The sequence below is a fragment of the Helianthus annuus genome, chromosome 8, assembly GCF_002127325.2.
Source record: "Helianthus annuus cultivar XRQ/B chromosome 8, HanXRQr2.0-SUNRISE, whole genome shotgun sequence".
Taxonomy (NCBI): Eukaryota; Viridiplantae; Streptophyta; class Magnoliopsida; order Asterales; family Asteraceae; genus Helianthus; species Helianthus annuus.
The window spans coordinates 97793864-97865952 of NC_035440.2; the positions used below are offsets into that span (position 1 = coordinate 97793864).

The 72089-nt window shown below is 37.6% G+C and overlaps 2 protein-coding genes and 2 pseudogenes across 2 annotated transcripts; 1 reads left to right on the forward strand and 3 right to left on the reverse strand.

Moving 5' to 3' along the window:
* The first annotated feature begins 15570 nt into the window (after positions 1-15570).
* Positions 15571-16422, forward strand: LOC110871383 (annotated as a pseudogene).
* A 6748-nt stretch (positions 16423-23170) lies between these two features.
* LOC118481016 lies at positions 23171-24159 on the reverse strand (annotated as a pseudogene).
* A 9359-nt stretch (positions 24160-33518) lies between these two features.
* Positions 33519-35514, reverse strand: LOC110870412 (extensin-like). The gene is made up of 2 exons (XM_022119595.1): positions 35497-35514; positions 33519-33962 (listed from the first exon to the last, which is right to left on the reverse strand). The coding sequence occupies exons 1-2, from the start codon at positions 35512-35514 to the stop codon at positions 33519-33521; spliced, it is 462 nt and encodes a 153-aa protein (XP_021975287.1).
* Positions 35515-55100: 19586 nt separating this feature from the next.
* LOC110870411 lies at positions 55101-56162 on the reverse strand. Its single transcript, XM_022119594.1, has 2 exons — positions 56012-56162; positions 55101-55894 (listed from the first exon to the last, which is right to left on the reverse strand). Exons 1-2 carry the CDS (start codon positions 56160-56162, stop codon positions 55101-55103), a joined length of 945 nt encoding a protein of 314 aa, XP_021975286.1.
* Between the last annotated feature and the right edge of the window lie 15927 nt (positions 56163-72089).

The window sequence follows — 72089 nt, forward strand, 5'->3', positions numbered from 1 at the left end:
CGCGAGAGTTGGGTCACGAGAGTAGGATCTAACATCCTAGAATAGGTCTGGAATAGCAGGTTATACCTCCTGCTTGTGCGGCTGCAAGTGCCGCAGCAACTTGTTCATTAATGAGAGCCGTCAACTGGGCTTGAGTCATGTCAACACGTCCAGACATGATCGAACAGTAAAGGTAGCATAAGTAAGAATGGTTCACGAATAGTGCGATGACAGAAGAGTGTAAGCACGTATGTGTTCTCAAGCATTAACAAGTTGTGAGCAAAGTAATGTAAGCATACTACGAGCAAAGTTCTATGCAAATTCTAGCATGTAGGCAATAAACATAAACCTTATTACCTAGGAAGTTGAGTCTTGCACGTGGAGCGAAGCGTCGTTGTGGATCGTTGAGAGCACTGTTTTGGTTATAGTCTGGTTTTAATAAAAACGTTTTTCCATATTAAAACCAAGTTCTCTATAACCAATGGCTCTGATACCAATCTGTCACACCCCCAAAATCCACCTGCGGAGTATCACCGCTTGGGAGCGTGACTGACCTGGATCAAGCCACCAATCATATTGAACATGCATTTAATATTAAGTAAAATAAATGAAAACCATCCATTCAATACAAAAGGTGATCAAACAAATCATCGTTTCAAAATGTAGCGGAAGCATAGTAAATAAACCAGTAGTAGTTAACTGTTTTAAGTGTCATAATAGTTTAACAGAAAAGCCCCGATCCTTGTCCACAACGACCCGCTTCTCCAGTGCAAGCTCCAAGTACCTAACGATCTGCAAGGCATGTAACAGAATGATCAACAAACTAGTTGAGCGAGTTCACAGAAAGTAAATGCGTAATAGTAAGTTCGTTTGTAACAGGTGGCTCTACTGGGCCGATTGTATGTTCTATTGGTGGTGGTGTTCCACGTTACTGGTGGTGGTGTTCCACGTTACTGGTGGTGGTGTTCCACGTTACTGGTGGTGGTGTTCCACGTTACTGGTGGTGGTGTTCCACGTTACTGGTGGTGGTGTTCCACGTTACTGGTGGTGGTGTTCCACGTTACTGGTGGTGGTGTTCCACGTTACTGGTGGTGGTGTTCCACGTTGTATAACCACTAGACTACTCGTAACTATAGGTATCCTTCACAACCGAGGATAGTAAAGTGGTAGTCTAGTCATAGTGTCAATAGAGTATCTAATCAACCTTTCAATCCCATTCCCAACACCCCGGGAATCCCATGCCTTGGTAAGAGTGTGAACTCACCTTGGTTTGCTCGGTATGCTAGATTATGCACTCACAAGTAATTAATCACGTCCTATTGTATGCACGTATAACAAATCAGTTCATGTTCGCAATGATACGCATGCAATTTAATGTTCACATAACAGTCAGTTTGCATAATGGCACAACACGTAGTATTTCACATTAAATCATCAGCTAGTATGCACGAATGCAATTATTAACGCTCATCACCAAGCATGGCATGTCAAATAATCAAGCATACATTCCATCTTTCAAAGTACATTCATAACCATGCATCTTTCGATCCACCCTTATCTTTCGGTCTATGATTAACACAATTATCTTTCGGACCAAAAACTATGTTTCGAACTATATGTCATCTTTCGACCATAGCTATCCTTCGGTCCCAACAACTATCTTTCGAGTAGCAAGTAACAACAACATCACAATATCCTAGATGCCTTAGTGGCCGACACCTATCCCCACCGCCAACTCTCATTGGACCGCAAAAGAATATTAGCCGGTGATGGAATCTCGTGCAAGATAGCCGCCACTCAATATGGGCCGAAACCCACAGCCAAGGGCTTTCGGTTGACCGGCCAACCCCACCAATCGGAGGTTGATACTTCCTTTGACAAACTGACTCTTGAACGCCACTTTTTCCTAGGATTGAAGTTACTGAATTGATTATTTATTTTGTAGTTTACCTAGCCGCCATTTGAGGATTTATGACACCCACCATCATTTTATAACAATTGAATAAATCATGGCCGACACTATCCTTTGCATCAATGAATTATTGGACCAAACTAGCATAAATAAAGCATTTCATTGGACCCCTATAATTCAGTGGTGGCTTACTACTTTATCACAAAACACCGATCACCCCACATGCACAAATTATTGGTGAAATAATGCTACTACCGATTTGATTGGACCCCCCCCCTTTTTTCCCTTTTTCAATTTGTATGAGTTTTGGTGTAAATCAATAAGTGATGCGATTTATTTTTGTTTGCTTGAACCGACATTCATCAGCCAACAAATCAACCAATGGCCACTCAGCATATACCCAATACTTAAATAACAAACACATGCTTTGAAATCACACGCAAGTATACAAATAGCAGTCGTCACCTATGTGGGATCCTTATCCGATTGTTACATTTTCAAGGCATCACACATGCAAATCTAAAAATATTCAATCATAATAATAGTAATGATTTCGTTTACTGACCGAGATGTATGACAACTTGAACAAAGGATCCGAATGATCCACCGATGATGTTGATGCCGTCGGTTGTAGGGATGGAGAGATCTAGGGTTTTTCTTATTTGCCAAAAAAAATGTGAAACATGAGTCGGTTCACAATAATATATTCAAGTTACCAATTTGGGCCCGTAGTGGGCTTTGGCGAGACTGGGCTCGGCGTAACACAAGTGTTTCGTCGAGTGCACGCGAATCACAACTCTGTCTCGTCGAGTTGTTTAATGGTGAATCAGTCTATGTGTTATGTAATAATCCATGTTCTATTTTCAACATCAATAAGTCACATACATGCACTCTCGCAACACGTTTCATTAACACATCACCTGTACAGTTACAAGTCAACCAGTCAAAGTAAATGATCAAGGTCAACGTGCATTTGAAGTCGAAAGGTCGAGTTGTCACATTGTGAATGTTTCAGAAGTTAGACTGTTTATTTGAATAGGATTTCCTTGGATAAGCACATGTGCATTATCCTTTGAAATTTTTTTTGAAGATAAAAACTTAAAAACCTTGGAAACAATAAAAATGATTTTTTATTAACATTCTTAACCATATGATCGAAAATTTCCAGAGAGTAGTTAAAATTTTCTTCAGCCATGATAGCATAGCCCAGGAATTGGATTTTCAATGGTATTTCATTAAAAGCTGTTGTTTTATTTGACACACGCATGAGGAGGGTATGGAATAAAAACCTCACAGCAGGTGGAAAACTGCCCTTTTGTAAAGTATCATTTTTCATTTCTTCTTCCTACCCTCTCTCAATAAAATTAGTTTGGTACTCTATTTTTGGGAAAGAGCTTTTACCTGTAAGATCATTGATTTCAAAAACCTCTGAAATGGTTTGAGGTGTGATGACCACTGGAATTCCCTTTATTGATGAAGTAATAGCTAAGGTCTTTTTATCCTTAGTTTCAAGCTTTGCATTTTTCCAGAACTCTCGTTGGGTATCCAGGTAGATGGTTTCATTGCAGGTCAACAAAGTTTTGTAATTTGAAGATGAAAGTGCATCAATCACCGAATGAAAACCTGTGTTTTGACTTGTTTTTGCAAGTGTACACACGTAGTTATGACGGGTTTTGAATGGAAGATCCATGATAAATCAAAGGTAGTTAAGAACGAAGGAAGAAGATGAGTGATTTGAGAGACTTTGGTGAAAACTGCTTTTGAAAGGAATTTTGAATTCGACTCGACAGTTAAAACCCTGTTTGGGGTTTTGATCAGGGTTTTATAGGTGGAAAAAGTGAATGCTGACGTGGCAGCGGTTACAAAAGATCTGACGGCTAAGTACTGTCCACGTGACAACCTCTGATGAATAATGGATGACAGTTGTTAGGAAACCACTGATGAATCAATATCAGTAGTTTACAGTGCTGAAAATGAAAACAGTAGCTGACTATAACTATCAGTGGATAGCCTATCAGTGGATTAAAACACTGAGCTTTAACAACAGTCATTATATAAACAGTGGTTCAAGCATGTTCCTTCTCAAAAAAAAAAAAAACAATATTTTAACCCAACAGTCGTTTTAATCCCCTTCAACCTCCACAAAACACTATTTTAACCCAACAACGATTTTAACCACAGTTTTTTTAACAGTAGTTCCAAACATCTGTTTTCATCCATCTGTTGACCAAAGTCAACAGATGTATCAACCACTTTTTTATTTTCAAACATTTGTTCCCAATAACAGAGCTTTGATCATTTAAACATACCTTTGCCAATATTACAAACTTTTACACTCTCAAACCTAAATATTTATTTACTTAATTTAAATAACAAACATGGTTAACAATTTTAACACAACTAATTTATATAAAAACTACAAGTGTCAAACAGAGGTAACCATATAATAAATAAAGTTCAAAACAACTAACAGCAATCAATAGAATACAGCATACTAATTCCAAATCAATGGGCGAAATAGCATACAAAGTTCATCCATCTGTTGACTTGGGTCAACAGATGTATCAACCGCTGTTTTATTTTCAAACATCTGTTCCCAATAATAGAGCTTTGATCATTTAAACAGACCTTTGCCAATATTACAAACTTTTACACTCTCAAACATAAATATTCATTTACTTAATTTAAATAACAAACATGGTTAATAATTTTAACACAACTAATTATATAAAAACCACAATTGTCAAAACAGCAAACAACATTCAATAAAATACAACATACTAATTCCTAATCAATTGGTGAAACAATAGTCTCGGCAAGTAAAGCTCCTTTCGGACCATTGTAGTTGTCAACATGTTGGAGGTATTTCAGAAGTTTGTTCCTCAGATCAACTTCAATCATATCCCCCCAGATGCTTGTTATCAGCCACTTGTTGCCTTCAATTATATTAGTCCTTCGGCGCCTATCTACATAATCAACTACACGAGGATTATTTAAAACAAACACCTTCATCCAGCCTTCTTCTTCATATCTGAGCAAATCAGCAGTTAGCTCAGCAGACTTTCCAATAACAATCAAATGCAACCTCTTTGCGATGGTCAAAAAATGCCCTTGGTAAGGATTGACTACAATACTCTCTGGAAAACGAAGCATTCTGAAAGTCTCACTCTGAACATCAAAAGCAACGATGTTCCTCTCACCTAGTGGATACCAATAATTTAAAACCATAAAATATATGGTTTTATCAACATAAACTCCTGTAGACCATGAATAACCACCTGAACCATAATTGTTTACGCTACCGAAATTTATTGTTCTCCATGACTCACGACGTCGTGAGTAAACACGAGCAGCAGCTACATTACGGTAACATCTGATGTTCAGCATTTTCAGATCATTGAGCTGATCAAAATAAATTCCACCAGTATCAGAGTTTCGATCATGATTGTAATTGAAGTAGTCATCAGACAAAACCTTATAGCGCCTGGTAGTTAGATTCCAAAGAATCAGCTCACAGCAAATCCCTTCATTACAAACTAACAACAAACCATTAAATGACGATAGAATACGTAAGAAGCTAGGGTGGACATTGTTAGGAAAACATAAGGTTTTGCTTCTAACAACATCCAAATTACCAGCAACTACGTCGTCAACGACAATTGACGTGTCTTTAAAGGAGAATAGTTTCTTTTGTACTGAATCTCTACTTTGGAGAAAATGCATCATCTGAAATCCATCACTTGACAATTCCCTATTAAAATTCTTGGAAAGACATTTGAAATGGCCAATATCTTCTGAGCCTTGTGAAAATCTCGTCAACAATCACTTGAAACCCAAATTTTTCCATTTTGCAGTGAACCAATGTGTCTTTGAAAGTAAAAGACATTGTAATGATATTGATAAACAAAAAACTTTTGAAGATGATTAAGTAGATGGATGAAAACAGTAATGATCAAAACCTCTACCCAATGTATTTTATATACCCAATGAAGGCGGTTATGACTAAATACCTCGTCAGACGAAAGAATATGATGCGACACTCGTTAGGCTTTTAATACATTTCCATGGGAAAAATATAAAATTAAACACGTTATTATAATTACAATTAACATCTTTATTTACCTATAAGACGCCTTTACCATAAGATGGAACTGATTGAGTGACGTGCATTAATTGCAAAGTACATATCCCCAGGCATTTTGAATTTGAAATTACCGGCAATTTCAAAACCACTGATATTGTATATGTTTGCCAAAGGAAACATCTGCTAAGTTATACATTCTTGGCTATGGGCAGTAGTTTACACTCTTGAATGTGGGCCAGACCTTTGACATTTAAATATAGAGTAGTAGTTTGAAATTAAATGTATTTTAACTCAGATAAAAAATCTCAGATAAAAAATTGACACATCAGCAATCATCATTTAGTCATAACTCAGATAAAAAATCTATTCATTTGGTATACAAAGATATTGCGAACATCTGTTAAAGCCTCTCCTGTTCGCAACACTAGCAAGTCAAACAGATGTTGGCAACAACAGATTTTGGCAATTGAGAGGAGGAAATTCTTCTAAAAGCTCTATTAGGCAACAACAGATGTTGGCAACAGTAGCAAGTCAAACAGCAGTTAGATCAGCAGATGATGATTTAGAGCAGATGTTCTCTTCTGGCAAACTTTAACTTTGACAGATCTATACACTAACAGAAATTGATACAACATCAACATAATCTAATTAAACTCAGAGACAATTTCACTTCTACATCAAAAGTACCGATCTGCAATAATCAGATGATATTAAAAATTACATAATAATACTTATTCAGCTTAAAATTACTACGAAACTTTAAAATCTAACAACACCAAGAAATTTACGAACCTAACAGCAAAAATTTAGTGCTTTTAGCTTAAAATTTAGTGCTTATAGCTTTAAAATCCATCAATGTATATCTTCGACAATCGCCATGAACTCCACGGAAGTACTCAATGCATCAACATCAGGTTTCTAGAAACCTGATCTCTCATGAACAGACCAAGATGCAGTACATGAAAACACTTCTTCAGCTGTTGAAGAGTAGCCTTGTCCTCATATACTTAATCCTTAACTTTGTTCATAAAGAGCTGCTTTAAACCAAACTTTATGCTTCTTTTAATACAAAAAAGGCAGGAAAGACCATTACTCTAGTAAGATAAAATCTTATCTTACAGCAGTAGCAGATCCTTTCTTGCATTTAGTAGGAACTACTACAGGTTCTACATCATCATCATTTGCCCATAGTCATATATAATCACCATTTAGTCATAAGCAAAAATTATTTTAAATGTACATTTAATAATCTTTCTTTGTGTTTAATTTAACTTTATGCTTCTTTTAATACAAACCTATAATAACCCGCAACAGATTGTATGAATTTTAAACAACTGTGATTAGACTGAAATATAAAGCGAGAATTAGAGTATATCACTTCAAAATTTCAAATTTGGAGTAACAAAAAACACATACTTTAAACAATGTTGGAACAATGATACTGGAGACAACCGTAGAACAATCATCATCATCATCATCATCTGTAGCAGATCATTCACCATCATCATTTAGTCATAACTCAGATAACAAAACTTTAGTAAAAATCAAAAACAAAAACAAACATAATCATATATATCACATTACCATGATCAAGGCAAACCACATATCCCCAAATTTTTTTCTGAAAGTGGGTCAGAGAAAGCTTCAGTTTTCTCTTATCCTTTATGAACAAATGTCGAGTATTGAGAAGAAGGGATTTGAGGGAGAGATACATTAGAAATGTGGTTTGAAAATACAAAAGAAGAGAACACGTTTATATAAGAAGATGATTGACAGAAGTGAGTGAGTGACATGCATTAATTGAAAATCACATATCCCTATGCATTTTGAATTTCAAATTACCCGCAATTTCAAAACATCTACTGCTAGGTATACGTTTGCCAAAGGAACCATCTACTACTTTCTTGTAGATGGGCAGTGGTTTGCCCTTTGGAGTGTGGGCCAGACCTTTAACATTTGAATACACAAGGCAGTGGTTTGAAATTAAATTAAATCTATTTTAAAGTGACTTATATATTAGACTTTATGATGTAATTACTACAAGAAAATACACCTATCTTGACACGCAAACCATGACACACGCTCATTTCATGACATTCAGAAGCGTGTGTCAAGAAAAAAATGCCATGCTTTACAAAATTCAATAAATTTATGACACACTTTTTTGTGTGTCATCTTTTAGTGTCATTAATAAAAAACAAGACTATTTTATGCCATTCCAAAGCATGTGTCAAGAAAATAATGTCATGGTTTACAAAATTCAATAAACTTATGACACTTTTTTTGTGTTATCGTTTTAACGTCATAAAAAAGAAACAAGACCATTTTATGACATTTCAAAGCGTGTGTCAAGAAAAAATGACATGGTTCACAAAATTCAACAAATTACAACAACACTTTTTTATGTGTCATCTTTTTAGCGTCATAAAAGACATTATATTTTCTAAACTAAAAGTACTTGTGAAATCCCTCGTGCGTTGCGCCGAACATTCGATCCGTATTGATTCAGTTCGTTACAATACTCGTGTGATACTGACATTCGGTATAGCGACCACAAAATATATGACCAAAACGATATCGAAGCATATTTTACATCGAGCAAAAACCATATCGATAATACAAAAACCGAAATTGATGTTGAAATCGATTCGTCAATCACAAACGTATAACTATTAAAATAATAGGTAACTTGAATAATGTGTCAATAAATGGAGTAAAAGATTACTTTTAATAAAAAAATATCTTATTTACATATATTCTTTAAAAAACTTTAGAATAAATAAGTTTAACAGACACGTCATCAATTCCGATTTCATATCGTGTTTACTATCTTGTCCATTCCATTCAAATATTAAATAGTGTTTGATTTTTTATTAGACAAAGTGTTATGGAATGGTGCTAATTCCACATCATCGTTGCCACCTCACCGTTTTCATTCTTATTCCACAACACCTTATTAATGGGATGTCATTCATCCTTTATCCATTGCCATCGCCATTTCATTAACGGGTGAAGGGGGTGTTGCATGTGGGCGAAGTGTTCTCCAACCAATCACATGGTTTCTTTAATTTTTTTTAGTTATTTCATTGTATCTAGTTATTAAATGTTTAGTTATTATTCAAATTCTTATGTGATAGTGATCTAGCAGTGATGTGACAATAATTTAGTTAATGGAGGTTGATGATTTTGAGAATCAAAATTACATCAAAGAGAATTTATTAATTAGTCTTCTTATTGGAAAAGGCATTTAGTTACCATAACTATAATAATATATTAAAAGATAATATGACTTTAGTTACCATAAGAACATCCACAATAAGGGAATATGTTGGTGTTTTTAGGGAAAGAGAAAGTAATGTGGAGGAGAGAGGGTGTGAGGTGGAGGAGAGAGGGTGTGAAGATGTTGGTGAGGAAGAATGAGAAAAAATGGATGGGTGTGAGTTATGTGATTGTAGAGAGGAGAGAGAAGAAATGTGTTTGTGAGAGGGGCAAGTGAGAGAAAGAAGATGATTGGTTGGACATGTGCCAACTAGACACCCTAAAAAATGAGAAAAAAATACCCCTTATTGGGGATGCTCTAACTATAATATATTAAAAAATATTATGACTTGACACGTCATTAAAGTAACTCGGCACGTAAATTGGTAAATGATAAATATGGTTCTTTAAAACATGTATGATCTATTTAGCATATTATAATCTAGTATGATTCATCACATACAATTAAGACCCAACATGACTGTTAAGACCCACTATAACATAGAGAAGTTTCATTTGAGAAGAAAAATTAATTGAGAAGAAAAAGAACAAAGGGTAATTTTGTAAAACATTAAATAGTTTTTTTTCACTTATCTCATTTATTATCATTTTTGACTAATTAATTAGTCATAAAGACTAGTCTCCTCCACACTAATTTTTTTTACCTACACACATCAAAAGTTATCTTACATATTTCGAAATTCATCCTACACGTTGAAATTTATCCTACACAACTCGTAATTTATACTACACAACTCATAATTTATCCTACACTTTAAATTATTTTATTTTATTTTGTTGAAAAAATATATCTTTTGAAAATAAGTTACAAAAAATTTAATGTAGTTAGCTATTAAAGAGAAAGACTACAAATTAATGATCTATGTAGATTTACCAATGTACCCTTATAGTAACACTAAATGCTTATATTAAATGAAGTAAAATAAAGCATTCTTATTGGTTGAAATTTCTTCTTTTTTATTCTTACAAAAAAAATTCTTCTCATTTGAACTCTTCACCTAAAACATATATGATCTATTAATTGCACATTATGATCTACTATGACTTACTACATCCTGTTATAACCCTTTAGATCCAATATGAAGTCAAACATGGTGCATTAGGAGGTGTTATCGTACGATTCACTAGGTTGTATGCAAGAACTAGGGTTTGTGGGGGAACCCTGTGTCGCCCATGTGTTTAGTTTGACCAGACACACACATAAGTGTGTGTTTGGGTTTTTGATTTTTGTTTTATAAAAACCAAGTTTCCAACTTAACACCTTTAGCCCTCCTATTATTGTCAAATTACATTTTCAATGTTTTAACCAAGTTTCCTTGTTACTACTTGCCTTATGACTAACTAGGTTATTTATTCCTAGTTGGTTTACCTTTGTTTATTTTAAATCTTTAAAATTTATTATAAAGTTTTATATTTTCGGGGTGTTACAGTATGACACCATTTTCACAATAAAGTATAGGGAGAGAAAATAAATAATAATGTTTTCAATAATTATAAATAATATTACTTTAGATAATTCTTATAATTTTATATATTTATTTATGACTGAACTATCTTTTTTAAAAACATATAATATATTTATTTAGAGTAAATTGCTAAAATCGTCCATGAGGTTTGGGTATGTTTGTCATTTTCATCAAAAACAACCTTATTGTATCATACAGTCCTTCATTTTTTTTGGATTTTTTTATCATTTTCATCCGACGTCTTACTCCTTTGTCAAAATCATCCTTGAGAAAAATAGGGATAAACAAATGATACCGAACAACATTTATCCCAACTTGTGATTAAAAAAATAATTAATGTTGAGAAAAATAATAAAGAAAATAATAATTATTATAATATTAAAATAATAAAAGTGCTAAAAAACTATATATTATTATAATAATAAAAGTAATATTTATTAGGTTGGTTTTTTAAATATAAACAATAAACAATATACAATGGTAAAATTATTAGAAATTTTGATTTCCATATCAAAAGTTTTCTAATTTCTCTCTATGCTCACCAATTAATTCAAAATTTTTATAGTTCCCTCCTATACGCACAAATTAATTCAAGTTTCTTCAAGAATCAAGACTTCACACCCGCTATTTCAATCTAAACTCATACCCATCTACTGGTTCATCCACTATTTCATCAAATTTTCTATTCGTTTTCTAAATTTTGGTGTTTATTAGTGTTTTAATTGCAGGAAGATATAAACTTGCTGAAGAAAGATGCTCGAAATACTTCGTTGGAATTAATCCCCACGGTTGTCTCATGAACGGAGACCTCCGACGTCTCTTGCTACTTTCAGTTTCAACCAGACGGCCATCCTTTTGACAGTGTTCTTTCCGTCTGTTAGTTCGACGAAATGCCGATTAGAAACTTTTTAAAAAATTAGGGTTTTTTTTTTAATTTTTTCAGTTTCGAAATACTCCGAGTTCATAAATTAAATGACAAAATTGTTTATATGATAAGAAATCACATACAGTTTTAATGGCTGTTCTTGATTTGCTATAACTGAATTAGTTGGGTGTTTTTTATTGTTTATTTTATTTTTTTTAAGGTGAAGGTGCTAAATGATTCAAGTCCTATTATCGGACCATAATATTTCTGAATCTTTTGTCAATACTTTGTCCTTTCTGCTTTTCCATACGGGGGAGTTCATAAAACATTGCTTTTCTATACAGGTGAGTTCATAAAACATAATTATATATGGTTTTCAACCACATTAATCTTTCATTTTTTGTGTCAGATTTTATATAACTAAATCTAGTGCAGTGTTAATGAAGGATATCTAAGACACACAATTTCGAGCGTTGCAACACCAATACTGTTCTTGTGCAGCATTAGAGAATTTCTATGTTTGGGATCTTGGTTTACTTCAATGCCCGTTAGTCTTGAAATTAAATATCCAAACAAATTCTTAAATTTATAGATTCCATTTGTGTTGTGATTTTCGTTTCTAGCTAATGATTCCATTTCATGTCAGTAATTGTTTGATACTGGACAAAATATGAGAAGGAGATCCTTAGCGGGTCAAGTAAACTTCTAACTGAAGATCTTTTTTTTTGAAGAAAGAACAAACAATTCTTATGTATTGAGGTATGTGTTTCTATTTTCTAATTTTGCTAACTCTTGTTATACGTCAAGTTTTGGGACCCAAGGGACATGGTATACTTATTGAGTTCTAAATAGTTTTAGTCACAAAACTTGATATATGGACTTATGTGACATGATATGCTTATTGAGTATGAAATAGTTTAAGGACATGAAATTATGCATGTTGTTATATATCCAAACAAATGTTTAAATTCATATATTAGGATTAAATTATGATTTTTACGATTTATTTTATTTAATTGTTGTCTCAGGTCGGGAAAGAAGTAGAAGAATACTCGGCTGCGGATATGGATGACATTCGCGAAGATTGGTCGACTTATGCAGTTACCTCTATTTTTAAGTGACAAATCGTATTTTAGGTGTTGACGATGTATTGACAAACAATTCTTTTTTTTTGTTAACGTTGAAATATTTGTAGTATACTTGACAAATGATTATGTAATGGATTGTTTTTGTTTATATATATATATATATATATATATATATATATATATATATATATATATATATATCTATACTATATTAATAAGCATATAGGAAGGATAGAAATGGTCATTTGTCATTTACAAGCCTTTAAAGCATATTGTACAACCAACTAAAGCACAAATGTTGAATCTGATAAAGCAACAAAATTTTGGGCGGCCAATTCAATTTTTGAATTCCCTTTGCTCCATGACACCAAAAGCTTCCAAAAACCTATCCCTGAATATTCCTTTTTCTCTGCAATTTCAAATTTTGAATTCAGGAATCAAATATGGCCACCCATTTTCTCTTAAGAAACCATTTATACTTCTCAGAGACAAAATCCAGATCCATCTAGAGTAATCCACACACTTCCACCCATATCTGTTGACCTGCTTGAAATTTCCGCCGCTGATACTCCGGCGACCGGTGCTGTTGCTCGCTTCGCCGTTAGGTCTCACCAGGTATGCACAAATTAGGGCAAATTTGTTTTGGTTTCATGATTTATAGGTTTTAACTTGTATTTTGTAGTTGTTAAACGTTTGTTTTGGAAATTTTGTAAAAATTTTTGGATTGGAAGAACATAGTTTTCAGATGAGAACGAGTTTTTTCATGTGTTATTTGAGTCAATATCGTTTTGTATCTGCTATAGTTTGATGATTTCTGTGATTCTTTTTGCCCAGACAAGTTATATTGAACCGATTTGGAGTTGGGTTTCGGTAAGAAAAGGTGATTTTCTTATGTGGCTTTGTTAAATTAAAGTTGTGTGATGCCTTAACACGAATTTTGTATTGACTATGTTACTAACTTCATGTTTAATTGGTTCTTTCAGGATTAAACAATTTTAACGAGTCAGGACAACCTTCTTCTTCAAACAAGTGTCTTTAGTGTTTGTTGATCAAGCAATGTAGATTAACCATTTGGTTTTTGACATTTTTTAGGGTTTTTGTAACGGGTCGCAGGAGGATCATATTGAGCAACCTGAACGCGGCTTGAAGGTAGTGGTTTATTCGACCTTTTGTTTTACCGTTTGATTTTTGACGTTTTTAAGGTTTTTGTTACCGTGGTACTTTATATGTTGCTTTAATTGCTACAGATTGCTGAGAATAATTTTTTTTTCCATTGGATAAGCCAGTGATTCAAAGGCCATTGCTAGATCAATGTACACGCTTCTCTTGCTTTCATCATGGGTGGAGAAAACGCTTTCCTATATGCAAATCTACCCCAAGTGCGTTCTCTGACAAATCCGTGTTGCAAGTCGGGACAGATGAAACGAAGCCAGACCTTAAAAGACAGAAATCTGAAGATGCATCATTTGATCCGATGCATATACCGGTCTCCACCTCCACCAGCACGGATGCCAACCCTGTTAGGAATAAATTGTTTGTTGATACCCATAGCAATCTGTCTGCTGGACAGGCAAATGGTGAAGTAGTTGTAAATTCTGTTAAAGTTGAGTCACAATCATGTATGGACATTGTATCCTATCCACCTACTGGAGCTACTGCTGACGTGGCACAAACAACAGATAATTGTGATAATAAAAATTTGGTGGAGAAGGTGGATGTACTCGACGGTCCTCCACAAAATAGTGTGCTAAGAAATTTGATTAAGAGGGCTAGAAGCTCTTCGGTGAAAAACATAGAACTTCTTTAGGATTGTGGAATTCGATTCTTGTATGTGCTCTCACTAGATCGGTAGATATATTACTTCTCAACTTTTGTTAGTTATTCTCGACTTTGAATAACGTTTTTTTAAAAATTGAAGATTTTAAATTGCTATTTTTTTGCAGTTTTGGGGACTATGTGTCTGATCAAGTTGTTGCTCCCGTGAGTGAAACTTGTGCACAGGCATTAGGAGCAGCGCTCAAGTACATGTCACCTTTGTTAGTTCGTGAGACACTAAATGTCTTGCTGAAAATGCAGGTAAATATCATGTTTGTGACTTATGTTAATCTTAATGGTCCATATTTGAAGCGCACATGGAGATCCATGCGGGGTCGATTGACGAGGACGACGATGAGCAAGGCATTGCACATATGATTGAGCATGTTGCATTTCTTGGAAGTAAGAAGCGTGAAAAGCTTTTAAGAACCAGTGCATGTTCGAATGCTTATACGGAATTTCATCATACGGTTTTTCATATCCATTCACCAACTTCCATGCAGGTTTGTAACTGCAGATTTCATTTATTCTCTCTAATTATTGGTGATCATTCTAAATTGTTCTTAGGCTATCCGTAGTCATAAAGCCCCTTGTGGGGCGTTATGCGACACGTGTCGTGTCGTGCCACGTCACACAGGGGCTTTATGGGGCATTATATCACTAGAGCCCGTAGTCATAAAGCCCCTACCCATCAATACCTAATTATTAATTTTTGTTTTTATTAATTAATTATAAAAACACTAACTAATTTTTTATTGGTCCAAAATTTGAAACCTCCCCCATACCGCCGTTATAGAGGTCGCGCCCCCTCTTTTTCTCATCCATACCGCCCCTTGTGGCGCTACGTATGATCTTAATTTTGTAGGATCATTACCTCTACCATGGTCAATCAGAATGAAATTCGCACTCGGGGCTGCAAAAGGACTGGCTTTTCTACATGAAGACGCAAAAAGATCCATGATTTATGGTGATTTCAAAACAACATTTTGTAAGACGCTGTATGCAACACTAACTCATCAAGCATTTGACTTTTCATGAATTTGCTTTCAGGTTCATCTTTTTAACGATTCTTTTCCAGGAATATAACGCAAAGCTTTCTGATTTTGGTCTTGCTAAAGACGCCCCCGAGGGTGATAAAACGCATGTTTCTACTAGAATCATGGGAACATACGGTTACGCAGCTCCGGAATATGTAATGACAGGTTTGACTTTTTTACTTTTTATTCTTGACTTTTTGTGTTTCTTGTTTCTTTAACGTTTGAATCACTTATGTTATTTGTTTTCTCATGTAGGACATCTTACTGCAAAGAGTGGCGTATATAGTTTCAGAGTCGTTTTACTTGAAATGTTGACTGGTAGAAGGTCAATGGACAAAAACCGTCCAAACGGTGAGCACAATCTCGTAGAATGGGCTCGACCACATTTAGGAGAGAGGAGGCGGTTTTATAAGCTAATAGACCCACGTCTCGAGGGTCATTTCTCTATAAAGGGAGCCCAGAAAGCGGCCTAGCTAGCAGCCCGTTGCCTGAGCCGAGACTCAAAGGTCAGATCACTCATGAGTGAAGTTGTTGAGTCATTAAAGCCATTGCCGGCCCTAAAGGACATGGCTAGCTCATCTATTTACTTCCAGACGGTCCAATCTGAACAGGTCGGGTCGAGCCCAAATGGCCGACACAGGGCCCGGTTTCAAACGGGTCGCTTTCAAGAAACGGGTCACAGCATCCTAGAAGCCTATCGATATCAAGTAGCACACGTGCGTCGCCGTTTCATCAGCAGTTGGTTCAAAACTCACCAAAGACGAATGAGAAGCGTTAAGAATGGTTTTTTTTGGTATATGAGATTTAATTTCTTAGTATTGTTATTAATATTTTTTTTCTTTTTAAAAAATAGTTCTAATTGTCTAAAGCCGTATAAGAGCAACAAAAAGAGATGTGCAATTTATGTTGTGATGAATTTAGAGTGATCATGGCAGTGTAATTTATGAGGAGCTATGAAGTTGATTTAAAAAGAATTTTTATGCTACAAAAATGATATCCCCTATAAACCTTTGTATTACATATACAGATTAAATGGTTACTAATGAAAGTTTATGAATTATAAAAGGATATTTGGAGTTAAGATACATTTACAAAATAAGAGATATAATACGAAGGGGAAGCGGGGAAGAAAATCTTGGTTCACAGATATTTGAAACGTGACGTAATAAGTTATCTATTAGGTATAGATCAGAAGACATTAATCTTAAGGTGTCGTTAAAGCTACCTCATTTACTTCATTTATTACTTTACCCCCTTGACTCATGTTTACTTACCTTACACTCGTGTTATCTTTTGGGTATTGGTATATGAATGCTATTCGAGAAAAATACAGGCCAATGTAAGAGACAGAAATATAACGTAAAAAAGAGTGCAAACATAGATTTTGGGTTACAGGTATGATGGACAAGTTACTTGGTGCTAACTATATCATACCCATAATGATCCTGTGTTTAAAGTAACATTTCATATGTGTTTTTCTTAGTTATTGTTGTTGGTGTACTTACCATAATGATCATGTTTAAGATTACTAAACGGGGTAACTAAATTTTAATACATTGTTTGTTTAGTTCACCATTATTTATATGAGATCACCATTATTTATATGAGATGTTTGTCTTTTCCTTGATATTAAAATTGATTTTATGATGGTTGTTATTGTACTTGTCTCTTTTCAAGTCAGAAATAGAAATGAAGTTCAACAATTGAAATTGGGATGCATTGTTATATTCAACTAGGGTGGAGCCCCCGCCGCGATGCGGCGGGAACGGGAGGTTAAATGACGAAGCATAGTAATTAAACGATACACGCACATTGCAACGAAAAAAAACACTTACATAGGATGTTTAGGCTACCGAAGCCTATTTAACTTCGAAATTTTCACAAGCCTTCACATTAATAAAACACTCACAACATCTTACGAATTTTGTAAAGTAATAATTCCATACCATAAACACAATATATTTTAACTTTACATTTAATTTCTATTTTTAATAAGCCATGACCGGTCAACTTATTATAGTAATTTATTTTAATTTTTATATGATATGAAAATAGCAACCCATACATAATCAATGACCATAAACACAATATCTTTATCGAAAATTTAGATTTTAGTTATGACCCAACTGAACTAAACCTTCTCATGCACACCCTTAGAATTACTAACAAGTGTTGTGTTTTCCATTGCATCACGAATTTGGTTTTGGTTATGGCTCAAAACTGAATCTCCCCGTACATAGCCCTAAACTCACCAACCTAAATGATATGTTTCCCGCCGCATCGCGCGGGTAAACGTCTAGTATATATATATATATATGTGTGTGTGTGTATGTGTATTTGTTTTATAAAAAAGATCTATTGTTTTTGTTATTATATATGTATCCAGGGCAAATTAGTAATTCTATAAAAACAAATTTGAACAAATAAAAAGCATGATACGCGTAAATGAATGTCATACATATGTGTCATAAATGCTTGTCATGAACGTGTGTCATTAAAAAGTGTCATAAAATGAGTGTCATGAATGTCTGTCATTAAAAGGAGTCATAAAATGAGTGTCATGAATGCGTGTCATTAAATGTATGTCATAAATGTGTGTTATAAAAACATGACACACAAATGCATGTCATGTTAATTTTATGACTCCTCAATCAACGACACGCTTTTGCGTGTCATAATTACCGTTTTATGACGCACAATGTGCGTTAAGAAATGTGTATTTTCTAGTAGTGAATAATGACATAAGAAAATCATTGTTAGACAGCCTCTCCTGCTGACACATCAGCTTTTCTTATATCATTGGGATTTCTTCTTTTATAGAAAGTATAGATAGATATATATTGAAAACTTACGGCAAAAAAGAAATAAAAAAAGTTCTATCCATTAAATACCATTCTTCACATTTGACGTCGCCCATTAAATACCATCCAACGTGCTGGTGTGGTTCAACATTTTTACGTCGCCCATTCTTCACATTTGACAAGTTCATCTTGACACGCATATCCTAAATTGACTTAGTTATCATTTTCAATGTTTTACGTTGCGGTCTAATTTCTTCACATTAACATGCCGCAACTTCAGTGTTGGTGGTCGTTGGCATTGTTGTAATTTGTCACGGTTTTACGCCCTCATCGCAACGCGCGGGGGGGGGGGGGTTAATACTAGTTATACATATAACATATGTCATATCCCGATTTTCGGCGGGCCCGATCAGAGAATTTATATGTAACGATTGATAACAGTTTCACGATTGTTAGCGAAAGATTGGGTAATAAAGTATTATGCATAAAAGATTGAAATATACTAAATAAAATTTATAATAAGTTGTTTGATACAATTGCCACAAGGTATGATCAGAATAAAATGAGCTTAGGACGTCACATGCCTTTAAGTAGTGAAGTCGCAAATTCCAAGACTTTTTCTTGACCGAATCGTTTCCAGCCTATAATCAAAGTTCATTACTTGCAGTTTAATCTTTTAAAAGTACATCAGTTTTTACAGGTAAATACAATTAACCAACTCGTTTTGAAAATCATTTTATATATTATGATAACCTGTAGGTAATCATTTAATATTCCTTAGGATAGATTTCTTGTCACCTGTTTTACATGCTTGTCAATACATTCGCGGATCAAAAATCTATGCCGGCATGGTACACACCATCTTTAATATAACGTCTTCAGGGTGTATGCCTACTACCATGTGCAAATTTTATATGGCCATTCATAATTGATGATTCGGTGCGTCCGGACACGGTACCATTAATTCCCAAATGTTTAATATTATTCAAGCAATACAGATTAACCGGGTTCTTACATTTATGAAAGCATTTGCCAATTTATATAATACCTCCAAGTGGCTAACGCCATATGCCAAGTTTTTCAATAAAAAAGGCTAAGAGTATTTACCTTTGCTGAGTAGTAAATTCCTAAGTTTACTTCTTTGAAGCAAACCCATAAATCAAGTTGTATATCCTAGGCACGATTATTTGGAGGGCTCTATAGTCTAAAATAAAACAAATTTATTATCCATTAGAATGTTCATGAGTCATTGGTAAGTTTTTTGACTTGTAACGTTACTTAGAATTTTTATTCGCTTTCGCTAGATTAAGTGTTGACCTGATAGAACGTGTTTCATACCCGTCCGAGTGCAAGGCCTCGTGTGTGATATTGGTCTGTTAACCAAAAATTCTGATTTGAATTGGTTTTGAAAGGTTTTGACCCAACGACTAGTTTATATATTTTATATTATTTAAACTTATCGTACGTGTAAATACGACATCGGGTGGTCGAATAGGCCTACGACGAGTCCGTTTTGTGAAAACACATTTTAAGATAATGTATGATCAGTTTTGAGGTCAGATTATATGCCTCTTAGGTTTTAAAACCATTTTTATGCCATAAGGGCATTTTTGACATTTTTAAAAGTATATATAGTTAACTCGTCAATTGACCCTTGAAATGGTATGACCAAAAGGTATAACCTTAGAGGGTTATTTTCTATAATATCATCGTCACATAACATGCGTTGATTAGGTTTCAAAGTAGACCAAACGGGTCAGAATCGAAAAACAAAATAAAAGTCAATTGCTTGACTTTTGATATAAGAATGAGTGCTAAACTCAGTATGACTATAATAATGTCAAAACATGCGGTTTAGATACTTAGAAGTTCAATTATCGCAAAATGCATAAATTTGAGTTTTGGCTTTTATTTATAACATGCTTGACTCGTCATTTTGCCTACTTAACGTGATTGTTGGAGGGTATAGTTGCAGGGGACTCATACACTCATTATTACGATCACTTAAGATAGTTCAATTTAAACATTGACTTAAATTGGTCAGAACTGAAAGTCAAACTGTTTGACTTTTAGTTGATGACTAGCTATATAATTAAAATTGACTAAAGAGGAGGGACTTACTAGACTTGGTTGACTCCTAAGAACTCTTAGAAGGCAGTTCCTGAGTCCAGAGAAGCTTTATGAGAAAGATTTAGAGTAGAATGTGAAGTTGTAACTAAAATGTTCAACAAAGGAGGCTAGTTGTACTAATCTTGAAGTGATTAGAACATGAGAAGTGTTATGAGGGGTGTTAAGAATAGGATTAGTGGCACCTCATACGAGGAAAAATGGTGGCATATAACGGATTTAGGTGGCAAGGAAGCAAGCTGCAGTTGCCAGCTACTACTTTGCTGTCTCTGCACCTCTTACGGACCGTAAGAGGTGATGCCTCACGGTCCGTAAGGGGTTACCCCTTGCCATCCGTAAGGGACCTCCAGAAATATATTTTGTTGCATTTTTTACAACTTCAGTCCCTCGACTTTGTTTCATCACCCTTTTTGACAAATTTTGGTCCCCCTCCTTTCACAAATCAGAATTAAATGGAGAGGTTGGACACGTGTCGCTTCATTGTTTGATAAAAATATCCGGAATCTTACATCATCAACCCCTTAAAAGAAATCTAGTCCTCGAGATACATAAAGCTTTAAATGACTGTACATAAAGCTTTAAGGACTTGTACATGTTGAGAAATGTGTGAAATGATCATCTTGTCCGTCTAATATGCATCATCTTGTCCGTCTAATATGCATTATAATATATATATGAAAGTTTAATGGTCTTAAATGAAAACGAGCAAAAACAATTAATTTATATATTAAACAAAGTGCAAATATGAAAAGCTTAAAAGTTTAGAAAATTACAATTACTCATGGCAAGTAATGATTATATGGTTTTGAGGAAAGCTACGGACAAACACATTTACACATCCATAAAACAATCAATGTAATTACTAATGCAGTTAATATATTAAAGAAGTAAGATTTATTTCTATGATATATTTAACAGGAAAGGAACAAAGGCTATGAACTGCATACAAGAAAATTGGTGAATATATTGATTAAATCATGTGGGCTATGGACTTATACGTTTGAAAAGAAATAAAGATGAAATGGTGCATTAGTATAAAAATTGAGCCAATTAATCGATGAGACAATGACTTCAGCAAATTCTATTAAAAATCATTTGGAGCTGGATATTTGTTGGAGTAGGTTGATGAAATAGCACAGGATAAAAAAACGAAAAAGAAAAAATAATATGCCAGAAAGACAGACAGAGAGAATACTATGATTTGGTGAAGTATGCAACGAGCAGCAAAGAGACACCACATGCACTAAAGTTACGCTTGGCCACGCATCACAAAAGATAAACAAAAGTAAGCCGGTGGTGGAAGGGAGATCAGATGCATTAGAAAACGAAAAGGGAGGCAATATGGAGGGACGAGAATTCGGAACAGACAATTAATTTAAATAAATAGTCTAGTAGCTGAAGTATTTATATTTCTTTTACGATGAACCATGAGTTTGTTTGTTCTTGTCTGGTTCTTGATTATGAGTAGCTAAACTTTTCAAACTACTTATGCTTTTAATAGATACTTTGTAAACTTGTTTACTTTCGGGTTTGGATTTATTTAATTGACGTAATGTTTTGGTAAAAGATCTGATTATTGTTGGTTTTGATGTGTACGCGTGCTATGGTATGATTGATTAACTCATCTTGTGTCGCATGTTTCTCTGATTGATTGATTACATATTTATCGGTTAGGGTTTGGTGTGATTTTCACTTAGTGTTGGTGATTGTCTTGTGGTTAATCTAGACTTATTAACCGTAGGAATAAGTCTTTGAGTTAGTTAAACCTAGTATTCTGTTATTCTTGATACTGAGAGGTAAATCGAGTGTCGTGTTATCTTTGTCTTTGAGTCTTTGGATAGAAATTGCACTGGAGTGAGTTTCCCAAACTAACATAGATTTTATTAATTCCGGGTTATAACCAGTGTAGTTAGATTATTTCTTTGCCTCATTAGTGTATTGTGAGTTGTGAGACCGGCCGGGAGGCGATCTAGTCTTTGAGTACCTTAGCATTCTTAGTTGGAGATTGGGGAGAGAACTAAACCACATACCAGTGATCTTTACATGTCCTTTAGGTTCGTTGAGTTGTGTTAGTGAGACCGGGAGGAGATTTAGCATACCTTAGTGTTTCCCCGAGCCAGTCGTACTCTTAGATTCCGGTAGGCATTCAGTTATTCAATTCCGAGAGTTGTGAGTTTACTAGTAGGATTCCTTGCCTAAGTATATACCTTCTCACATCTGAGAGTTCTTCGTGTTTAGTCGTGTCCAAGTTTCCCTCATCATTAAAATTGACCCAATGAATTGATGACTTAAGCAAATTATATATATTAATGTTCCTCTTAATCTCAACTGTTTTTACTTAATCCTGTCCATTAAAAGTCCCCAACTTTTAATCTGAACCGTTTAAATTCAGTGTTTTCTTCTAGAAGCAGCAGTTGTAAAGAGGGGCATTTTTTTTTTTTTTTTTTTTTTTTTTTTTTTTTTCAGGTTCAGCAGTTTCATGTCTGGCGTAAATCATGGAGCAGATTACATCAATACGCAGCAGTTCACATCCTAGAAATCCCCATTTCTTCTCCGCTACCTGCAGATATGTGGATGATGATGCCGGCGATCACCAACCGGAGTGAAGCACAATCATGGTTGTTGAACCATCATCCTCGCCATGGCAGGTCGCCGTTTATTTGGATTCTAAGGTATCATAACTATATTCTAGATTTTCCTCGTCAATTTACATCAATTCACAATTTGAATAAATCTTCTTCTTCTTCTTCTTCTTCTTCTTCTTCTTCTTCTTCTTCTTCTTCTTCTTCTTCTTCTTCTTCTTCTTCTTCTTCTTCTTCTTCTTCTTCTTCTTCTTCTTCTTCTTCTTCTTCTTCTTCTTCTTCTTCTTCTTCTTCTTCTTCTTCTTCTTCTTCTTCTTCTTCTTCTTCTTCTTCTTCTTCTTCTTCTTCTTCTTCTTCTTCTTCTTCTTCTTCTTCTTCTTCTTCTTCTTCTTCTTCTTCTTCTTCTTCTTCTTCTTCTTCTTCTTCTTCTTCTTCTTCTTCTTCTTCTTCTTCTTCTTCTTCTTCTTCTTCTTCTTCTTCTTCTTCTTCTTCTTCTTCTTCTTCTCTTCTTCTTCTTCTTCTTCTTCTTCTTCTTCTTCTTCTTCTTCTTCTTCTTCTTCTTCTTCTTCTTCTTCTTCTTCTTCTTCTTCTTCTTCTTCTTCTTCTTCTTCTTCTTCTTCTTCTTCTTCTTCTTCTTCTTCTTCTTCTTCTTCTTCTTCTTCTTCTTCTTCTTCTTCTTCTTCTTCTCTTCTTCTTCTTCTTCTTCTTCTTCTTCTTCTTCTTCTTCTTCTTCTTCTTCTTCTTCTTCTTCTTCTTCTTCTTCTTCTTCTTCTTCTTCTTCTTCTTCTTCTTCTTCTTCTTCTTCTTCTTCTTCTTCTTCTTCTTCTTCTTCTTCTTCTTCTTCTTCTTCTTCTTCTTCTTCTTCTTCTTCTTCATAGAAAACAATACTTATGACTTTCTTTGGGCCGTAGGCCACATGTAAATGGGTCGAACAAGCTTGTTATGTCCAGTAGGGTATTAGCGGTTAGAACAAATGGGTTTGGGCCAAGCTTTGCGAACCGGTATGTCCCCAAACTAAATAACCGCAAGAGCGGTTATTCATGAAACGTCATATCCCCTATTTGAAACGACGTGACTGTGGAACATACCTGGTCATCGCCTATAAAGCCGCTGCCAACATCCATTGTTCTCGGTCAGTCAGTTTGTATTCGAACGTGTGTTTACAAGTTATCATATTCAAGTTCTAGTTTCATTCAAAGTTCAATTCGGTTAGTTATCATTTACAAATATGTTTTTCGTTCAATTCATCATGAAGTACTGTGATTGTTGTGGGTTGTTCGTAAACGATTGTATGTGTGGTCACAATACCATCCGTTCCGAATGGTCCTGGGTTTCCGATGACGATGATACCAACATTGGTATCAGAGCCAAAGGTTTAACAGGAAGCGGAAGGGATTGTGATCAAGAAGAAAACCGGGTTCGTGGAAACAAAGGGAAATCGATGGTGACCGATTATGGTGAAGAGGATTTTGTTCGTAGTGGAGAGTGCGGCCGGGCGGCGGAAGTGGATGAGTACGCGCAGGGGAAGCCAACCATGCGGACCGGGAAATCACCAATGAAAAAGTTTCCAAAGAAAGTGTTTCAAAAGGGTTTCGTGAAGAAGTCCGGGAAGAAATCTAATGCACCAGTGGGTAGGCCGAGAAAACCGGGGGTTCGGTGTTTCAAGTGCAAGGAATTCGGCCACATCGCATCAATTTGCCCTAGTAAGTATATCAAGTTATCACCGTTGCCAATTGAAAGTGATTATATTGTGAAAGATACTTGCGGGGGCAAATGGGATTCTATCTGGGTTGTTGATCCCACGTTTAAAACGCATATGACGGGAAACCGAAATTTGTTTAAGTGTTTTAAGAGACACTTCGGGGTTGTGACGAACGAAAGTAGGAAAGACTTTTCGTTTGTACATGGAATAGGAGAAGTGAGAGTGCCGGTGGACGGCAAGGATAAGACAATCCCGTGCGTAAGTTATGCACCAAGACTAGACAAGAATGTTCTAAGTCTAGAACAACTCTTGTTTCAAGGGATTGAGACGGTCACTATGGGTGAAATGTGTGTGTTGAAGAAAATGTTTGGTTGTCGGTCGAAAGGGTTCGACATCTACGAAGACAAGTCGGAAGTCGATTTGGAACAAGATTATCTTAATGCTTTCTACGATAATCTTGGGGTTGATAATGGCTACAAGAAGGAGAAAAAGGAATTCCAAGAGTGTCTGGGGGATTATTATGAACGAGAATTCGAGAAGTCGACAAACAAAAAGAAAGTGTACGGTGAACGTTCAAACGTAAGGAAGAAAGAAGTTGTGTACTCCAAGAAAGCGAAAAAGGCACTATTGATCTACATTGAAGGCGAGAAAGATAACCCGCGCCAATCAAGGGAAACGCTTCGGGAACGGGCAATAACTCTCTCTCAACTCGAGGAGGATGTCGTTGAAAGAGGGTTGATTATGGAAAGCTGCGTGGAACCAGGGGATCTTATCACACTACACGAGGAAATCAAGAAACACCCAAGGTTCTTCGACGCACCGTTCGAGGAAGTTTTGGTTTGGTTCATCACGGATTTTCTAGGGATTGTTTGTGAGAAAGCAATGCCGCCAGAGTTAATTGATGGACGTGATCTCAGTCTCATACTACTACACCGCATCGTGAAGCATAACGGTGGATTCAAAGAGATAATGGAGAAAGACATGTGGGGCGATATTTCGGTGAAGTATGGATACGAAGCGGATGACGCTTACGAGATGAAGGTCGCCTACATCTATTATTTGGAATTGGTTGAATGGTATTTTGACTACATCAAGAAGGAGTGTGCAAGAAAGAAAGATGGCATGGCTGAAAGCTCAAGCAACAATTGCGGTTGGCTCGACGATTCAAGCGACGACGACGTGGTGGTCAAGATCGAGGTCACCAACAATCGCAAGGAGTGATCGTGATCGAAGGACTCGGATGTTCTTGCTTAAGGGGGAGAATGAAGAACGTTACGTTAACCAAGTCCATCCGAGTACAAGTAATGGGCCTCTCGGCCCGGTTATGTTTATTTGTTTTAGTCTAGTTATTATGGGTCAAAACTTTAGTATGTTTATGTTTATTTCGTTTGGGCCGTAGGCCACATGTAAATGGGTCGAACAAGCTTGTTATGTCCAGTAGGGTATTAGCGGTTAGAACAAATGGGTTTGGGCCAAGCTTTGCGAACCGGTATGTCCCCAAACTAAATAACCGCAAGAGCGGTTATTCATGAAACGTCATATCCCCTATTTGAAACGACGTGACTGTGGAACATACCTGTTCATCGCCTATAAAGCCGCTGCCAACATCCATTGTTCTCGGTCAGTCAGTTTGTATTCGAACGTGTGTTTACAAGTTATCATATTCAAGTTCTAGTTTCATTCAAAGTTCAATTCGGTTAGTTATCATTTACAAATCTGTTTTTCGTTCAATTCATCATGAAGTACTGTGATTGTTGTGGGTTGTTCGTAAACGATTGTATGTGTGGTCACAATACCATCCGTTCCGAATGGTCCTGGGTTTCCGATGACGATGATACCAACAGAAGCTACAGTACCCAACAATATGGGACAGTTTTTAAAGTTCCGTCTTTGTACCTGAATCTGTTTTGACCCGTTATCTAACCATATGCGGCCCATTTTCTGACCCGAACCACCAATTTTGTCAGCTGTACTTTTGGTGTTAACACAGAGCCATAGGAATCAAGGTGGTGGTACAACTTAGAGAGCTTCAGCGGCTGCCTTCAACTCAACATTTAGCTCATCTGGTAGTGTTGGTAAAGGACCTGGTGCAGTAAAAGGTCCAAGTGGTGTTCACAGAGAAGAGTTTTAGTTGCTACACTATTCGGGGTTCTTATTTATGCCAAAATCTACGAACCCTCTGCTGACTCACCTGGTATTCAAAATTGGTCGAGCATCGTTGGTCCGACCCACGTACACCATATTTACCGGTTTTTGTTCTCATGTATAATGCATTAGTTATTCAAAAGTGGATAAACTGTTGATGGATTGATCCAAACCGGATCAACCCGTTTGACCCACGTTCAAAAACTCTTTTTTAACCTACGTCTGTTTCAGTGTATGCAGTAACTAAACAGTAGGTTATTTTGTTTATTTCCTTCTTCTATTTAATTTTATTTTTTGCTCTAACAGATACTTGATCTTGCGTGATGTTTCCCTGAGTTAAAAATTCTAAGAAGTTGCGACTTGCTACCATCCAGGTGGTTATCAGTAGGTTGGTATGATCATGAAGATTTTAAATTTTGTTCTAATCTCAGTACTTGTCTGTGACTTGATGGAGCTTTGTGGTGTGATTATTAGGCACCCAATATACAGGATTCCCATGGGATACACTCATCCACCATGAAAGGCCTTGATGCTTGCTTTCTGACATTTCATTCTCTCCATACGCCCATGGCAGGTCACTCATAGATTCTACCCAATAAATCATCTGAAAGTTGTGTATTAATAACCTTTTACTATATATTATTTATGAGTTGCAATATTATATGTTGTACGAAATTATTGTGATCATCCACATATTGTAAGCTATCCTAATTGGTCTTGCTTCATACAAGCTTAACCCGCTACTGTGGGCACACAATGAACCAAAGTTGGTGAGCGATTTGTTGCAACTGGCTGACAACGCTATCGGTCAGTCATCCAGATTATCTGTTCTTTTATTTCCTCTAAAAAGTAAGTTAATTAATATATAAATAGGGGAACATATGTAATACAAAACACAAGCACACAGACATTCCAACAATAAATTCATGTTCTCCGAAACCTTTTTATAAAAGAGAAAAGTAGGTTTTTTGTTTTCCAACCTAATTTTAACGTGTTTTGTATTTTTTAAATGGTAAAACAGCTTCTAGGTTTTAACCAACCCAACCCTAATTGGTCCTTTTTTTGTGTTTGCACAATAGAAAGCTGTAGATGGCTGTCATCTACATTCCAACTATCTTTTCACTTTCTTTGTAAACAGGCATATGAGAAGAAAGGAATTATGAGGTGGAATTATGACTTGAGGTGCAAGAAAAATTTTGAACAGGTGGACGCGTATTCATGTGTAGGCCATACATACATGACTATACAAGGGATTCTTAACATAAGCTAGAAAGATTGTTTTGACATTATAACATTAAACTACCCGGCCCCTGAAGATCAAGATCATCAAGTCCATCCGATTCGGTTTCGGGCAGGTAGTTTTTATTATTTGTTTTAGTTTCGTAATGGGTCGAACAAGTTTATTTGTTTTATGTTTATGTTTTGGGCCGGAGGCCATATGTTATGTATTGGGTCAAACACTAGAAGTCCATTAGGTTTAACAAATTGGGTTTGGGCTGTGCAAATGATGAAACGGTGCGAGTATACTTGTAACCGAATGTACGGTTATCTTGGCAAGGGACGTATCTCTTTAGTGAAGAGACATGACGGTTGAAGACGCACTGGTTCATCTCGTATATATGCACGGTTCCATTCCAGATTTCATGTACTGCAAAATTTCGTTATAAAAGTTCAGTTTGTGTATTGCAAGTTTGTGATTATTCATAGTTCAAGTTCGTTCAGTTTCATATGGTTAGTTTACTATCATTCTGCAAATAATCGGTTAGTTTGATTCATGATGAAGTATTGTGATAGTTGTCGTTTGTTTGAGAATGATTGTATATGCGGTCACAACTCGATCCGTTCCGACTGGTCCTGGGTTTCCGATGACGATGATACCAACATTGGTATCAGAGCCAAAGGTTTAACAGGAACCGGAAAGGGTTGTGATCATGATGGGAACCGGGTATGTGGAGACAAGGGAAAATCGGTTGAAACCGATTACGGTGAAGATGTTGTTCGTAGTGGAAAGTGTGGCCGGGCGGCGGAAGAGATGGATGAGTACGCGCAGGGGAAGCCAACCATACGAACCGGGAAGTTACCGGTAAAGAAGTTTCCAAAGAAAATGGTTCCAAAGGGGTTCGTGAAGAAGTCCGGTAAGAAAGCAAATGCACCGGTGGGAAGGCCAAGGAAACCGGGAATTCGTTGCTTCAAGTGCAAGCAATTTGGTCATATCGCCTCGATTTGCCCAAGTAAGTATATTAATTTATCGCCATTACCGGTTGAAAGTGATTATGTGGTTAAGGATACTTGTGGCGGTAAATGGGATTCGATATGGGTTGTTGATCCTACATACAAAACACACATGACGGGAAACCGGAATGTGTTCAAATGTTTCAAGAGGCACTTTGGGGTAGTGACAAACGAGAGTAGGAAGGATTTCTCGTTTGTGCATGGTATTGGAGAAGTTAGAGTCCCGGTGGATGGCAAAGACAAAACGATCCCATGTGTAAGTTACGCTCCTAGTCTAGACAAGAACGTGTTAAGTCTAGAACAACTTTTGTTTCAAGGGATAGAAACAGTTACAATGGGGGATACATGTCTATTAAAGAAGATGTTTGGAAGTCGCTCGAAAGGGTTCGACATTTATGAAGATAAGTCGGAGGTTGACTTAGAACAAGATTATCTCAACACGTTTTATGATAATCTTGGTGTTGATAACGGTTACAAGAAAGAAAAGAAGGAATTTAAGGAATGTTTGGAAGATTACTACGAAAGGGAATTCGAAAAAGAAAGAAACAAGAAAAAGGCATACGGTGAAAGTTCGAGGGCAAGAAAGAAAGAAATTGTGTATTCCAAGAAAGCAAAGAAGGCACTTTTAATTTACATTGAAGGTGAAAAGGATAATCCGCGTGAATCAAAAGAAACGCTCCGGGAACGAGCGTTAATTCTCTCACAACTCGAGGAAGACGTCATCGAAAGGAACATGATTATGGAAAGTTGTGTAGAACCGGGAGATCTCATAACGTTGCATGAAGAATTAAAGAATCACCAAAGGTTTTTCGATGCACCATTCGAAGAGATCTTGATTTGGTTTATTATGGATTTTCTTGGAATCGTATGTGAAAAGGCAATGCCACCCGAGTTGATTGATGGCCGAGACCTTAGTCTCATTTTGTTACATCGAATTGTTAAGCATAACGGAGGATTCAAGGAAGTAATGGAAAAGAACTTATGGGATGTGATTGCGGCCAAATACGGTTATGAACCGGATGATGCATATGAAGTCAAGGTTGCCTACATCTACTATTTGGAACTAGTCGAATGGTACTTCGACTACATGAAGAAAGAGCGTGGGAAAAAGGCAAATGTCATGGCTGGAAATTCAAGCAACAACGACGGTTGGCTCGAAGAATCAAGTGACGATGAAGTGGTGGTCAAGATAGAGGTCACCAACAATCGCAAGGAGTAATCACGGCTGGAGACTCGGATGTTCTTGCTTAGGGCGGTGAATGAAGATCAAGATAATCAAGTCCATCCGATTCGGTTTCGGGCCAGTAGTTTTTATTATTTGTTTTAGTTTCGTAATGGGTCGAACAAGTTTATTTGTTTTATGTTTATGTTTTGAGCCGGAGGCCATATGTTATGTATTGGGTCAAACACTAGAAGTCCATTAGGTTTAACAAATTGGGTTTGGGCTGTGCAAATGATGAAATGGTGCGAGTATACTTGTAACCGAATGTACGGTTATCTTGGCAAGGAACGTATCTCTTCAGTGAAGAGACATGACGGTTGAAGACGCACTGGTTCATCTCGTATATATGCACGGTTCCATTCCAGATTTCAGGTACTGCAAAATTTCGTTATAAAAGTTCAGTTTGTGTATTGCAAGTTTGTGATTATTCATAGTTCAAGTTCGTTCAGTTTCATACGGTTAGTTTACTATCATTGTGCAAATAATCGGTTAGTTTGATTCATGATGAAGTATTGTGATAGTTGTCGTTTGTTTGAGAATGATTGTATATGCGGTCACAACTCGATCCGTTCCGACTGGTCCTGGGTTTCCGATGACGATGATACCAACACCCCCGGGCGGGTATAGAACTAGTTCTATTAAGTTGCAGTAGGTTGATGAAATAGCATAGGATTAAAAACAGAAAAGTAATATGGATCAACTATTTAATTTTGGGAGGAAACGTTAGAAAGAATACAATTAAAGGATTGAAAAAAAAAGAAAAATAATATGGATCAACTATTTGATTTTCGGAGGAAACGTCAGAAAGAATCCCATGATTTGGTGAAGTATGGTGGGCTTTTGTTGGGCCATTATGTGGGCTGGAATTAGGGGTGTTTAAAAAGCTTGCGACTCCCTCGAAGCTCACTCAGAAAAAGCTCCCCTCGAAATTTGCATGCTATTAGACATATGTAAATGTATTTTATTTAAATATTAGTTTTAATATTTAAGTGTATTACCGTAATCATAGAGTAGTAAGCATCTTCTAGCCATGAAACTTAATCTTAATTTCATAGCTTCTGTAGGCAATTTGCATGCTATTAGAAATATATAGGTGTTATATATAAATTCTAACATGAGGGTCGGCTAATGACAAATGCGTCTTATCAAATTTTAAACCCCAATGGTTGAAATGATATGAATATGACTCATAGTAATGGTGCTTATTCCATCCAAGTTAGAACATGTTTCTATAAATATGGTTCTTTGTTGAATTCTTTCAAGCTTTAATTTTTTTCCCACATCGCTAGAACGCATAGCATTGAGAGAGCACATCCCCTATAAAATCCAAGGTGATGCCAAAGCAAGGATCTAACAAGTTGTAGTTTTATATTTGGTCATTTGGCCTAATTATAAGTTGCATATTTAGCCCTTTAGTTAAATTACATTCTAACTATTGACTCCAGGTTAGATAAAGTTTAACATTTGAGTGCTTTTTAGGCTAGCAAACGTGATGGTTCATTGTTAGATCGAGCTAAATCGAGTCGAGCTAAATCGAGTTGAGCTCGAGCCCAAAAGTTCAGCTGGATTTAGAATTCGAGCTTGAGCCGAGCGAGCTTGTTTTGAATTCGAACTGAGCTCGAGTTGGGTCTGGCTTGGCTCGACTCGGCTCGTTAACAACCCTAGTTGCAATTACCAGCAAAGAGACACCAAACACACTAAAAGTTAGGCTTGGCCACGCATCATAAAAGATAAAACAAAAGTAAGCCGATGGAGAAGGGAGACCGCATTAGAAAACCAAAATGGAGGCAATATAGAGAGACGACAATTCGAAACGACCACTGACTTGAAGAAAAAGAAACCAGCCAAGCTCACACGTCAAGGAAGTCCGATTTTAAAAATGAAGCAGTCAAACAAGCACGTCAATATATTAAGATAGTGTTTGGCGTTGAGTTTTGAAAATAGATTATGCTTTTTGAATAATCAGAATTAGATAATTAACTGTAACAAAACGTGATGATGAAAGATAGTGTTTGGATTTGATTATGTTGCTTGATATCACAATAATCAGATAATCAACTATTTGAGTGTTTGGCAAATATATATTTAAAAAAATAAACAAGTGAAAATCCTATTCTAAACGCAAATAATCAATTTTTGGAAAACTGTGTTTTGTTGCCGTAGGGGGGAAGCTGCTTTTGGAAAACAACGTTTTGTAACTTTCGAAACGCAAATAATCAATTTTTTAATTTTTTTTAACCAAACACTCAAAACTGATTATTTACGATTTCAAAACTTAATAATCTAAAAATCTCCTTGTAAACTCAACCCCAAACACCCTCTAAGCTATCAGACACACATATCAATTAATTCAAATTAGCATAGCAGGCTATTCGCTGAAGTATTTATATTTCTTTTACGATGAACCATGTGTTTGGTTGTGTTCTTATTTCGTTCTTGATTTTGAGTAGCTAAACTTTTTAAACTACTTAGATTTTTAAGGAATACTTTGTAAACTCCTTTGTATTCGGTTTTGGATTTATTTAATTGACGTAATGTTTTAGGATATGATCTGATCATTATTGTGTTTGATGTGTATGCGTGCTACTGCTATGGTGTGATTGATTTATTTATCTTGTTCCACATTTTTCTTTGATTGATTACGTGTTTGTAGATTAAGGTTTCGTGTGGTAATCTTGTCGTACTTTAACCACAGGAGCAAGTCTTTTAGTTTCTTAAACCTAGTATTCTGTCATTCTTTATATGAAGAGGTAATAGAATGTCAAGTTATCTCTGTCTTTGGGTGTTTGGATTGTAATTGCATATGAGTGAGTTTCCCCAAATTAACATAGATTTAGTAATTCCGAGTTAAAATACTGCGCCAAAAATCACATATGGTCACACCCAAAACTGTGACCATAGGCCAACCCCTACATATATATTTTTCGGTCTAAGTGTGACCAAAGGTCGTGTCATTGTAGGCATCAACCGACCACATTAACATTATTGTCTATGCAAAATAGTTAAAATTGTGATTGGAAGAAAGAGAAAGAAATAATAAAAAAATGATATAAAGATACGAGTGGAGAATGAGATGTGAGAGGTTTTTTAAAACTAAGGGTCTGTTTGGTATGGCGTAATGGAATAGATGAGGGAATGGAATGGACAAGGTAATGGAATGGACAAAGGAATGAAATGGATCATTACATTCCGTAGTCTTGTTTGGTTATGTAGGAAAGGAATAAATCATTACCTTGTGTTGTTTGGTAGGTAAGAAAAGAAGAATGAATTAAATCCGTGATGGGTGGTGGTGGTGATCGGTAGCGGCTAGCGACGGTGGCGGCGATGGTTGGGGTTGGCGGTGGTCTGCGGTGGCAGGTGGCAGCGATGGTGGTTGATGGTGGTGGCGACGACGGTGGGTGGTAGTGGTTGACGGTAGCAGGTGGTGGTAGCGGAGGATGGTGGTGGTGGTCGGCGAAGGGCGGCGATAGTGGTCGAGGTGGCGGTGGTTTACGATGGCGGTAGCGGTGGGTGGCGGAGGACGGTGGTGGTGGTGGTAGACGGCGGAGGTTGGTGGCGGGTGGTGATGACGGCAGGTGGTGGTGGTGGCTAATAGTGGAGGTGATGGGCGGTATTTGTGACGTAGGCTGAGAGAGGGAATGGAATGGACAAAAAAAACATGGGGATTGGATGGAATGAATTTGAGGGAATGGAATGACTTATGTAATGGGTGATTCCATTAGGTTGAAACTAAACTCTCGATCGAATAGCCATCCGGTCGAATGGCCATCCGTCCGGATGACCATCCGACCGGATGACTTGTTTAAATACTACAACAAAAATTTCAAAAGTTTCAAAATGATTTACAAACACCCACATCTCATTCGAATGGCCACCCGTTTGAATGGCCATTCGTTCGTTCAACTCACCATTCGACTCTCTGTTACGCACCGTTCAACGCTTACGCTACTGTTCTATGCTCAGGCTAACTCCAACTCGCTCCTTTCAATCCAATTCAAGGCTGTGTTTATTTGTTAAACACACATTGTGAGTATACTCGAACCTTTTTTTGCTTAACGCACTTTTGGGTGTTACATACATTCTATATCAACACACAACACACACAATACTCAAAATTTTTTATAAATGCTAACCGCTCTCGCATGTTATACATGACTTGATGAATGCTTGTTATGTTTACACAGTGATTGTTTGTCTGACACTTAGCAACGATAGTACTATAGTTTAGACTCAGCACCTGTTTGTTCAGGGGTTGTTAAGGGCCTTACTTCACATGTTCACAGTGGTGAAAATGTGTTGCGCATTCTACTACTCGCAGTCATGTCGGTTGCATGCGTCATTGTCGATAGCTTATTGATTCACATTTCTATGTCTTACCTGCTGGTTATGCGTAAACGCTTTCGCTGCTATATACTATGCAAACTTGTGTACTCCCCTTTAAATTTTATGTAGTGACTTTGTTTTAACATATGTGACAGGTTGATAGGATGCTATGTATGATGTGACGAATCAAGTAGGAAGTCTAGAAACCCACCAAATAAGAAATCTGATTTGTCGGAACAGTGTTTTGTTTATGAGACTGATATTTGTAGCGACTGTTTTGCTTTATATGTTTGATGGTATGGGACATGAAACATTAAATATAATGACATTAATAGTTGTTATGGATTCTCATGAATAATCTGTTTCGCTCAGTGCCACGTCCCGATGATTCCGCCATCGGTTGGGGTGTGACAGATTGGTATCATAGCCATAACTATAGGGAATTAGGAAGACTCGACCTAGTCCGGGATTCTATGTCTTAGGATTGACCTAGTCTATAGTCTAAGTACCAACAAACCCCTTCGTGCAAACCCAGAGAGTATCAAGGGTAGCACTCATGTTCGAACTCTCAAAGGAAAGGTTACTTTGTGCGAGTTGTTAAGCGCTGCACGAACATGCTATACACTATCAGCCTTTCCTAAGGCTAAAATACTACTGTTGCCTTTCCTAAGGCTGACACAATACACATGTTTTCGAAAACCCTCTCATAACATAATCGAGTGATTTGGTCGAGATTAGGTGTGAAAACCAAGAACTCTCGATCAAATCACTCACTCTACGCGAAATTTTTACTCTCAGCACGAGAATATTTCGTTGAGTCAAGAGTGAAATCCATACCTCGACGAAACTCTCCATCTCTATCTCGTAGTTTTTGCCACACTTTCAGGAACAGGATGGTTAAGTTAGGGGTGAAACTCACATCTTAATGATTAGTTCCCCTCTCTACTTTGATTTTACCGTACTCTCACCAAAGTCTCGATGGATCCCAATGGCTCAATTCACATATTAACCGAAAAGATGCTCGTCGTTCGCTATGTTTTGGCGAGAGCATAGTCTATTAGGCCAAGCGTGCACCCGAGGTCGTTGTGGATAGTCGAATCACTTTGGGCAGTCGATGTCCAACACCCAAGATAATCTATTTCGATTCTAAGCCTGCAATCGCTGATTTTACATGCTATCGATTTTATGTGTGTTATATGTTTATATGAATCGTTTTCTAGAGATCTTATTCGCTTTTCCACTTATCGTATTATTAAAACGCGCACAACTCGCACAGCTATTGAGTCTAAGACGCTAACTAATCGCAACTCAAACTATGAACTCTCGCACGCAATGCTCCTCGCTTATGGTACTCGCTATACTACTCGCTTACGCTACTCGCCCTCGCAACTCTCGATCGTGATTCGCGACTTGAAAGATAGGTGAATACGTTCAAAATACGTAGGTGAATACGTGCAAAATATAGGTGGATACGTGCTTATGTGCCTATGTGCTTATGTGCTTACGTGCTTATGTGATTATGTGTCTGTGTGGTTTATGTGCCTACGTGACTATGTGCCTACGTGTCTGACGTGTTCCTGATGCTTTACCTAATGATATTAATAAGGATGTTTACGAACGCTAAACTTTATGAAACCCAATGTAATTGAATCTCGTCTAAATCCTATGACGATGTCTATTGTAGACAATGTCGTCATTTGGATCCCATACTTCACGTGCAGCTCGCCGCAACCATGCTGACAAGTGCATCGCTTCAATGGTGGCCAAGGAAATGGCCAAGGTCATACCACAGATCGTCAGTGAGATTAATGATGTCAGCAGCAAGTCCTCTATTGAATCGAAGAGCGACTCCCCTAAAGCACCTTTCAGCTTTAAGCAATTCAAGGCCTGCGGTCCTGCTAACTTTACTGGTGAAGACGGACCCGGTGCTATGTTCCAGTGGTTTATCGCAATCGAAGTCACCTTCAGGCAAAGCGGATGCCCAGAAAATCTCTGTACTGTCAACGCAACTAGAGTTTTTCAGTCCAGGGCTCTGGACTGGTGAACTGCTGAGCGCAACAGGCGCGGTAACGATGCAGCTTACGACCTTTCATGGGAAGAGCTAAGGGAGCTTATGATGAAGGATTTATGTCCTCCTCATGAGGTGCAAAAGCTGGAGAATGAATTCTGACTTATCAAACAAGAAGGAGGTGACAATGCTGGTCTCACCGCTCGCTTTAAGCAGCTCAGTATCATCTGTCCCAGTCAAGTGACCACACCGGATATCACGATCAAGAAGTACATCCGCGCTCTACCCGACTGTGTAGCTGACTTTGTTCAGGCAGCTAAACCTACTACCATTTAGGAAACTTACCAACTCGCAGCTGAGATCAATGGTAAGCGATTTTTGGCTGGTTATTTCAAAACCTCAACCAAGAATCTCAACCAAGTCACTGCTACTCCCGCTACCGAAACCGCAACACCTCAAGTTTCAAAGTCTTCAAGCCAGAATCGCAAGCGTAAGGGTAATAACAACAAGAACTACGATACTGCCGCCGTTCCTCTCAACGTTGTTCCCGTCCAACCTAACAATCAGAACTGCCAAGTGACAGCTCCTGCGACCAACGCACCGCCTGCTAAGCGTGCGTATACTGGTACTCATCCTCTGTGCCCTACTTGCACCTATCATCATCCAGCTTGGATAGCATGCCATTTCTGTGCCCACTACAACCTCTATGGACAGTTCACAGCGAACTGTCACACTGGCCCACGCCAACAAGCTCAAGCTCAAGCTCCTCCAGCACTACCAACTCCACTCCCCGCTCCTCAGGCCAACCAAGCAGCTCCTGCTCCCGCTGCTCATGCACGAGCTTGCTATTCCGGTGGTGACCCGAACCATTTTGCAAACATCTGCCTGAATCGAGTTGTGAAACAAGAATCGCAGCAGCAACCACCGTAGCAGCAGCAACAGCAACAACAGCAGCAACAGTAACAACAACCACAACAAGCATCCCGGGGAAGAATTTTCAATATTAATGTCCGCCAGGCTCAAACTGACAACGATGTTGTCAATGGTATGTTCCTTGTTAACGGTATTTATGCTTCGTGTTTATTTAATACTGGAGCCGATAACAGTTTTCTGTCATTTGAATTCAAAAAGATCCTAAACCGTAAACGCGCTAACCTCCCAACGACATTCGACGTAGAAATTACCACCGGAAGAACCGTCACTGTAAGCTATGTTCTCCGTGAATGTACTCTTGAACTCACAATCACGTCTTTCTGGTCGATCTCATTCCGATGCAACTTGGTAGTTTCGATATCATAGTAGGCATGGATTTTCTTCGTGAGAATCGTGCTGAAGTTGTTTATTTCGAAAAGATGATTCATTTCTCTCTTTCAAATGGCGATCAACTTTGTGCCTATTGCGAAGTATCCTCGAAAGAATTGAAGCTTATGTCGTGCATTCAGGCAAGCAAGTATCTCCGAAAGGAATACATGGCTTTCTTAGTACACATTGTAGTATCAGAGAAGGAAAAGAAGCCGATGGAAAAGTACTTGTGGTTCGTGATCCTAATGTCTTTCCTGACGATTTACCCGGTCTACCCCCGACTCGTGATATCGATTTTCGAATTGACCTTATTCCTGGAGCTAACCCTGTCGCTAAGTGTCACACCCCGATCGTGTTAAAACAACAAACCGCGATGGAAACGTCGGGGAGTGTCGTAACTGAATCATTGTTTCACAACACATGGATTGAAGTTCTGTTTTATTGAATTAAGTTTATTACATTGTCTTGAAAATCAGAAATAAAACATGAACAATTGTCTTTTATTGTTATTAAGTCACTAAGGCCTCGTCCATTCCCATGTGAGCATGCATCAATATCTTCATCAAACATCATCAACGCCTTAAACATATGTGAAAATACGTCAGCATTAAAATGCCGGCGAGTACATAGGTATTGTGTGAGTGTCAGATTCATGGCTCGTTTACTTGTTGAAATAATTCAAACAACTTCGTTAATCGATATTAGAAAACCTAGTTTTGTAAAATGTTTGTATTGTAAATTAAATAACCAAGTTAAAACAGATTAGTTATAGTTTATAAAACCTCGATGCCAAGAATCTTAACTCAAAACATTTGTTTATGTAAACCTAGATCGTAAATCATTTTTGTAATAAAACTCGAATGGTTTATATTGTTAGAAAAACCTTCTAATGTAACCTCATTTTGAAAGCATTTGCCAAAGTGATCTAGATAACGCAACGATATATAATGTGTTAAAAGCACTTATATATAGGAAGTACCAGCGGCGTATCCACAATGCTTTTATCACATTACACCCGCCCCGTTACCTAATCACTTCCCTAACCCAATCGTTTAATAGTTCAATTAGTTCACATAGATCAAATAGTTCCAATGGTTCAAATATTTCAAGTAGTTCACATAGATCAAATAGTTCCAATGGTTCAAACAGTTCAAATAGTTCACATAGATCAATAGTTCCAATGGTTCAAACAGTTCAAATAGTTCACATAGATCAAATAGTTCCAATGGTTCAAACAGTTCAAATAGTTCAGATAGTTTAATATAAACCATAACATTTGTTTAGAAGACTCAAAATCGTTTAGCACATATGAATCACCCCAAAACAGTATAAAACGGTAAAATAGGGGAACTATGTACTCACATTGATTTGGAAGGTATCCTCAATCTAAGGAACTTAACAAAGCTCAGGCAAATCAAGGAAATCAAGTGGCACCTAGTAATCGGATTGCTAAGTTAGAGATTAAACACCTAAATCGGAAGATCGGGAAGAATGAGGTCTCGTAAACCAAATGAGTATTGGGACTCATGGGATATGGTTTAACGAAGCTTACATTCTAAATCGGAACCTATCCTAAGTGCTTACGACCCACTACGACTCGTTTAGGTAGCTTACAGTACTTTAACGGGTCGTTCGCGTAAAACGCGTTCGGACCGCCTAACTAGTCCTATGACAAGTATTATATGCCTCAATAAGTCTAATAATATTGCCTAATCAGTTTAAATGTCAAAATTTAGGTTTCATATGCTAAAAATGAAATTATGCGTAAAAAGGGCATTTTCATTTTCCTAAGGCATATAAACTACCTATCATACAACTAACCAAACGTAGTGACCATAAGGTATAACCTCGGAAGGTTATTTCCTATACAACTATGGTCAAAAAATATGTTTGGTCAGATCCTAATGATCGACCAAACGGGTTGGGTTCGAAAGTCTAAGCGGTTGTCAAGACCGCTTATCTTACGACCCAATATAAGTACTAAACTAAAAGTGACGAGCTAAACATGCTAAAACATGCTTAATTAAGTTAGAAAACAAGTTTGATATCAAAACAAAGGGTTTTGATACCCAAGAATAGTTTGGTTGCAGAATACGCGTAAACACGTATTTTGACCGAAACTATGACTCGTCACTACGCCTAATCAACGTGGTAATCAGTAGGTATAGTCACAAGGGACTACAACCATCGTGATTACGCTCACGTTCCAAAGTTCAAACGAACTTTGTGTTGTCCAAAGACTGGTCAAAGCAGAAAGTCAAACACCGTTTGACTTTCATGCTTAAAAAGCATAAAAGCATGAAAGAATACTCACAAAAGGTCCAAGCAAGGAAGTTTTGATTCAAAATTACTCAGGTATGAAGTATACACTCCAACTTAGTGCAGATTGAATCAAAATGTGAGCTGAATGAATGAGACATGGTGGGAATTTATAGATTTTGAAGAACCATTAGGATCGTTTCTCGTAATTCGAGCCTTGATCTTGACCCTCTATGTGTCACCCATAGTTTACAATACAATGGGACATGAAAGATGAATAGGTTATTTGTTTATAATGGATATTTCTTCAGAAGCGAAAATGAATGATTCATTTTCCTCAACGGGTACTTCGTCAGACGTGGAAATGAAGGATTATAGAATAAGATATTCATTTTGCCCGATGGATATTTATTGAGAAGCGAAAATGAATGGAAGATTCATTTTCCTCAATGGATTCTTCGTTAGAAGTGGAAATGAAGGAATAATTGAAAGGATATTCATTTCCCCCGATGGATATTTCTTTAGAAGCGAAAATGAATGGATGATTCATTTTCCTCGATGGGTTCTTCTTCAGAAGTGGAAATGAAGGAATAATGGAAAGGATATTCATTTCCCCCGATGGATATTTCTTCAGATGCGAAAATGAATGGATAATTCATTTTCCTCAATGGGTTCTTCTTCAGAAGTGGAAATGAAGGAATAATCGAAAGGATATTCATTTCCGCCGATGGATATTTCTTCAGAAGCGAAAATGAATGGATGATTCATTTTCCTCAATGGGTTCTTCTTCAGAAGTGGAAATGAAGGAATAATCGAAAGGATATTCATTTCCCTCGATGGATATTTCTTCACAAGCGAAAATGAATGGATGATTCATTTTCCTAAATGGGTTCTTCTTCAGAAGTGGAAATGAAGGAATAATCGAAAGGATATTCATTTCCCCCGATGGATATTTCTTCAGAAGCGAAAATGAATGGATGATTCATTTTCCTCAATGGGTTCTTCTTCAGAAGTGGAAATGAAGGAATAATCGAAAGGATATTCATTTCCCTCAATGGATATTTCTTCAGAAGAGAAAATGAATGGATGATTCATTTTCCTCAATGGGTTCTTCTTTAGAAGTGGAAATGAAGGAATAATCGAAAGGATATTCATTTCCCCCGATGGATATTTCTTCAGAAGTGAAAATAAATGGATGATTCATTTTCCTCAATAGGTTCTTCTTCAGAAGTGGAAATGAATAGAGTTAACTTTAGATACTTGACAAAACTTGCTGTGGTTTCTGTGCACTAAATTCCATAATTATGTATGCATTCATAATTACGTAATTCCTTGCACAGTTCGCACAGTTTGTTTATAATGTGTAGGGGATAGAATTTGTTGAACAAACTTGAATAACTTTGATTAAGTCAACACATAAACACATAAGCACATAATTGTTCACATAGTTATTAATTCGTTATTAGTTTGTTATTAGTGATTATTAACTTGTTGTTGATCTGTACATGGGTATTCAAGGTACACCAGGAACCCAGTCAAATGGACTTCAACATCCTCAAGAATCTATTTGTAAATCTTATAAGAATTTGATTTCATTTACAAGGAATCGTAACATTCGAATTAATGCACACTAAGATTCCAATTAAGGACTTTGATTCTGTGCTTTGAACATCCACGAGGATCTAACTATGAAGAATATCTTCTAAGGATTTGGAATTCGTACCGAGAGAAGTTTAGGAACCTTGCACTAAGTATGTTAAGACCTCATATGAAGTATAGGGTTTATGAAATCAAGGTGCTAGATGTGCTAAGACAACATATGAAGCAAACGGATCCTTGAAATCATTGTGCTAAGCATGCTAAGTCGGCGTGTGAAGCAGGGTGTTCTTGGAAATCGCGTGCTACGTATGTTAAGGCAACATACGAGCAAAAGGGCTTTTGAAAGCTATGCTAGGAATTGTTAAAAAAAAATATGATTTTGAAAACCTTTTTGTAATGTTTTTGAAATCATGTACTAGGTATATTAGGTAAACATTTTTATAAGACGTTTTAAAACCATGTGAGTTGATTTTGAAAACATGAATGGGTTTTTTTTTTTTTTTTTTTTGAAAACATGCATAATCTTTTGAAATCATATGCTGTGTAAAATATTGTGAAGTCGGGAAGATATGATAAGTAAGACTAATCAAAGTCTTATGGAAGTACCCTTAGGTATCCTATTAAGGATTTATAGCGGTACTTTGGGTATTCGTCCAGAGTTGTAACTTGTGCCTTGTACTTCGTTTCCTTGGAAGAAAAGAGTACTTAGGATTTTCGTGGAGATCGCACAAGATGGAAGAATTTCGAGAGTAGTTTCATCCTTGAGATGAGACATGGCGACAACTAAGTTAATGGTCCCACAGAGTACTACGCTTAGTTATTGGGCAATTGTAGCAGCCAGGTCCTTTGAGCATCGCTATGATGAGAAGACATCCTCGAACAAACAAATGACGTACAGAAGCTGAACAAAGTAAATAGGTCCTTATAATGTATTGCGAAGACATGCTTTAGCCTATAAGTGGACACTCATCCTAAGAGTTCCTAGGTAAGAGTGACTGGTCCGATTATGTGGATTTGTACGAACACTCTAGCCTAAGACAGAAAACTCAGGATACAGGCACCCACCCTTCCAGATTGCACGTGTTCACATTAATAAGACCCAAACTTTGAAGAGAATTGAAAACTTTGAAGGTTCAAGACCTTATAATAAATCATCTACGAGGAGATGATTAGTTTTCAAATCGGATTCATATTTCGTGTTCTTGTTGTGGAAGTTACCTAAAGATAGGTAACGGTATTGTTTTAAGACTAAACGCAAGTAAACTCGCGTTAGGGTCCTAGGAAGGTTATAGTCTAGGTCAAAGCATTACTAATAACCTAATTCCCTATAACCATGAGCTCTGATACCAACTTTTCTATCACACCCCGACCGCTTTGAAAAAACAAACCGCGGCGGAAACGTCGGGGAGTGTCGTAACAGAATCATTGTTTCATAACACATGGAACGAAGTTCTGTTTTATTGAATTAAGTTTATTACATTGTCTTGAAAATCAGAAATAAAACATGAACAATTGTCTTTTATTGTTATTAAGTCACTAAGGCCTCGTCCATTCCTATGTGAGCATGCATCAATATCTTCATCAAACATCATCAACTATGGTACCCAAAACATATGTGAAAATACGTCAGCATAAAAATGCCGGCGAGTACATAGGTTTTGTGTGAGTGTCAGATTCTTGGCTCGTTTACTTGTTGAAATAATTCAAACAACTTCGTTAATCGATATTAGAAAACCTAGTTTTGTAAAATGTTTGTATTGTAAATTAAATAACCAAGTTAAAATAGATTAGTTATAGTTTATAAAACCTCGATGCCATGAATCTTAACTCAAAACATTTGTTTATGTAAACCCAGATCGTAAATCGTATTTGTAATAAAACTCGAATGGTTTATATTGTTAGAAAAACCTTGTAATGTAACCTCATTTTGAAAGCATTTGCCTAAGTGATCTAGATAACGCAACGATATATAACGTGTTAAAAGCACTTATATATAGGAAGTACCAGCGGCGTATCCGCCATGCTTTTATCACATTACACCCGCCCCGTTACCTAATCACTTCCCTAACCCAATCGTTTAATAGTTCAATTAGTTCACATAGATCAAATAGTTCCAATGGTTCAAATAATTAAAATAGTTCACATAGATCAAATAGTTCCAATGGTTCAAACAGTTTAAATAGTTCACATAGATCGAATAGTTCCAATGGTTCAAACAGTTCAAATAGTTCAGATAGTTTAATATAAACCATAGCATTTGTTTAGAAGACTCAAAATCGTTTAGCACATATGAATCACCCCAAAACAGGTTAAAACGGTAAAATAGGGGAACTATGTACTCACATTGATTTGGAAGGTATCCTCAATCTAATGAACTTAACGAAGCTCAGGCAAATCAAGGAAATCAAGTGGCACCTAGTAATCGGATTGCTAAGTTAGAGAATAAACACCTAAATCGGAAGATCGGGTAGAATGAGGTCTCGTAAACCAAATGAGTATTGGGACTCATGGGATATGGTTTAACGAAGCTTACATTCTAAATCGGAACCTATCCTAAGTGCTTACGACCTATTACGACTCGTTTAGGTAGCTTACACTACTTTAACGGGTCGTTCGCGTAAAACGCGTTCGGACCGCCTAACTAGTCCTATGACAAGTATTATATGCCTCAATAAGTCTAATAATATTGCCTAATCAGTTTCAATGTCAAAATTTAGGTTTCATATGCTTAAAATGAAATTATGCGTAAAAAGGTCATTTTGGTCATTTTCCTAAGGCATATAAACTACCTATCATACAACTAACTAAACGTAGTGACCATAAGGTATATCTCGGAAGGTTATTTCCTATACAACTATGGTCACAAATTATGTTTGGTCGGATCCTAATGATCGACCAAACGGGTCGGGTTCGAAAGTCTAAGCGGTTGTCAAGACCGCTTATCTTACGACCCTATATAAGTACTAAACTAAAAGTGACGAGCTAAACATGTTAAAACATGCTTAACTAAGTTAGAAAACAAGTTTGATATCAAAACAAAGGGTTTTGATACCCAAGAATAGTTTGGTTGCAAAATACGCTTAAACACGTATTTTGACCGAAACTATGATTCGTTACTACGCCTAATCAACGTGGTAATCAGTAGGTATAGTCACAAGGGACTATAAGCATCGTGATTACGCTCACGTTGCAAAGTTCAAACGAACTTTATGTTGACCAAAGACTGGTCAAAGCAGAAAGTCAAACACTGTTTGACTTTCATGCTTAAAAAGCATAAAAGCACGAAAGAATACTCACAAAAGGTCCAAGCAAGGAAGTTTTGATTCAAAATACTCAGGTATGAAGTATACACACCAAGTTAGAGCAGATTGAATCAAAATCTGAGCTGAATGAATGAGACATGGTGGGTATTTAGATTTCGAAGAACCATTAGGATCGTTTCTCATAATTCGAGCCTTGATCTTGACCCTCCATGTGTCACCCATAGTTTACAATACAATGGGACATCAAAAACCATCAAATGGTATTGTAAAACTAGGATCAAAACCGTCAAAACAGGCTGGAAAAGCCAGATTCAATGTTTCTGTGCTGGCAGTCTGTCGCGGGCCGTGAAGGAAATGGGCAAGGCTTACGCCCCACGCCTAGCAAACTTTGGCAGATTGTCAGTTTTAGTCCCTGCAGGCCTAAAACTTGGTTTTTGATGCATTTTTTACACGTTTAAGCCCCGTTAACCTCATTTCAAGGCTCCAAAATGAAGTTAAAGTATAAGGAACATTAAATATGCTCAAAAACGTCTCGGATGTCGGTTCGTTTGGTCCTACGGTTGCGTTGTTCGGTTAATTACGACGAAAACTCGAACGGACGCGAAAACGATCCAAATTGCGTAACGAATGGTATTTTTGCATTCCAATCACTTAAATAAAATATTTTTATGATTACAAAAATATTTTGGATGTCCGGATGAGTTCAGAACTTAAGATATGCGCGTAAATGCAAACTTATGCACTTTTTGACGCTTTTAGTCCCTATTGATCAAATATGTTTATTTTCGCATACCGAACCCCTCAAATCCTATTTCAAAGCTATTTAAAGGATATTTATGGTATGTTTAACTTATGATCATATTCCGGAAGGTACGTTACTATACGAATCGGCAGACTTTCGCTGTTTGACGCAAATATTCCCTGCGATCGAATAAACTTGATTTCGACACACCAATCCCTCCAAAGCTTATTTCTAAGTTATTTAAAGGTTATTTAAGGTATGTTAAGCCTATGTCACTATTCCGGAGTGTTTGTCGCGTTAAACTGATTAAGTTTACGCATCAGTTCGCGTATAACTTTCCAGAAAGTCATTTAGAGCTCGAAATCGAACGAGAATTGATATGTGCATATGATACACATATTTATACAAATCCCAAGCATGAAACACAATATTTCATTGGTTTTGTATTTGTTTGATGATTAAAGGGGCATAGATGTCACACTAAGGCCCCTTATCGCCTCGCACCGTCTGAAATGCATGAACTCTCTAGTCAACTCCAGAAATTACTTGATAAAGGCTTCATACGCCCTAACACATCTCCATGGGGCGCGCCTGTCCTTTTCGTGAAAAAGAAGGATGGATCGTTCCAAATGTGTATCGATTATAGGGAACTGAATAAGGTTACTATCAAGAATCGCTATCCTTTACCTCGAATCGACGATTTATTTGATCAATTGCAAGGCGCTACGTGTTATTCTAAGATCGATCTACACTCTGGTTATCATCAACTATGAATTCAGGAGGAGGATATCCCTAAAACCGCTTTTCGCACCCGCTATGGTCATTATGAATTCGTTGTTTTGCCTTTTGGTCTTACCAACGCACCCGCGATTTTCATGGATTTAATGAATCGCGTGTGTAAACCCTTTCTCGACCGCTTCGTCATCGTGTTTACCGATGATATCCTTTATCTATTCGAAGTCGAAAGCCGAACACACGCAACATCTTCGTTTGGTACTCGAACTTCTCCAAGGGAATCGCCTCTACGCTAAGTTCTCCAAGTGTGAGATTTGGCTCGAGGAGGTTCAATTCCTCGATCACATCGTCAACAATCAAGGTATTCACGTCGATCCCGTGAAGATTGAAGCAGTTAAGAGTTGGATTACACCGAAAACCCCGTCCGAAGTTCGTTCTTTTCTTAGACTGGCGGGTTATTACCATCGATTTATCGTTGATTTCTCTAAGATCTCCGTTCCTCTCACCTCTCTAACGCATAAAGACAAGACTTTTGTTTGGGAACCGAACAAGAGGATGCCTTTCGAACACTCAAGTGTATGCTTTGCGACGCTCCCGTACTTGCGCTACCCGATGGAAACGATGACTTCGTAGTCTATTGCGATGCCTCTAACCTAGGACTTGGTTGTGTTCTTATGCAATGAGACAAGGTTTTCGTGTACGCATCTCATCAACTCAAAGTCCATGAGAAGAACTACACAACCCACGATCTCGAACTCGGTGCAGTTGTTTTTGCGTTAAAGATTTGGCGACACTACCTGTATGGTACCAAGTATACGGTCTTCATCGACCATAAGAGCCTACAACACATCTTGAACCAGAAAGAGCTGAATTTGCACCAACGCAGATGGGTTGAACTACTCAACGAATACGATTGTGAGATGCGCTACCACCCAGGCAAAGCAAATGTCGTTGCCGACGCTCTTAGCCGACGAAGCTATTTACATTGTGTTCGTAATGGTCAAGCCCAACAAGACCTCGAAGCCCTCATTCGCGATGCTCAACATGCTTGTTTTCTCGAGAACACTTTGAAGGAAGAGAGAGTACTTGGAACCGAAAATCAACTAGTGAATAAACCGAATGGTATCTTTCACTATCTCGACCGCATTTGGATTCCTAGTCGCAATAATCTCTGAGAGATTTTGTTGACTGAAGCCCACAAATCCCGATATTCCATTCATCCTGGTGCCGACAAGATATACCAGGACATTCGTGCCAGGTATTGGAGGCCTAGAATGAAGAAGGATATCACTCTCTACGTTTCGAAGTGCCTAACTTGCTCCAAGGTTCAGGCAGAACATCAACTACCCTCTTGCTTACTCGTACAACCCGACATCCTGATGTGGAAATGGGAGAGTATAGCTATGGACTTCATTACGAAACTCCTTCGCACGCTATCAGGTCACGATAGCATTTGGGTTATCATTGATCGTCATACTAAATCCGCTCACTTTTTACCGATACGAGAAGACTACAAGGTTCAGCGATTAGCACGAATCTATACCGACGAAGTCATTTGTCGACATGGGACACCTCGTGACATCATCTTTGACCGTGATGGTCGGTTTACTTCGTGTCTCTGGGAGACATTCCAATCCGCTCTCGGTACTACTCTTAATCTCAGTACCGCTTTCCATCCCAAAACCGACGGTCAGACTGAGCGCACGATTCGCACCCTTGAAGACATGCTTCGCTTGTGCATTATAGATTTTGGTGGTAATTGGGATTCACATTTACCTTTAGTCGCATTCTCGTACAACAACAGTTATCACGCTAGTATCCAAATGGCACCACTTGAGGCATTGTATGGAAGAAAATGCCGATCGCCAAATGTGTGGCACGATTTGACCAAAACTTCAAACTACCAAACTCTCGATCGAATAGCCATCTGATCGAATGGCCATCCGTCCGGATGACCATCCGACCGGATGACTTGTTTAAATACTACAACAAAAACTTTAGAAGTTTCAAAACGATTTACAAACACCACATCTCATTCGAATGGCCATCCGTTCGAATGGTCATCCGCTCGAATGACCATCCGCTCGGATGACCATCCAATCGAATGGTCATTCGTTCGTTCGACTCACCATTCGAATCTCTGTTACGCACCGTTCAACGCTTACGCTACTGTTCTATGCTCAGGCTAACTCCAACGCGCTCCCTTCAATCCAATTCAAGGTTGTGTTTATTTGTTAAACACATACTATGAGTATACTCGAACCCTTTTGTCACACCCCGACCACGTAAAACAACAAGACGTGGCGGAAACGTCGGGGAGTGTTGTAACAGAATCATTATTTCACAAGCATGGAATAAATAATTTCGTTTTATTGAATCATTGAAGTCTTTGTTCTATTACAAATCAGATAAATAAAAATATTATCCTTCAAGTTTTAAAGTCGCTAAGGCACGAGTCCATCCTAAGTATAGCATGTATCAACAATTATCACAAAGCAGCACCTGAAACATGTGTAAAAATAGGTACGTCAGCATAAAAATGCCTGTGAGATACATAGGTTTTATTGTAATTAGGATTCATGACTTATGAGTTTAAAGAAAATGTTTTAATAAAAGTAGTCATGATCCTTGTAAAAGGTTTTCTTTTATAAATCATACTAAAATTTATAAGAAATCAAATGATATAAAATAATAATACATAGGATATTAAATAATTAATTAAAATGAGTTTGTATAAAATATATTATTTGAAAAACAATATTTTGATAAAAAGGTTTATATTATATGCAAAAATATACTTTGGTTTTAAGAAAGTCGAATAAGTAATATATTAAAATATATTTGAGTTTCAAAATCGTTTACCCAGGTGTACTAATTAACGCTACGGTATGTAATGTGATGAAAACACTTATATATAATAAGTACCAGCGGCGTATCTACCATGTTTTCATCACATTACATCCGTCCCGTTATCTAAACACTAACCAAAACCCAATTGTTAAACAAATAGTATATTAAATATACTTTAGTTGTTAAAAATAATAATTTTCAGTAGTACATTAAAAGTATACTTTGGATTTATAATAACATATTAAACTATGTTTTGGATTGAAAATAACATATTAACTATGCATTGGTTTTGAAAATAACATATTAAACTATGTTTTAATGATTAACAAAATATATGTTGGTTTGATACAATATCACATATGAGAGCATATCAAACTATACTTTTGGGAGTATAACTAAATATACAAAAATAATGTGATTTAAGAATTCATTCAGACCTAGTGCATCAAAATACACCTTTGAGACTATAGGAATACCACAAAGGCAATCCCTATTTGGATGGAGAAAAATAAATTGGTTTCAGACATTCCATGACAACAGGAATGGGTGTCAAATCCTATAGCGCTATATCATACTACCAACCGGTCTGGTGAACAAAATAAGTACTATTCCAAACATTTATTTTTAATCTTTGAAAAATTAGAGTTTAAATCATAAATAATCATTCAGTTTGTAAAAAAATAAGTACAAATATGTATAATCAATTATACTTTTGAAAACATGAAAATAACAGATAGGTACACATGTTTCACCCCAAAACAGTTTGAAAACAGAATAGAGGGGACTATGTCCTCACTTGAGAGTGCTTAGAAGTCTTGAACAACTACCAAGCAAGCTAGAAGGAGCACGGAATCAAACGACACCTAATATAGGTAACTACATAAATAAACCGGACCTAATTCGGTAGATTGGATAGGATGAGGTCTCGTAAACCAAATGAGTGTGGGAACTCATATGATATGGTTTAACAAGGCCTACATACTAAAATGAAACCTAACCTAAGTGCTTACGACCCGTTTAGGTAGCTTACGCTACTTTAACGCGTCGTTTGCGTAAAACGCGTTCGGACCGCCTAACTAGTCCTATGACAAGTATTATATGCCTAAACATGTTTAATTATGTTGCATAATCAGTTAAGTGACAAAAGTTTGGGTTACATATGCTTAAATATCAATTATGCATGAAAAAGGTATTTTGGTAATTTTCCTAAGGCATATAGACTATCTATCATACGACTAACTAAACGAAGTGACCATAAGGTATAACCACGGAAGGTTATTCCCTATACAACTATGGTCACTAACCATGTTTGGTCGGATTCTAATGATCGACCAAACGGGTTTAGTTCGAAAGTCTAAGCGGTTGTTTAGACCGCTTGACTTACGACTCTGCATAAGCACTAAACCTAAAAAGTGACGAGTTAAACATGCTAAAACATGTTTAACGAGGTTAGAAAATAGGTTTGGTATCAAAACAAATGGTTTTAATACCTAAAAGTAGTTTGGTTACAAAATACGCAAGAATACGCATTTTGGTTGAAACTACGACTCGTCACTACACCTAGATAACGTGGTAATCAGTAGGTATAGTTACTAGGGACTATAACCATCGTGATTACGCTCACGTTATGAAGTTCAAACGAATTTTGCATTGACCATAAACTAGTCAATGCAGAAAGTCAAACGCAGTTTGACTTTTAAGCTAAAAACGCATAAAAAGAAAGAAGGAATACTTACAAAGGGTCCCCGCAAGCAAATCTTGATCCAAGTAGCTCAGGTATGAAGCAAAGGCCTCAACTTAGAGCATCTTAGATCAGATTTGAATGAGAATGAAGAATGGGGGGGGGTGGGGTATTTATAGGAAAACCAAGACCGTTAGGATCGTTCCTTGGAAACCGTGCTTAAATCTCAGCCATACATGTGCACCCCTTGTTTTATGAAACCATGGGAGCCCCTAATATGAGCCCATGGTATTGAAAATACCATTAAATACCAGCCCATGGTTTTGCAAAACCATGGGTTAAAACCATTAACATTTCAAAATTGGACTAGGTTCATTGAATCTGGTCAGAAATTTCAAAAATGGTCCATGTACTTGTAAAACTTGATTTTTGGCACTTTTAAGCCCTGTTAACCTAATTTCAAGGCTCTAAAATGATGTTAAAGTATAGGAAACTCAAAACATACTCAAAAATATCTCGGATGTCGGCTCGTTTGGTCGTACGGTTACGTTGTTCGCTTAATTACGACGGAAGTCGTAACGAACGCAAAAACGATCCAAATTAAGCGAAGAATGAAATTTTATCATGCCAAACACTAAAATAAAATATTTTAATGCTTACATAAATTTTTGGATGCCCGGATATATTCAGAATGTAAGATATGCGCGAAAATGCAAACTTATGCACTTTTTGACGCTTTTAGTCCCTATTTATCAATAAAGCTTATTTTAGCATACCGGACCCCTCAAAGCCTATTTCTAAGCTATGTAAAGGATATTTAGGGTATGTTTAACTTATGATCAAGTTCTGGAATGTTCGTTACTATACAAATCGGTATAGTTTCGTGTAGGATCGTTCTCTGATCTAATTAAGTCAGTCAGAAAAGCTTTTCCTGATTTGAGCCGCAGAAACAAACAAATCAGGTTCAATTCAGCAAATATTCACCTTTAAACTGTTGATTCTATTGATACTGATGACGTTTACAACCCTGACAACACTTCGGCAGCACTTCGTGGCTCACCGGAAGAAAACACACACAATAACACTTATGATTTCACTTCAAAGGACAGGCTATATATACCTGTCCTGATTTCGCTTTTACATACATAAACCACATAATCGAAATCAGCATTTGACATATGAGCGAAATCATCTAAAACCCTATGAACGAAATCAAGCTAACAAGAGGTTTCGTTCCAATGACACCATGTCACTTGGAGAGAAATCATCATTAATCAGATTTCTTGATTCTCGTGTCCAGAACTAACCTATTCTACACTAGACTCGATACAAGACGAAGTCGACAGATGTAGTGCACCAACAAACCCCCCCTCAGATGTTGACGAGTCGTTCATCGAGTCTTTTACAATGTCGTGACTTTGCATCTTCGGTCTTGATCAGCCTTTGAGCTTCTCTTTTAAAAATTTGACGCTGTAAACATCTTCCAACTCTATCTCTTCTCTTTCTGTTTTATCACCAATAAACTTCTTCTCTTAGATGTTGACATCTATAAATTCATCATCATCAACATGCACTCCCCCTCAAATGTTGATTTATCCTGCATAAAACTCTACCACAAACCTAAGTTTTATGATAAACATTTAAGCATATAGACATCATTCGTAACTATCACAAACAAATATATCAATTCATTTCTGATGAACCACTTGCAATTATATCGTCTTTCTTATCAAAACAACACACTCTCCCAAACCATTTGTTCATCATGTTTAGCACTTGGAATTTTGAAAATCAGCTTTTGTAGGTCCCGAAATCGGAGGATCGATTTTCACTACCAAAGCCTTGTTTATAACAAACAAAGTTAAGTGTGCGGAATCCACTTAACTAAGCCAAATCAAACATAGAACAAAGTACACACAATGGTTAACCAAAGAAACACACTCGTTTGATTAACTGGATAAGAATGAACAAACTGATACAAACACAGTTTACAGACTTGCAGGGTATTCTCTCATCTCTAAGTTCTAACTTGTGACAGAATGTGCCTATTTATAGCAGCTGGGCTAAGATCTCGACGAAACAAGTCTTGGGCCAACGAAACAGAACAAAGCCCAAGAATTAAGCCCATCAGATGACGAAACAGATCAGTTCGCCATTGACTTTGACGAAACAGAATCAAACATGACCAGGTCTGTTTCGTCGACATGTGTTCGACGAAACAAACCTGTTTCGTCGAAGGCTGCAAAAGGTATTCTGTTTGCTGCAAACAGACAGCAAACAGAAGGCACAAACATCATATACAAATGGACAGAAATACCCTTCATATGCAACATGCATTGTTTTACGACTATTACATAACAAGAGAGACAAATAAGTCAGACACAAGCGGATAGAAGGATATCCGACTTGGTCGACTGCGAATACAGACTCGATTATTGATAAAAGACCGTACAAAATACAACGTAACGTACAAGACTAGTGACAGACACAAAAATGCATCAACAAACTCCCCCTTGTCTGTTACTCGTTTCGGTCTTCATATCTACCTTCTTCAGTGACGTTCGGACCAGGAATTGCCCGAATGTATTCCCCCGTAGTAACAGTAACAAGCGACGCGCTGAAACTTTAGTGCCTGGTGTGCGTCCTTGTCTTCATAAAATATATCATGCCGGTACAACTTGTTGATGTCGGATGCAGACATATTGACCAACCACATTGGATCCAACATCCAGAAGTTCTCCTGATCACCATTAAACACGATAACTGCCTCATGAGTGTCGGAATCATAGCACCACAAACGCATATCACCCAGAAAGTCTTGCCTCATTGGCATCAAAGGAATCTTGTCTACACTCTCGCCGGCTCGTAAATAAGTTTGTATTTGCCAGTGTTGGTTGCCGGATCAAGCGTAAATTTGATTTGCTGGTAGATAGGGAACTGAGGTTTGTAAGACTTATCCTTCCACCCAGACTTCTTGTTCATTCTAATCAATCGTTCAAATAACGTCGCACCATCATATTTTGAACGATTTATGAGATCTATCTTTGTCAAAGCGGCCACATCATAAAATGGCAAAGATAGAATGCTCAGTAAAGATCGAAAATACTGGATCCCAAACTCCCGCTTGATTGCAACACAATGTATTTCCTTCACAAACATCCAACACAGGATTCGCCCACTAGGCTTAGCCTTTTCCAGCTGTAAGTAGTCAACCTGAGTAGCCTCTGGAACGGGCTTCGAAACCCTAGACAAGAACCGTTGGCGCCACGCAGCGAACGCATCCATGGCATTCTCTGAAGTATCACGGTTCTTTAGATGTTCATCAATATCCTCTACATTGTCTTTCAACCAGTCTTCGTCAAATGGGGCGAACTTAGTACCATCTTGTCTAACATACGACGATTTCTTCACATCACCCTCGAAGACAATCTCATCGATGTTCTCAACATTTGAAGATTCCGGCTCACTCGGCATCTTTTCAATTTCATCATCATTAACGTCTCGCATTGCTTTTAAGGTAATCAGCTGCTGATGCGAGAGGTCTTCTACAATCTCACCTTCTTCGAGAGATTCTTCGGTACCCGGATGGACAACCTGTAATGCCAATTCAGCTGAACTAGGGACAGAGGGTGTACCAGCCAAAGCTTCAAGTAGTTGTTCTTCACCAACTGTTTCGCTGGATGTTCCTTGAGATGACCCTATCACTGGCGGCTGATAAACGATTATAGCAGATGATGTACCGGCTGGGGTTTGCTGTGATGTAGCATTGGGATCAGGATTCCCTTGATCCTCTGGGTCTTCATCCCTTTTCTGTAGAATTTCTTGCTGCTTACATCTATCCTCCCACAAAGTAGCAACCCGTTTACGGAGAAAGTCATAGCCAGCGTTTAACTTTTTAGCCCCTTCAAGATATGTGGTATTTCGCGAGTCATACCACTCCTTCATGACATCGCATCTACTTTTCAGATCTTCTGCCAGCTTTTGAAGTACAGAACTACTTCTTTATCTTTCTTCGTCTGCAGCTCTTAAACGGATGTTTTCAGCCTTAAGATGATCGATCTCAGCTTGTTGGCGTTGTATGATAGCTTGTTGTTCGCCAACAGTAGATTTTAACCTATCAATCTCCACCTGATGACTGATTTGATCATTCTTCGTAATCCGAATGAAATCAGTCTGTCTCTGAATACGGTCTGCTGCAACCTCATATTGAGAGAACAGGAAGTTATTCTTTTCTTCTTGAGTCATTTCCGAGAAGATCCTTTGACGTTCACCACTAGGCTGAGCAGTGGTTGCTCTAATTGAAGCGGCCATGGATCTTTGTGGAATCTCCTCAGGAGATACAGGTTGAGCCGCAGGAGGTGAAGATACCACAGGTGGTTCTGGAACAGGAGTTTGTGGCACAGATCCTCGTGAGGAGGTACTTAAGTATCTTCGAGACTTCTTCTTTTTGTGATGTTCTGCAGACTTTTCTGCTTTCCTTTTCCTTGCACGTTCCGTTTCAGGATCAGAAGGAACGTATTCCGGATCATCTTCTTGTCTGATCTTCCTGTATCTTTTTACACCGCGTTCATCCAGATACATCTCGTATCCCGGTTCGAGCAAATGATCATCATCAGAATCAGAATCAGCCTCATCATCACCACCGGCTGATGTGTCACCCGCTGACACTCCCCCTGCTGAGGTACCTCCCACTGATGTACCACCAGTAGTTCCAACACTTGATGCACCAACGGCACCAGTATCACCACCATCACCACCTTCATCATCACTATCACTTTCCGATTCATCAGACACATCTGGTTCAGGACCAAACTTTTCACTCATCAGCCTTTTCAGCTCAGGCTCTTCATCATCAGACTGACTATTATCATGACGCTACTTGTCATTTGCAGGAGTAACGTATGCTGTGTTACCAAGAGCAGCAAATAACTTTCTCGAAGGAACGCTCTCCTTGTATCTTCTGTGAGCTAGATTCTTGATAATTCTTAACGAATTGAAGTTCATAACCTCTATTTTCAGCACATCGTTGTCTGCTTTTGGAAGACTCGGATGTTGGACATTCATTATCATCTGTAGGAAACGTGGATACATTCAGTACTTGTTCCCAATGATCCTGCTCTTCCCAGTTCTTGTCAAGTTCTCTTTCATGTTCCCAAAGATGTACCTTGAAATGCTAAACGGTTTGTTCAGCACTCAGGCCATCATAAGACCTACTAGATCGTTGCCAGCCATGTCATAACCGGCACGTCTATTGCTCAGACACTGGATTAGAACGTGTAGCAGAAATTTATATCTCAACGGCAGATCACCTTTGTTAATTTGCGTGCTGAAGATGTCTCCGGTGCATTTCATGCGTAGTAAACACCCTCGCGTACACATAATTGGAACAGAATCTAGAGCGTCCGGACTATCTTGTAATTGAAGAACTTCATTTAGAATATCCGGAGATACGATCACATCCACATTGTCCACACGACCACTGATAACGTCTTTCCCATCCATTTGCACAACGCTCGCTGAATCCCAGAACGCCTTGACAAGTGACTTGTACACCGGTGTTGCGAACGTAACATCATAGTTTATACGAGACTCCCTGATCCACTTAGTGATGTCTTTCAATTCAGCAAGTTTCTCATCCGGATCCAAGTAGGCAATCTGATTATGGCGTTTTTCGGACATTATCTCCTCCTCTGTTTTGTTTTCCTTCTTTGTTGTCGGCTTCCTTTTTCCTTCTTTCGGTGCCATCTGCAATGGGAAACGTCCACAATAAGCAATAATCATGTTACATATGCATTTAGACATGTATGGATACAAGTTCATGTATCCACTTGACAGATTAACTGTCAAACCATGTCTACTGTGAACACATTGCCAACTGTGAAATTTTCTAAGGCATGGACGACGAAACAGAATTCACTCGACAAAACAGAAGTGGGCACGACGAAACAGAGATTTATAGTTGACCAGTTCTAATTCGTTGACCCTTCTGCGTTTCGTCGATTAGGCCATCGACGAAACAGAGATAAGTTTGACGAAACAGAATTTGGTGGTTGACCAGATCTGATTCGTTGACTATTCCGTTTCGTCAATTATGTCTTCGACGAAACAGAAGGATGTTTGACCATTTCTGTTTCGTTGACCCTTCCGATTCGCCGACAGTCTGTTTCGCTGATTGTCTGATTCGCCGACTATCTGATTCGCCGGAGTTAGGGTTTTGAAATTTTGGTCGTTTCGCCATATGGGGTTTAAAACATGAACAGATCATCATAACTTATAAACAGTTACTTGTTTAACTCAACCAAAGTAAAAATTATGCCCAAAAACTGATAGAGATGTGATTTTCGGTCAAAATTCCGTTCAAAACGTTAAACCCACCACAAACATCAATCCCCTGTATTTCAATACAAACCCAAACCCCGAATCAGAGGCAAAGCAAACATACAAGCACTTAGATTTAACAGATACAGAAGCAAACCACAACAAGTTCAATATTCAACATCAAATATCAAGGAAAAACAGGTTCAGATAAGGTCTCTGATGGTTTCCGAGGAAAACCGACGGTGCAATATATGTAAAATAAGAGTGTGAACATGTTTGCACCTTTGAGTTTTGTGAGATGTTGATGAAAATCGGATGATTTTAGTGAGAAATGGGGTAACCGAAAGTATGGGGTTTTGGCTGTTTGGAGAGAAGATGAACAGTTGAACTCAAGTGGTTTGAAAAAGTGAACAAGGAACTGACAGATTTGACTTATATACACCGACCCACTTTATCGGCGAAACAGATCTCGACGAATCACATTTGGGCTTCGACGAAACAGAAGTTGGGCCTTGACTTGGGCCTGTAAATTTAGCCCATGGCGAAATAGAACTTGGGCTCTCCGTTTCGTCATCACCACGACGAGACAGTCTATTTCGTCGAACACCAACATGTTTGACCAAGGTTGACCAAAGTTAAACCTTGACTTTGACCAGATTTTGATTCGTCGATAGAAATCTGTTTCGTCGACTATGTTTCGATTCGTCGACATCCTTTTCAAAATCACAAGGCATGAAAAATTTTATATACTGAACACAGGTTTTAGCAATTTACCATTTTGACATTCAGTTTGAGTTTTCAAATTACAAGGACGTTTTATGAAGTAGGTTTCAGGCTTCCGGTCATAAACACCAAGCAACAACTTTGGCATAATCAAAACCAAACTTACACACTACACTACAAGCAAGGTTAAAATGCGGAAAACTAAACTAAATGTAATTAGAAATGATAAACAACTGTACAAGTGCAACTTTTGCGAGTTTCAAGGATAAGGAATCATACCAGCTTACGGTCTTAGTCAACATGATTTGATTTCTGTTTAAAGTTCTTGATAAGTATACTACCTCGATTATCGGTATTGTTGTCCACATAAACTCATGCTTATCAAACCTGATCACACTTAGGAGATACGCTTTACGGTAAGGATTATACTTACAAGCTGATGTGAATCCACTTCACGACACATTCCCGTATCAAGGTATGCACGAGAATTCATCTTACCGGTGAGTATACCGATTATCATCTGTTTGACCGTATAAAGATGTGAGATACTCACTTATTTTGATTTGAAAACCAAGCCCTATGTGATAGAATCACTTATTGATGAGGAACTTGATTTTCGATGCATGAGGGCACAGGAGCAAGTCCGTGAGCAGGTCAGTACTTTTGTACAGCAGAGAGACGAACTTGACTCCCGGATAGATGTGATATTTTATCACTTATTTGTTTGGACATGTGATTGTTTATCACTTATTGAGGTCGGATGCAATATGTACACGTATGTATGGTATCATGGAAGATCTAGACTTGCGTCCCCGTTATTTTTCGGTAAAAGATACAACCATGATACCCAGATGATAAGCAGCATAAAGACCAAATATCTCAGAATCTCGGCAATCTATCAAACGAAATTTCGGTACCAAGACCATATGCCAATGAATGGTTCCCACCTGACTTGAAGTCTGTTAGGTTTGTATCATCCTGCACATTTTAGTTTGATTGTGAGCCTACCGACACATCGTTAGAAGAGATACTTATCATTTGTTTAACGTTTTTAAACATGTTGACCGACCACACCAGTGAATATCATCACCTTCCATTTTCCAAGAAACTCATTTTTGGGTTTTCTATTTTTTTTTATTTTTGATTTATTTTAAACGAAAGGACAGAACATAAAGACATCTTTTTGGATTTTTTAGTTTTTCCAATGTTTTTGTATTTTCTTGAAATTTTCTCCCCCTAAAATGCTAAAAGATTACGAAAGTGAAAATCTTTTTGTATTTTTTAGAATTTTTGAAAGAAAATATTTACAAAAACGATTAGACAAAGAGGTTTACTCGGGTATCACCTTAATGCCATTGACCAAAAGTAGATAATCAAACCGTGATTTATCAAATGCTTTTGTAAATAGGTCGGCACGTTGGTGATCGGTGGGGATATGAACGACATCGATTAACCTTTTGTCAAAACAATCACGTATGAAGTGATATTTAATTTCGATGTGTTTGGTCTTGGAATGCTGCACAGGATTTCTAGTGATCTGTAAGGCAGCATTGTTATCAACAAAAATAGGAGTAGATAGGAATTCAAAACCATAGTCGCGCATTTGTTGTTGTATCCACAAGACTTGGGAGCAACAACTGGAGGCAGCAATGTATTCTGCTTCACAGGTTGATGTAGCAACACACGTTTGCTTCTTGCACTACCACGTAACTAGGCGATTTCCTAAGAATTGACATCCTGCTGTTGTTGATTTGCCGTCAATTTTGCAACCGCCGAAATCAGAATCGCTGTATGCAGTCAAATCAAAGCTATCATCCCTAGGGTACCAAAGACCGGTGTCAGGGCATCCCTTCAAATAGCGAAAAATCCTTTTAACAGCTGACAGATGAGAGGCCTTCGGGTTGGCTTGATATCTTGCAAGCAGGCACGTTGGATACATGATGTCAGGCCTCGAAGCAGTGAGATACATGAGAGATCCGATCATGGCGCGATAGTATGAAGAGTTGATGCTTTCGCCCTTCAAATCCGGAGTAATCCCGTGATTCTGCGGAAGTGGGGTACCAATGGGCGTTGCTTTTTACATCTGGAACCGGCTCAAGATGTCACCAACATATTTCATCTGATAGATAGATATCCCAGACTCGGTTTGTTGAACTTGTAAGCCCAAAAAGAAAGTCATCTCCCCCATAGCGCTCATCTCGAACTTTTCCTGCATGATACGTTCGAATTGCCTACACAAAGAGTCATTAGTAGAACCAAATATGATATCATCAACGTATACCTGTACCAACAGAAGATCTCCATCTTGTTCCTTGATAAAGAGAGTGCAATCGATAAGACCTCGTCGAAATCCATTCTCCAGAAGATAGTTGGATAAGGTTGCGTACCAAGCCCTAGGTGCTTGATGTAAACCATAAAGGGCTTTGTTGAGCAACCAGACCCGATCGGGGTGAATTGGATCTTCAAAACCTGGAGGCTGTTCGACGTACACCTCTTCTTGAACTATCCCATGAAGAAAAGCACTTTTGACATCCATCTGGTAGACTTTGAATCCTTTAAAAGAGGCATAAGCAAGAAAGATCCGAATAGCTTCCAGACGTGCAACTGGTGCATAAACTTCATTGTAGTCAATCCCCTCAATTTGTCGAAAACCTTGTACAACCAGTCCTGCTTTGTTGCGAATAACTACTCCACGATCGTCCTTCTTGCATTTAAAAACCCAACGAGTGCCAATTTTCTTGTAATTCTCCGGTCTTTCAACAAGCTTCCAAACACCAAGCTTTTGAAATTGCTGCAGTTCGTCCTGCATTGCTTCAACCCAAGCATTATCTTTTAAGGCTTCTTTCCAAGATTTTGGTTCTTCTTGTGAGACGTAACACGCGAAGGACCAATCATTTTGAAGACCAGATTCTCTGATGGCTGAATATAAACCAGCATGCTGGTTGTTTCTCAGCTGATTACGCGTCTGTACACAGCGATGGACATCTCCTATAATATTCTACTAGGGATGGGTATCATGAATCCTCATTTCAGGATTTTCAGGAACACGTGCATTGATACCCAGACTGTTAAGATTAAGATCAACAACCAACTCCACACCAGGAATGTGTGTAGAGGTGGATGCATTCCCCTCAGCAGTATCTACATTCTACACATGAGGCGTATCAACAGAGGCACCTTGAACATGAGCAACTGGAGCTGAAGATCCTTATGCTGCATCATGATATTCATCATCTTCCAAAGACTCATTGTAATCAGCAGCATCTTCAAATACCTCATTTTGTACCGTATTGTTAACCGAGGAAGAACCTTGTGGGTCAACAATAACAGGTCTGACCAATGGCGAGTCAGCAGCGTTGTCACTTTCAAATAACATTCTAGCAGCAGCTGATTCTTCGTCAAAGGTCGGCAGATTAAAGGAGTCAAACAGTCCATCATAATCGAACATCCAAGGATCACCCGGAGCCCTAACCGGACTTGTGTATCTTTGAACCCTTACTTCACTCCATAGTTCAATCTTTTTGGTTGCCAGATTCCATACACGAAAATTTGGAGTTGCATATCCAAGGAAGAAACCATCGATAGCTTTCGCGCCAAACTTTCCATCCGGCTAAATCATAGTACATGGAGCGCCAAACGGTTCTAAGTAAGAAAGATCTGGTTTCCTTTTCTGTAGAAGTTCGAAACAAGTTTTGCCATGTCTCTTAACTGTAAGAACTCGGTTTAAAGTGTAGCACGCAGTCGACACAGCCTCCCCCCAGAATTGAACAGGGAGTTCCGACTCTACCAGCATTCTTCTTGCAGTTTCAATGATCGTCCTATTCTTCCTTTCAGCGACGCCGTTTTGTTGTGGAGTGTAACGAGAACTGTATTCATGCAGAATGCCCTTTGAAGTACAGAACTCATCCATCACATGATTCTTGAACTCCATTCCATTGTCGCTTCTGATCCTCTTAACTTTCAACGTGTAGAGATTCTCCAACATTGTAAGAAGATCTTCGAGGATGCCAGGAGTATCACTCTTGTGTGCCATAAAAGATACCCAAGAAAATCTAGAATAGTCGTCAGTAACCACCAGACAGTAAGCATCCCTGAAAGTTGTCTTGTCTTTCATCGGTCCAAACAGGTCCATATGAAGACGTTCGAGAGGCATGCTAACAGTATTGATTTTCTTCAATGGGTGAGACTTCTTTGTTTGCTTCCCTTTCTGACACAAAACACAGATATCTTGTAAGTGAAAACTTCTCACAGGCACACCATTCACAAGATTGTTTTTCACCAAATGGTTGATTTTCCTCAAGTGAATGTGCCCCATTCTTCTATGCCAAGATATAGACTCCTTTTCTGTGGCTTTAGAGACAAAGCAAGTGACTTGTGCAGATGTTGTAATCGCTTGGCTCATATCAAGAATATAAAGATCATTAACTCTTGGAGCCGATAAGAGAATCCATTCTTTAGGAATCTTGAAACCAGGTTTAAGCACATAACAACCGGCATCATCAAAATGCACGGTGAACTTTTTATCGCAGATTTGCGACACACTGAGAAGATTATGATCAATTTGACGAACATAATTGATCTTATCGAAACACACAATACCATTTGAGATACTTCCCTCTCCAGTGATGTATCCGCCTTTGTCTCCTGCAATGCGACATAGCCTCCTCTAATATTTCTCACGTCATACAGAAGCCGTAAGTCGCCAGTCATGTGCCTGGATGCTCCACTATCAACAATCCAATGACTATTAATAGTTCCTCCTGGAACACCCTGCACATGTCGTTTAAAGATCAGTTGAGGATGGGGACCCAAGCCTTAGTGGTCTTGGGTCGTCCCTGAGCATCACGAAAAGTGATCTCAATCTGTTGATGATTCTCAAAAACAGTAGCTCCCCCTGAACTATCACCCGTTTTAGGTTTCCAAGTTTGTTTTTGCCTACCAGATTGAGTGTTGTAAACAGCTTTTGAAGCTTCTGGTTTTACTGGTTGTGAAACACTTGGTTCCCTTGTCACTGTTTTAACTTCGGATTTTAAAGCTTTTTCAACAGTTTTTATGTTCTTACGTCGTTGTTTTGTTTCTTGTTCTTTAACTGTTCGTTTATCATGTTTTGGTGAAACTGAACGACGTTGAGGGTGAATCTTTTCAGGTGGCGCCTTCTCAACAAATTTATCCTTTGGAGCATTTGGGCAATTTTTAATGATATGCCCAAACTCCCCACATTTAAAACATGTTCTCCTTTCCACAAACTTAGGAGAGTTCGGTTGACCAACAGATGTCGAATTCGTAGAGCCTGAGGTACTTGCCTTTTCATCACACCCGTTTGTGTGTTGGGTGTAATTGTTATCACTATTACGTTTTAAAATCGTGACTTGTTGTACAAAATCGGTGTTTGATTTGTTTTCAAAAGTCTCAATTTTATCTGTACCCTTTGATGCTACGAATTTAACATCTTTTGCTTTGTTTTGATAACGAGCCCCTTTTGTTTCAGATTTTGATTGAGAGACATTAGGCTTTTGAGCTCGCCTTTCTGATTGTTTACCCTTAGAAGCAATAGGTTGTTGTTTTGTTGGTGGTTTTTGATCTCCAAATTGTTTTCTAATTTCAGCCTTAGGAACTGGATCACATTGAGTTACAATAACTCCTAGGAGTGTTTTTCCCAAAAACTTGTTGGTGTTATCTTCAAAAACTTTATCAATCGAAGATGGATTGACATTTTTAATTGGAAAATCATGGTCTGAATAGATTCTTGAATCACCAACCAAAGTGTACAACACATTACTGCTTTTAATGGTAGACACAGATGTCTTGTCATTCTTGACAGGATCTATCACTTGTTTGACCACAGGAGTATCAGGATTACAAAGAATATGATTTTCAAGTGGAATTTCTACTCCTTTCATCTTGTTGAGTGATTTATCCTGATCAATTACATCTGTTTCTGATTCATCATCTGACGACTCATAGTCCTCAGTGATCGGAGGACTTTGTTTCATACATGTCAAGGCTTCTGGTTGCTCAGATGATGTGTTTGAAGAACCATCTGGTTTGAACCCTAGGCCAGTAGAAAATTCCTCATAATCAAGAGGCACACTGGGTTCATACCGTGGCATATCTTCTTCATCAGGCATTTTGGTATAGTTATGTCTCAAAGGGGGCAGACATTTCTCATACCCTACGCCTTTCTTGTTTCCCTTCAGTTGTTGAACATCAATGATATGATCAAGCACAAATCGGGAGTTAGAATAACTTTCCAACTTTTGCTTGATAGCATCATGCTCGCATTTGGCTATGGCTAGTTCCTTTTTTGTTTCCTCAACAATATTTATGTAATCGTTTATGCTAACTTGTTTGTGATAAACCACTTTGTTAACTTCGGAAACACTTTTCTTTAGGGTTTCAATTACAGATTTAAATTCTTTTTCGTTTCGAACTAAAGCCATATTAGCCTCTTTGCACTTTGATAGTTCAATAACCAAACTTTGGTTATGACTATGAAGCTTTTCTGATTCAAGCTTCATATCTGCACAAGATTTACAAACACTAGGAGCAGGAGTTTCAGAATTTACCTGACTCAAAGAGGCTGAGACATTTGCCATAAAGGCAGTTTGAAAAGAAAAAGATCCATCTTCAGAAAAGAACTTCTCCATTTCCCTAGATGCAGCAGCAGCCTTCTTGATCAGAACTGATTTCTGACATTTTAACTCCTTAGCTTCATTTAACAAGTCTTCAACATCAGAACTTGCTTCCTCCTTCACATCAGACTCAGATTCGGAGTGATTATCCCCAGAAATAGAACCTTCTTCATCAGAACTCCCAGAATAACCAGAACTGTCGTCACTTTCAGAAAACTCTTCCTTATGAACATGCTTAATGTGATTGATGATCTTTGCATAACATGTTGTTCCTCCTCCTTGATCACCTTCCCAAACTGTACAGACCAGTCACATCCTTCATCAGCTTGAACTGTCAATGCTCGATTGGAATTTGATGGTCCAGACTGGTTTTGATTGTTATTCACTGCTACAATCCTCCTTTCACGATTCTCTTGCTGGGCATTGACATTTGAAGTACTCGTCTGGTTTCTGAATGGGTTATAATTGCCCTGTTTGGTTGGTCGGGTGCACTCACGTTTGAAATGCCCCTTCTCGCCACAATTGAAACATGTGACAGCATTTATATCAAACCCGTACTTCGTATCCTTTTTCCCTTCCAACGAAGTTCTTCCAGTTCGAGCCATAAAGTCTTTTGCCCTTCTAACTGCACTAGCAAAAGCCCATTTAATATCCATTAACTCCATCTCATCCCTGTCGATCTGTTGATAATCTTCATTGGTCATATTGATGTTTCCAATTTGACCTGCCACCAACCCGCAATAAGCACTGACCATTGTATTAATGAGTTCCATATGCTCCTTTGCTACTTCAATGCTAACTTGTGAGAGGTTTGAAGTATCGACTCTGACCGTGTTAGGGTTGAGGGGTGGAGGATTGTTGGCATAATGAGCTTGTTGTTGTGGTTGTGACTGTGGTGTGGGTATTGATTGTGAAAGATAGGTGCTTTGATCAAACTATGGTTGAGCAGTGGTAACTTGAGGTGTAGGAATGGTTTGTGAAAGATAAGCACTTTGATCCCACTGTGGTTGTGCTTGATTGAATTGTTGAAACGGAGAAGAGTTTGTATTAGATACAAACGCCGTTTGAAGCTTCGGTTGTTGAACGGAACTAGAACTAGCTGAAGGACCAAAACCAGGCAAATACATTTCTGTATTTTGAGGAGGTGCAGCTGCAATTCTTTTAGCCTTCCTAATTTCTTCTTCATTCTTGTGTTCTAACTTCTGAATGAATTCATAGAGACTGGCATTGGCTGCATCCAGTGCACCCGTATGTTTCAGAAGCTCAATGAATGGACTCCACTTAGGAGGTAGAGCATCAGCAAACCGAGCAATCATTTCCTGATGGGTAGCATTAACATTGTAAGAACTCATTTCACTAATCAAATGATAGAAACGTGAAGTCATATCGTTTAGGGTTTCATTTTCCAAGAAATGAAATGATTCAAACTCTTTCTTTAACAGATCATGGCGAGTCTTCCTAGAAGCTGCATTCCCTTCTCCTCTCGCCACCAATGCATCCCATAGACTTTTCGTGGTCTTACAATACCCAAATTGATGATAGATTTCTTTGTGAGGCGCTTGTGTAAGTATGGCAAATGCCTTTTTCTCCAAGTCATAAGCTTTCTTATCATCCTCAAGCATATTAGCATAACCTGCTGAAGTTGATACTGCTGTTTCGAGGGCAGGGTTGACCGCATTAATGAAACATGTCCAAAGTTCGGTGCTTTGCCCTTGAACATAGGTATGGAAACGTCCCTTCCATGATGGATAATCATTCATGTGATTTAACTTTGGTGGGCGATTATTGCTACCCGTCTCACTCTCGCTCAACAAGAGATTTTGAATACTTTGGTTTTGATTTGATACCAAGGCCCATTGACTTGCACTTATGGACGGTTGTTGTTGAGGTATGGAGTTTGCTAAGTAAGAGGCCATAGATGTCTGATTTGAACTTTGACCTGGTCGTGGGTCCGTACTCCAGTCCCATGGACTTGTGCAACTCATTTTTGATGTATACTTGTAGAATACCTGATCAAACACTTGAAAACAAAATGTTATGATAGACTTGCAAACCTTCTGTTGAAAAATGACAACACTTACGACGAAACACTTTCTACGAAACAGATTTGTTTTGACGAAACGACCGATGACGAAACAGATTCTATTTCGTCGAAGTAGTATGGCGAAACAGATTCCTGATTCATCGAAGGGACCTTTGGCGAAACAAACTTTGATTCGTCGAAGGGACCTTTGGCGAAATGCTTTTGATTCGTCAAAGGGATCTTTGGCGAAACACTTTTCTGTTTCGTCGAAGAGACCTTTGGCGAAACACTTTTTGTTTCGTTGAGTTCTGTTTCATTGAATGTTCGATTCGTCGAGGTCTGATTCGTCAAAAAGGTTGTCAGGGGTTGGTAAAGTAGGTGAATTGTTTATACCCAAGCTGTCAACTCACACACGACTTTTAACCCATGCTTTTACCAACTTAAGGTATGGTGGACAAAAGCTTAAACCTTTACAATTTTCAAAGCAACAAACAACCTTATCTGTTTGAATGATATGATCAAAAAGTGTACTTTTTCAAGAACACTTTGAATATGGTTTGAAGTTTTGAAGAACACTTGAACAACTGGTGAACTTGATAATTTCCGAACACAAAATTTTGTCTAAAACTTTCAACAAAAACCAACTGTTTGCAAGTAAACACTTAAACAAGCATGGTTTTCGGTAAAACTCTTAACAAACAAACAACATCCACTAATCTTTAAAGTCCTTTTCCAGAAAATACTAAGTTTTAAGAACAAATTTCTGTGAAAAACACACAAGCACTTGTCAACCAACCGAACTATGTTTGATTTTAAACAAGGATAAGAGCCACTGCTCTGATACCACTTGTAGGTCCCGAAATCGGAGGATCGATTTTCACTACCAAAGCCTTGATTATAACAAACAAAGTTAAGTGTGCGGAATCCACTTAACTAAGCCAAATCAAACATAGAACAAAGTACACACAATGGTTAACCAAAGAAACACACTCGTTTGATTAACTGGATGAGAATGAACAAACTGATACAAACACAGTTTACAGACTTGCAGGGTATTCTCTCATCTCTAAGTTCTAACTTGTGACAGAATGTGCCTATTTATAGCAGCTGGGCTAAGATCTCGACGAAACAAGTCTTGGGCCGACGAAACAGAACAAAGCCCAAGAATTAAGCCCATCAGATGACGAAACAGATCAGTTTCGCCATTGACTTTGATGAAACAGAATCAAACATGACCAGGTCTGTTTCGTCGACATGTGTTCGACGAAACAAACCTGTTTCGTCGAAGGCTGCAAAAGGTATTCTGTTTGCTGCAAACAGACAGCAAACAGAAGGCACAGACATCATATACAAATGGACAGAAATACCCTTCATATGCAACATGCATTGTTTTACGCCTATTACATAACAAGAGAGACAAATAAGTCAGACACAAGCGGATAGCAGGATATCCGACTTGGTCGACTGCGAATACAGACTCGATAATTGATAAAACACCGTACAAAATACAACGTAACGTACAAGACTAGTGACAGACACAAAAATGCATCAACAACTTTTCAATATCAGTCGTTGAAAATCTTTTTATGTTTTTCAAAATTTATGCTAAAACACAACAAAAATCTTTTTGGATTTTTGTGAAATAACCAAAAATAAAATGCAGTAAAGAAATATTTACAGATAATATTTTTGTGAGTTTGTGTAAGAGGATCATATCAGTTTATGAGACAAATCACCAACACCGTTAAGCTTCATTTCATTTTAAGTTCTAAACAATTCACCTAGATTGTCAGTATATTGATCCACTTAAATATTCACACAAAGTTCAATTGTTCTGAGATACGATGTTAATGTCTTAAGCACTTAAACTTATCCGTGTGTCCCACTACTTGAATATACTCTCGTATCCAGATCCCAATATTCAGTCTTACAGGTGAGTATACCACAAATGATATTTGTTCAGGGGTTAGGTGCGAGGGTCGTGAGAGCTCAGGTCGATACTTCCGTATACGCAAAGAGATGACGGCTTCGACTTTTCGGTGTGTCCCCTTTAGAGGATCTTTTGATTTCAACAGCAGCGACTATCAATTTTATTGTTTCATCAGCATGCTGAGGGCGAAGCTATGTTTCAAGCTTTTACGGAAAGCATTATCCGGGGACTAGGTCAGAACTTCCATTCAGCAGAAGTCCCAGGATAATACCCCAGATATCACTGAGCATAAAGACCTAGTATCTCAGAATAAGGGACCTTTCAAACAAGATTTTAGGGGTTACCTATATATCCAAGCAGTTTTGTTAACCCACAGAATAAGCAAATTTGATTTTTAGGTTTATATCTCATTACAATTTACTGAATGTGCAAAAACCTACTGGCATATCATCAGTGAGATTGTTTATCACATATTAACTTTACATATCTTTAGCATGTTGTGACAGTCCACTGATGTACTATCCTTCCCTCTTTTTCGCAACAAAACTCGTTTTTCATTTTATCATGTTTTTGTTGTTTTATCAATATTTTTCAGATCAAAAATGAGTTTTGTGCTTTTTCAAATTTTCTAATGTTTTTGGATTTTCTGAAATTTTCTACTCCCCCTAAAATGCAAACACATTAAAGAAAATTGAAAACAAACTGTACAGAAACATGACAACCGATATCAAATCACATCAAATCGCCATCCACTTGGCATAAAGAATCATAACTCCCCCTATCAACAAACTATTTTCCCATTTAGATTTCAAAACACTTAAGTTTGTTTTAATCAAAATGGTTTTTCCGGAAAATAAGTATGATTGATTTTACCACTTGTAAGTTTATCAATTATAAGTTTGGGTATGTGGTTCATCATCTTGTCTTTCAACCACTTGTAGGAAAATGCAAGTACAAATTAATGTCTTTGATTTACCATATGCAAGCATGCACAATCAAATCTTCTAACTACTTGAAAGTAAAACACAAACAAACCTTTTTACCGTTTATATGATTGACATTACCGTAGCCAATTCCTCAAGAAAGATGCCGATTCCTGATCCACGATTACAAACTTGGGATCTCCAGCAAGTCAGGTTTTTAGTCGAAGAAAATATCCACCCAAGCCTGACCAGCCTTGGGTGTCACCGAGTCACCATCACTCGGTTTCTTACCTTTCCTCTTCTTCTCATAAAATTCTTTAACCCCTTTGACTTTTCGGTCAATCATCTTTCCAAAGATATGTTTTACCTTGGGGTTAAAGACCTTCTCAGCATCAAAATCTTGTTTGTCATTATAAAATTGGTTAGAAATTTCAACTTTACCAATTTTCTTCTTATAATTTTCAGCCCGAAGTGATGGAAAATCTTCATCATTCACAATCGAAACTGATTTTTCATCTTTTAAAATATCTTCACTTTTTGAAACAGCCTGTGGCTCATCTGACTTTGTGGAGTCAGATTCATCGCCAGAAGATAGCTCCTCTGATTTTGACCTATCAGAATCATCGCTAGAGCTTTCAGCAGCTTTCTTAACAACCCTTTTTTGATTGTCAAATTTAGCTCTCTTCTTGTAAAACTTGTTTGAACATTCACCAATTTCAAATGTAGTATTTTTAAACAATTTGGTTCTATCAATTGGTGATTCAAACTCAACCACTTGCTCTTTGAGTTTACGAGATACTCCCTGTTTTGATTGTATTGCCTTAGAACAATCTTTGGCAATTTGTCCAACAGTGTTGCATTGGAAACAAGTTCTCGTATCATTCTTCTCCTCAGCCATATTCTTCATTTCATCTTGCTTCTTTGCAATGAACTCATTGTTTGACTGCCTCCAGAAATCTTTCTTTTCTTCTTCATCTGCTGACGTTCCTAAAACAAATGTCATTTTGGATTTAAAATCACGAACATATTTTTCATTTTTCTGTTTTTCGGTTGGAGTAAAACCAAGACCTTTCTTTTTGAAATTACCGTTATGATTAGATTTCTTTTGAAAACCTGAACCAGAACTGTAACCCTTTTTCTTGTTTAATCTTTGTTGTACTCTTGAGGTGTATTTTTTTAGGTTTTTCAATAAGATGTAAATCTTTTATTTCAGAAATATTAATTTCTGTGAGTTTGAAAACCTTGTTTATCAGTTCAGTTTTGACACCTCTTATTGGAAATTTCTTATCAGAATATAATTTGTCAGAATCATTCAAAGTGTAAGCAAATTTAAACGATTCATCATCCAAATTAGATTTTGATAACATGAATTTTCTATCATACACTATTTTATCATGTTTTTCTGTTTGACCCGGAGTGCTTGACTCAGATTTTGACTCTGACGCGGACTCCGATTTTGACTCCTCTATCTCATCGTTATCTAACACATGATCCACGACTTTCTTCATCAATTGAGACTGTTGATCAGTGTCAGACGATGTATAAACGACATCAATGTTTTTTGGCAAATTGACAGACTCTGATTCCCACTGCAAATTTGTTGCCTTTTTTACTCTTTCATCATTTGGATTTCTAGCCAAATATCCATTTTCCAGAGGGGGTGGACACTTGTTGTAACTGACACCTTGTTTCTTACCAGATGTCGTCTCTACAGTGCCTTTCTTCTTTTTGGTCTTTTTCACTGGAGTCTTTTCTTCAATCTTTTCTTCTGAAACTTTCTTTTCTTCAATTACATCATTGTCCTCAAATGCCTTTAAGCTTTCAGCTGTCGGATAAATCCTGTCAATAACTTAAGACGAACATGAGTAACTCTTCAACAAACGATTTACTCTTTCAGTTTCAATTCTCTGAAGTTCCAATTTTTGTTCAAGAGCAGCACACTTCTCAATATAATTGTTCACAACTTTTTGTTTAACCATGAACGCTCCCTGAAGTGTTTTCATTGATGTAGCCTGCTCTTCACTTGTGTCATTGTACATATTCATTGCCTTGTTCAACACATCATATGATTCTTTCAATCTGTTCATGTTGTGGATCAATGAACTGTTCTGTTTCTTTACAGCTTCACAATTTTCACAAGTTATTGGACTCTTCTTTGCAATGGCTTCTTCATTAATCTCAAACTTTGGAACTTCTTTCACTTTTCTTCTCACTACCGGTACTGTCTCATCATCGCTGCTAACCGGTGTCTTTACCTTTTTCTTTTTCTTTTTCTTCTTTGCCTTCTCATCCTCACTATCACTTTCTGCCATCATTTTCAGATGTTGTGCCATTTGTCTAGCATAGTATTCAGTATCATCATCACTCTCTTCTTCAATTCTTGCAACAAAAGCTGTGTAAGCTGTAGCTTGATCAAGAATATAGTTATCCCAAGTGAAATTC

Coding starts and splice junctions, on each gene's coding strand:
- LOC110870411 (XM_022119594.1), bottom strand. CDS start 56,162: ATGAATGTCCAACATCCGAGTCTTCCAAAAGCAGACAACGATGTGCTG. Junction 55,895..56,011: donor AAAGTTATTTGCTGCTCTTG/GTAACACAGCAT, acceptor GTCCTGAACCAG/ATGTGTCTGATGAATCGGAA.